General features: G+C 43.2%; 1 long non-coding RNA gene across 1 annotated transcript; it reads left to right on the forward strand.

The window, feature by feature from the left end:
- Nucleotides 1-2017: 2017 nt before the first annotated feature.
- On the forward strand, nt 2018-34332 carry LOC131478933 (uncharacterized). Its single transcript, XR_009244665.1, has 4 exons — nt 2018-2144; nt 15621-15678; nt 33987-34113; nt 34246-34332. It is a non-coding gene; the product is annotated as an uncharacterized LOC131478933 (long non-coding RNA).
- The last annotated feature ends 37757 nt before the right edge of the window (nt 34333-72089 follow it).

Consider the following 72089-nt stretch of genomic DNA (forward strand, 5'->3'; position numbering starts at 1 on the left):
CCAGTGCTTCCAGGTGCCACTCTGTCTATGCCTGACCCAGTCCTGGTTCTCATGCTCCCCACTGGGAGTGGCAACCCAAGAAGGAAGTGTCCACTGTTTCCCTACTGGACCCACTCCCACTTCTGGGTCTCGTACTTTCTAAGTGTTTCTGCAATTAAACTTGACAGAATTTGCCCCCCATCTGCCAGCCTCTGCCAGTTGGTGCTGGGGTCAAGCCCAGCCAACCCACGCCCACTCTGGCTTATGCATACACCACTACATACAGTCCGCCCAGCCTGGCTTTCCACTGATTCAGCTCACATGAGGCAAACAGGTGTTGTAGCCCTGCCAGGTCTGGTCTGCCACCATCCCAGCTCTTAGGCTCACCAGTGGGAGGAGTGGTCCAGCACGGGAGCCTCCCTCAGTTCTCTTACAGGGCTCACCCCTCTCCTCATCCCCAGGGGCTCACATGTGCTGGTTGAGCACTGTGTCCCAGACTGTAATGGCCCACCTCACCTTGGAATTAGTCAGTGGATGTTTTAGCCTGACCAGGCCTGGCTCATCCCCAGTTCCAGCTCATGCTGTAGGGGAATACAGACTAGGCCAGCCCAGCCAGTCCCTACTAACAGCCCCAATGTGAACTAGCTGATATTACAGCCCTAACCAGCATGTCCCACACACGATTCTGGTTCTCAGATCTGACAGCAGGTGATAGGAACTGATTCAGCCTGGCTCACCCCCTGACCTCAGCCAAATGCATGCCAGTGGGTATCCTAACCTGGCCTGGTCTGGGTTGCTTCCTGTCTTAGTTTTTTGACTTACGTGTAAGGACTGTGTTCCTACATAGGAGTTCCCCAAGCTACTGCACCAGAACCCCTCCCTGGCAGATCTCACGCACACCAGTGGGTCCATGGCCCAGCCCTACTTAGTCTACCTCCTGTCCTAGAAAGAACAGTGGCCTTTCCTGACCAGCCCTCACTCATTCTCATTCTTATTGTTGGGTGCTACAGAAAAATAAATGAATCTTTTAAAAAATTAGTACAAGTCATTAAAAAAGAAACACCATGTAAATAATCAATTTCAGGAATATGAACAGCATCATCCTTCATAAAACATGTAAGCTTTCATTAGATTAGAACAGAATTTTCTGAAATATTTATGAGTAAGATATTTTAAAGCAGAAAGCAAAAGTCACAAATTGTGGAAACCAAGTCACTGAAATACATATATTTCATAAACAGGAAATACAAATACAATGTTTACCACATACAACACTTGAAAGTCTTTAGATGAAATTTTGACAAGCCTTCTCACTTGGTCTCTTAAGTATTGTTGTGAATATATAATCACGAATTTAAACACAGAAAGAAACTTGTAGCATAGTGGCAGAATTATCAATAAATACTTATGGGCCTTTTATGCAAACCAAACATAAACTGATTAGAGAATCAAGCAAGATTTCTAAGTAGAAGATCAAGATATACAATCCAGTTACTATGCACTACTAAGAAACAATGTGGAGCAATATGAAAATTTAAAAATATATGGAAAAGGAAATGATCGTCAGAGAAATGAGATTGAAAAGATTAATTTACACTATATTTTCAAATATTTTTTAGTTCTGTATATTAAAAGTCATATAACCTAACGTTAAAAGTCAATACAAAAGAGGTCCCGGAATCTATTGAATATTCAGTGATTTGTAATTTGAGACTACTGTCGCACATTTTTGGGATTCTAGACTTGAACAGGATCCTGAAGTAGTGAGGGAAGGAGACAACAGGAGATGGACTGATGCGAGAGGCGACAGCGGCCCCTGCTGTTGGAAGGCTCAAGCTGCAAGAGAGGAGGCCCCTTCCAGGCTGAGGTGAAGCCCCGCCCCTCACTCCCCCTCCCTCCAGAATCCTACCTCACTGCCTTCCTTGCTTTGTGATTCTGATTGGCTGCGCATTTTCTGACGTGCTCATGGTCTGTGGGAGCGGTCCAATCAGGAGCGCCCAGGAAGCTCTGTGGCAGCAGGTGGGAGGTTGTTGTGGGGCGCCGCCATAGCCGCCTTGCTGGTTGTGCTGGTGGAGAGGCACAGGTGGCTGAGCCAGTGCTGCCCTGTGAGCTCCCTCCCCGCAGGAGCCTCTGCAGGACCCCCGACTCGTCAGAAGCTGGGAAGGGTGAGTGTGTGAGAGCATCTCCTGAGGCCCCGGGGCGGGCGGGCGGGGGCCAGGAGGGGACCTTGGAATCCTCACTTTGCAGCACTGACCTTGAACACTAGGACTCCCAGTTGAACCCATTGTGCAGGGAGGAGGGGGGAGTGCCTGAGGACAGTTCGGCCTTCAGGTTGGGCATGATTTCCTTTTTATTGTTTAAAGGTCTTGAGTTGAGACGCAGTGTCTGGAGCCCACAGCTGAGTCCTCAGTGAAGCTCCTCCTAAGGGTCTGGGGCAGTTTTCTTGTTGCTGACACCAGAGCAGCACAGACTCCAGCAGTTAGAACAAACAGCCCTCATTTTCCTCCGAGTTGTGCTGCAAGGTTGAGGGACAGCATGTGGTGCTGGCGCTGTGCTTGGCAGAGGCCTGGGGTGGCACAGCGACCTTGTAGACAAGCCAAGGGAGTGCACGGGGACTCACGCAAAGGGGCTTCTCTTGAAGAACCTGCCAAAGGAGCTGTTAAGGCAGCACTACTGATTTATCCTGATGGCTTCTGGTATGTTGTCACCCATTCCCTTAAGTCTCATGATTGGGATTAAATGTCTCCATGAGTTGTAGAGGGAATAAGTCAGGTTCAGCAGAGAGCATTAAGGCAAGGACTAAATCTGTGAATGTCCAGAACTCTTGCCTCAATGCCAAGTGCTGCTCTCTGTCCTGAATAATCACACCAGGAATCACTATTTCCTCCAGATACAATTCACTATGCTGTCTTTTTTTTTTTTTCTACCTCATGAAATAATCATTAGCTCTTTATAAGCACAGTTTGTTGTGAACAATAGGCATGGGAAAAAGGCAGTGAATGGCCACCTGACCCAGCACAGGAAGGCCTCACTGCCCTGTGTGTGTGTGTGACAGTGGTTAAGATGACATTGGGACTCCTGTGTCTCCCTCAGAATGCCTGGGTTTCAGTTCTGTGTAAATGCAGTGTGCAGCTACTGCCCAGGCTGGGAGGCAGCAGACAGTGGCTTGGATACCAGTGTGTAAAACCTGACTTATTTATCTTCAACTTGTGATCCCCTGTTGAAACCTTTATATGGTCCTGCTATACTCTTTTTATTTTCTGAGTTTCAAACTACTCTTACAAAAAACATGACTAACCTATCCTCTGGTTCCCTCATTCCCCCTGAAAGAGAGCAGTAGTTTGGGGGTTTCCATTCAGAGTGGCAGCTGATGGCCTTAAACTTGAGGGCATCTGTTGTTTTTCATTTCTATTTAATATAGCTATCCCCTCAGAACATTGCCAATTCAGAACTCCATTCCTTGGTGACATATTAATGTCATCTAGAGAAATGATTGATGCACTCTGGGTTCTCTCAGCCTTGGCTACCTATGGAGTAAAACCTTGGCAAAGGCCCAGGTGAATCCTAGGGTAGTGAGCTTGGGATACACAGCAGTTTCATTTGCATCCACAAGTTGCTCTAGTCAGAGGATAATTTGTACCAATAAAGGATCTTGGTGAAGGTAAAATTTTGGTGGCCTAGACCACTTCTCAATTTGTGAGTGTATATGTGACTGGTTTCCTAAATTATTTCAGTGAATATTTGCAGTGCTCCTATTCTGGTGGCAGAAAGGGTAAAAAAATGTGAGTATATTTGACTTGTTTAATGAAAAGTTAATATTATTTGTGTTCAATATCTGGGACAAGGGTCTTTTTTTAAGTTTAATTTTATTTTTACTGGAAAGCAGATATACAGAGAGGAGGAGAGGCAGAGAGGAAGACCTTCTGTTCACTGATTCAATCCCCAAGAGACTGCAAAGGCCTGAGCTGCACTGATCCAAGCCAAGGACCCAGAATCTGGTTCTTAGTCTCCCATGTGGGTGCAGGGTCCCAGCGCAGTTGTGAGCTGATTTCTAAGGCCACAGGCAGGGAGTTGAATGGGAAGCCAGGTCACCAGTATTACCAGTATTAGTACTGGCACCTACATGAAGTCCTGGCCCCTGCAAGGAGTGGATTTTAGCTGCTAGGATACTGCACTGGGCCCTGTACATAACCTTTTTTTTTTTTTTTTAAGATTTTATTATCATTGGAAAGCCGGATATACAGAGAGGAGGAGAGACAGAGGAAGATCTTCCATCCGATGATTCACTCCCCAAGTGAGCCGCAACGGGCTGGTGCTGCACCAATCCAAAGCCAGGAACCAGGAAATTCTTCCGGGTCTCCCACGCAGGTGCAGGATCCCAAAGCTTTGGGCCATCTTTCCCTGGCCACAAGCAGGGAGCTGGATGGGAAGTGGAGCTGCCGAGATTAGAACTGGCACCCATATGGGATCCCGGGGCGTTCAAGGCGAGGACTTTAGCTGCTAGGCCACGCTGCCGGGCCCTGATGTTTGTGATTTCTTAAACTGAATTTTTAAAAGTGATTTGGTACCATAAATAAATCATCAAAATATGTCTGTTTATTTTTAAAAAAAATTTAAGGGCCCGGCGGTGTGGCCTAGTGGCTAAAGTCCTCACCTTGAACGCCCCGGGATCCCATATGGGCGCTGGTTCTAATCCCGGCAGCTCCACTTCCCATCCAGCTCCCTGCTTGTGGTCTGGGAAAGCAGTGGAGGACGGCCCAATGCTTTGGGACCCTGCACCTGCGTGGGAGACCCGGAAGAATTTCCTGGTTCCTGGCTTCGGATTGGTGCAGCACCGGCCCGTTGCGGCTCACTTGGGGAGTGAATCATCGGACGGAAGATCTTCCTCTCTCTCTCCTCCTCTCTGTATATCCGACTTTGTAATAAAAATAAATCTTTAAAAAAAAAAGAAAGAAAAAAAAATTAAATGTTTTATTTGTTTAGGTTCAAATGAGAGTTCACGTAAAAGACAGGGTCCGTTACGGTGGCCTAGCAGCTGAAGTCCTTGCATAGAGTGCTGTGGGATCCCATATTTGTGCGGATTCTATTCCCTGTGGCCCTGCTTCCCATCCAGCTCCCTGCCTGTGGCCTGAGAAAACAGTCGAGGATGGTCCAAAGCCTTGGGATCCCGCATCCCTGTGGGAGACCCGGAAGAGCTCCTGGCTTCAGTTTGGCACAGCTGAACAGTGTTTGCACAGCCGTTGTGGTCACTTGTGGAGTAAATCAGCAGACAGACTATATTTCTGTCTTTTCTCTTCTCTCTCTCTCTCTCTCTCTCTATCTATATATATATATAGATAGATAGATAGATATGTATATGACTGTGATAATAATTAAGAAATCTTTAAAAAAATAAGAGACCGCAGTCTTGTATCCAATGGTTCACTTCGCAGGTGGCAAAAATAACCAGTGCTGGACCAAGTTGAGTCCTGGAGCCTGCAGCTTCCTCCAGGTCTTGCATGTGGGTGATCAGGGCCCAGGCACTTGGATGATCTTCCACTGCTTTTCCCAGGAGATGAACAGAGAGCTGGGCTGGAAGTGGAACATCTGATTCCATATGGGATGCTGGTGTTGCAATTGGCAGCTTTACATATTATACCACAATGCTGGCCTTTGCTTTTATTTTTGGTATGATGACAGTAGTTTTCTTGCTTTTTATTTCTCATATGCTAATTCATTTTAAGTGTTTTGCATATGACACAATATTATGTTACAGACAGTGGATAAATTCTGATGGTGTATGAAGTATTTGCAGAGTAGAAGGATTACAGTCTAACATTTCCTCCATGTACACTTATTTTGTGTTTCTCCAGGATTTGGATTGACTTTATTTTCTTCATGTAGTGTTAACTGAGATCTCTGATCACATTGCTAAGTAGCAGTTCCCACTGACTGGGCACTGATAGTGAAGCATTAACTTGTCCTATTTACTGCCAGTCGGTGTGTACCTTCCCTTACTGTTCTATGAGATTTTCCTTTAAAGAATGTGCTGCTCTATTTAGAATTACTGGGAAGAAGTAGGTGATCCTCAAAGTTGTGTGTGAAACACTGCACCAAACATCTATGCCAATTCTTGTTTTTAAATTATTTTTTTGTCTTATCATTTTTAAGAATCTTGTCAGTATATTTCATTTATAAAAGTCATGGAGAGAGAGTGATCTACCATCGGCTGGTTAACTCCTTAAGTTCCTACAACATTGTGACAAAGTCAAGCCAAAAACAGCAGCCAGGAACTAAGTCTGTGTCCATTTTAGCAGGTGCAAAGACTCGCATACTTGAGAAATTTCTTGCTTGCATCCTGAGAGTGTGTTAGTAGCAAGGTGGAATTTGTTGTGGAGTGATAACACAAACACAGGAAGTCCAGTGCAGGGTGAGACTCTCCTAAGCAGTTTCTCATCCACTCTACTATATACCCACACATCTTCATTTAAACTGAGTATGTTAGATGGTTGTATATTCTGTCCTCTATTAAGATATCAAGGATGTATCTCCTGAATTTTTTAGTATTTCCCTCGAGTCTGTAAAGTGTTCATTAGGCTTCATTATTAACAAAATCAGAGAAGAAGAATTCAAAAGCAAATAAAGTTGAGTCTCTTTATTCCAATTTCTGTGCATTTTATTTCATTCCCCTGTTTACTTTCTTTTTAAAAATATTAAATAACAGTAAAAAGTTGGCATTCTTATTTGATTGCATTTCTTGGAAGAAATATAACAATATGCCTCTATTGAGGTATATTTGAATATTTGTAGGTTTGCTCAACTTATGCATGTACATTATTATAAAATAAATGCAGCATTTTACTGAATGTTTTCAGTAAGATGGTTTGAACAATGTTATCCTTCATCCTGCTTGTGTGAAGTATTTAGTGTGTTGATTTGCATTTGTTGCCCCATTTTCTACATCCTCGGGCTAGATGTGCTTTGATTATCATGTGTGCATTTACTATCATATGTGTTGTTGAATTCACTTTATGTGTATTATGTTGGCAATTTTAGATTTATTTTTATCAAACATACTGTTGTATGATATTTTAAACTAGGCTTCTGGGTTATGAAGTTATATATATATTTTTTAATTTATTATGATTGGAAAGCTGGATATACAGAGAGGAGGAGAGACAGAGAGGAAGATCCTCCATCCAATGCTTTACTCCCCAAGTGAGCTGCAATGGGCCGGTGCGCGCCAATCCGATACCAGGAACCAGGAACCTCTTCCAGGTCTCCCACGCAGGTGCAGGGTCCCAAAGCTCTGGGCTGTCCTCGACTGCTTTCCCAGGCCACAAGCAGGGAGCTGGATGGGAAGTGGAGCTGCCGGGATTAGAACCGGCGCCCATATGGGATCCTGGGGCATTCAAGGCAAGGACTCTAGCCACTAGGCCACGCTGCCGGGCACGATATGAAGTTATTTCAGATGAAGTATTAAGAAATAAATACACCAAAGTCTAATCATGCTACAATGGAAATTGCATTTTGACTGAACAATTACATTGTGTTTCTCAATTTGAAATAGAGTCCACTGTGAGTTAAGTCACCCACTGTTGATTCAGTCTAGTTTTGGAATCTAAATATTGTTAGGCCCAGGATAAATTTGGAACTGTTTTTTCCCTTTCAATTTTTTATAATAATTCTAGAAAATTTGGTGTTAATTTGGTATAATTTAGTAATGGAAACACCTGGTGTTAACCTTTGGTTTGAAGAGATTTTATTTCTTTCTTTTTTAATTTTATTTCTGATTCATTGTTACTTACTGTTGGTTTTGTCAGTTTTTAGTGTCTTTCTGATGCACTTTTGTAGGCTAATACTAAGTATCCAGAAATGATGAACTTATTTGTTCATAATTAGTGTTGGTAATCCCTAGCGATTCATTGTATTTCTTTTTTTTCTTCCAATAAAGATCAATTTAGTCAGTATGAAAGGCAGAGTTATAGAGCCAGAGGGAGAGTTAGAATGCAAGATCTCCATCTGCTTTATGCCTCTCCAAGTGACCGCAAAGGCTAAGGCAGGACCAGGTTGAAACCAGCAATAATTAGATTTTTCCAGTTCTCCCACATCAGCACAGGGACTCAAGCCCATGGGACATCTCTGAATTCCAACATGCGTTAGCAGGGACCTGGATCAGAAATGAAGCATCCAGGACTTGGAGTGGCATCCACATGGGATGGTCACATCACAAGCAGTGGCAGAACCCACTTGCTCCAGATAGCCCTGATCCACTATACTTCTGTGAAAGCAGTTTTAATGTGTTCCTTTTCTACTTTTGTGTACTTAAATTTACCTTTTCTCTTTCTTTTTTAGATTTATTTTATTTTAAACATTTATTCATTTTTATTGTAAAGTCAGATATATAGAGAGATTAGGAGAGACAGAGAGAAATAACTTCCTTCTGCCATTCACTCTTCAGGTGACCACAATGCCCCAAGCTGTGCCCATCTGAAGCCATGAGCCTGGAGCACTTCTGGGTCTCCCATATAGATCCAGGAACCTAAGGTTTCGGCCATCCTCAACTGTTTTCTTAGGCCACAAGTAGGTAGCTGGATAGGAAGTGGGACTGCCAGGATTAGAACCAGTGCCTATGTGGGATCCTGGTGTCTTCAAGGTGAGGACTTTAGATTGTAGGCACTGCTCTGGGCCCTAGATTTTATTTTTCTTGCAAATCAGATATACACAGAGGAGCAGAGAAGAATGTTTCCCATCCATTGATTCTCTCCCCAAGTGGCCACAGCAGCATGCGCAGCACTGATCCATAACAAGGAGCCAGGAGCTTCTGGTCTCCCACACAGATCAAAGGTTATAAGGCTTTGGGCCGCCTTGCACCTTTTTCCCCCACAAACAGGGAGCAGGATGAGAAGCTGGGCTGTCGAGATTAGAACCAGTGCCGATACGGTATCTTGACACTTGCAAGGCAAGGACTTTAGCCACTAGTCTACCAGGCAGGGCCCTAGTTTTTCTTAATCTAGCTAAAGGTTTATTAATTTTGCCTTTAAAAAAATCAGTATTTCCATTGTCTTCAGTATTGCTTAATATAGTTCATTCATTTCTTCACCAATCATTATTTTGAATTTCCTTTAACTACTCCTAGGTTTTTTTTTTTTTTTTTTTTCTCCTGGGACTTTGAGATCAGTATTTAAGTTGCTTATTTGACTTTCAGTTGTTGCTGTTATTTTAAGTGTTAGGCATCTAAAATCATAACCTTTGATTTCTATATTGCTCTGATGGTGGGTTCTTTCTCATTGGCAACAAGAAGTATAGTGGAAAGTAAGAGTGTACCGTGGTTGCCATAAACATACACTATAGAATATCTGTATTGAATCATTTCTTGTGTTTCTAATGATTGAAAGTTTAAGGGCAAGGTGGTATTAGATTTGGTTTCTGCTGAGGTCTCTCCCTGGCCGACTCACAGCCTCCACCTTCCTGTACCCTCACGTGGTGTTTCCTCTGTCCATGTGCATCCTTTTCTAAGGGAACCTAAGGCATTTTGAAACATTCTCAGTTAACATAGTTTCTGGTAATTACCTTCTTTAAAAAACATATTTGAAGAAAATTCGAGATTTGATCAAGGTAGGGAGACTCGGTTTTATTTGACCCTCGAATAGGTCCCTTACTCCCACATCATGACCAGGTCAAGTGCCAACTGCACTCCAGGCAATTGCAACTGAGAACACAGACCTCCACCTCCTGCTGACTGCCAGCAGATGACATCTCTGCTTTTTCTGTGCTCAGTCGCCTGTTGCCAGAACCATGCTCAGGCTGAGTGGTGCTGAGAGGTGTGGTCCCAGGGCCTGCTAGGGTGGTGAGGCTCTTTATTGATCCTGAGAACACCTAGATCCCATCTTTACCATATGCAGTGTCTACTGTGGGTGAATCTCTATAGAAGCAGCACATTTGCAGTGACTTTGGATTGGAACAATCAAAGGTATTAGGGAGAAGTCCAGAGAGGACTGGTTTTCTTTTCTTTTTTCTTTTCTTTTCCTTTTCAAAGTATATATTCTCTTAAAATGTGTTTTTATTTGAAAGGCAGCATTACAGAGAAAGAAGCAGAGACAGAGAGGGATCTTCCATCTGGTGGTTCCCTCCCTAACTGTCCTCACTAGCTGAAGGTAGGCTGGTGCTAGTTAAGAGCTTGGAGTTTATCCTAGCTCTCCAAGATAAGCACAGGCGCTCAAGGACTTGGACCATCCTTGCTTCTTTCCTAGCCATTAGCAGGGAGCTGGATTGTAAGTGGACTGACCCAAGCTGAAGCAGCACCTGTACGGAATGACATCACTGATGGTGGATGCTTCGCCACAGGATGCTGGTGCCATCTTGTTGTGTGTTTTTGTTTTATAGGCCAGGACAGAGAGCATGGAGAGAGTACTCTCAGAAGCTGGTTTCCTACACAGATTCTTGTTTCATATTAGATTATGTTAAAACTGGGAGCTAATGAGGTATGTATGGCATCACAGCAAGCTTAACAAGTGATATGGATACCCATGTTATCTTTCAACATTTCTAGTTCAGGATATGGCTACTGCTAACTAGCAACTTCCTGGATAGTCAGCAAAAATACCCCATCAAACTGAGTTTCTAACTAGTCTTAAGAAAGCATGGATAGAATTCCTCATTTCTAGCTGTGACTTGACTCATCTGTATACCCTGCTTTCCAAACAGCAATAATAGTGATAATAATAATAATAATAATACTAAATCTGTAACAAGAGTTCCTCCTTTTGCTTTCTTTTTTTAGATTTTTTTTTTTATTGCAAAGTCAGATATACAAAGAGGAGGAGAGACAGAGAGGAAGATCTTCTGTCCAGTGATTCACTTCCCAAGTAACAACATTCGCCGGTGCTGCACTCATCCGGAGTCAGGAGCAGGAAGCTCTTCTGGGTGTCCCATGAAGGTGCAGGATCCCAAAGCCTTGGGCCGTCCTCGACTGCTTTCCCGGGCCACAAGCAGGGAGCTGGATGGGAAGTGGAGCTTCTGGGATTAGAACTGGCGCCCCTATGATATCCCAAAAAATTCAAGGCAAGGACTTTAGCCACTAGGCCATGCCACCGGCCCCAAAGTTCCTCCTTCCTAATTTTGGCTTGACTCAGCTTGATTCTTGTAAGTTTGGGTAGCATGAACCACCAGATATAAGCCCTGTTTGCATTTTCACATAAATAAATAAGTGTTACTAGCTGGAAGCTAGGTGGTAAATCTAAGTATTCAACATAACTGAAATGTCTGCTTGAGCTTCTTATTTCAGTGATGCCCGGGGTGGATTTGTGAAGGCAAGTATAATAGAATAAGGCATGGTGCTTGCATTCACATGAGGCACTCTGGGTTGTATTGCTCCCAAGCAGAAACTTTACCACTATGATCAACTCCAACAGTTGTTAGAAGGTAAAAACAGATAAAAATTGATGATGGTGCCTCAGCTATATGTTGGCAGTGAAAACCTGGGCAAACGAAAACTTTATGAAGGACTTTGTCAACCAGTGGATTCTGCAGCGATTTGTTTGTACTTGGAGTGGTAAGATTGGCAGCAATTCATTACTGTTGAACTATCAAAACCACTTGAGGAAGAGCCTCAGAGCATGTCCCACATCAGGGATCGTGGGATGGGTGATAGACTGGGTGGGGATTCTCCCTTAAAATCCCCCTTTACCTCAGATACAGGAAGGAAACAGTGTGGAAATAGTAGTCTCACCCACTTTCTTTTAGCCCTTGAACATTTTTACCCTAATTAACTATGTAAGATTGTCAAAAATATAACTTTTAAAAAATGGGAAAAAAAAGAAAAGCTTGCAAAAAAATTGATGGTGATGGTGATAACTGAAAAACAATGAATTTAATTTGTAAATTTTGTGGTGAGTTTTTAGGTGATTTTTAACACTGTAAAAGGATGCAATAAATCATTTCAAAACTTTCAGGCGCATTTTACTAGGTCAAACTTCAATCTGCATTAACCATGATTTTCCTCTATAGGGTATTTTGCCTTTGAATATAAATGTAACCATAATGGATGGTCACACATCAGTGACATGAATTACAGTGATTGTTTCAAGTCCAGAGTTTTTGGGGAAAGGAAGCATTAATGTGCTTGTCTTTGAAGAATGGGCTATAAAATGAATAAATTCTTTCTTTTTTTAAAGATTTATTTATTTTATTACAAAGTCAGATATACAGAGAGGAGAGACAGAGAGGAAGATCTTCCGTCCGATGATTCACTCCCCAAGTGAGCAGCAATGGGCCGGTGCGCCGATCCGAAGCCAGGAACCAGGAACCTCTTCCAGGTCTCCCACATGGGTACAGGGTCCCAGGCATTGGGCTGTCCTTGACTGCTTTCCCAGGCCACAAGCAGGGAGCTGGATGGGAAGTGGAGCTGCTGGGATTAGAACCGGCGCCCATATGGGCTCCCGGGGCTTTCAAGGCGAGGACTTTAGCTGCTAGGCCACGCTGCCGGGCCCAAAATGAATAAATTCTTAAAAAAAAAAATACAAACTATAATCAGGGCCTGGCATGCTGGCCTAGAGGCAAAGGTCTTCACATAGATCATGCTGGAATCCCATAAGCACCTGTACTAATCCCGGCAGTCCCACTTCCTATCCAGCTCCCTTGTGGCCTGGGAAAGCAGTCAACAATGGCCCCACGTCTTGGGACCCTGCACTCGTGTGGAAGATCTGGAAGAATTTCCTGGCTCCTGAATTCGTATCAGTGCATACCAGCCATCGCAGTCACTTGGGGAGTGAATCATTGGGTGGAAGATATTTTAAAAAATATATGATCAGGCACCTAAGGTACACGAGAACATTTTTAGTAGTAAAAATGGCTAGTCAAAAAGGCTAACCTTTGGTGCTTGCGTTGTGGTGTAGTGTGTTAGATCACTACTGGTCGTACTACATGGAATATTGCAGTGCGAGGGAATAAAGGAAATCCCACAGCCCATGGAATTGTATCATAAAACTACAAATAAAATAGAGGGAAAAAAAGAAATAAAATGCCCAAATATGTATAAAAATGTCAGTTGTCCCCAACTGAGCCATATATGAGCTATATGTGGGTATGGACGAGCCGTGGCTGGGCTGAAACTCTCAATAGCAAGAACCAGAATGGGTTGAAGAGCGGTGCTGGCCAAAGGACCTGCTAGTATGCGTGAAGCCTGACACCAGGAAGAGGTCTGATGGAGGAATCCGAACAGTTCCTCTGACAGGACACTGACCCAGAAATAAACGCAGGAAGTATGGAGGTAAACAACCCAGAAGAGGCTTTGGAAAGTGACCCACTGGCATACATTTGGCTCAGGTTGGGGGCAGACCAGGCTGAGTCGGTTCACGTCATCCACTGGCAAGTCCAAGTGCTGGAACTGTGTGGGGGTCTGGCCAGGTTTGGTTGCGATAAAAACAGTACAAAACACCAAATGCTAAGGTGAAATGGCCTGTGCCAATAGGGAATGCAGCACCCAACCAGCACACCTCCCACTGGTTTAGGTGAGGGACGAGTGTGTGGTGGGCAGAGCCGGAAAGAGCTGCAATATTCATTGATTCCAATGGAGGTCGGGACTCAGAATAGAACCAACCCAGGGATTACAACCACCAGCTGACTTGAGTGATGGACTGTGGTGGGCACTGTGCTTACTAGTAGTACATGTAGGAGCCTGGACTGGGAACACCTCAAAGTTTCTTTGGGTATTCCCCTGAACAAAATGGAGGAAACAAAATATTAACCAAGAAAAAATAGAAGATGGAGTAGATCAATCAACCACCTCAGCTATATGTTTGCAGCGGAAAACTGGACAAGGGGAACTCTAAGATGGACTATGTCAATCAGTGGACTCTGCACCAGTCTCATCGTACCTGGATTGTTGCTGATGATATGTTGGAGCTTCTAATTGATCGAGGTGACGTTCTGCTGGCTCTGCCTTCAAACCTGAGAGGGCCTCCCTAAGAGGCCGTTGAACTTGACTGAACAGTGGGATGCTGGACTCTGTATGGTGTGAGCTTGTAATTAGGGAATCCCAACGGAACTTGAGCTGTGGTTATGCATCAAGGTGAAGGAATTCACCATGGGGGAGGGGTTTGGGGGTGGAGGAGGGAGAATCCCAGTACCTATGAAATTGTGTCATGTAATACAATGTAATTAATGAATAAATGAGTAGAAAAAAATAAAAAACCACAAACAACAAAAAAGTCAGTTGTACAAGTGTCTTTGTGAAGTTCTCTTAATTGAATTTGAAATGTAATTCTTTATTACTCACCAAGATAAACCCACAAATCAACTTAAAATATGTTTTTCTAGATACAGTTTGTTTCTTTGCAATAATTTTCATAAATACTATGTATATCTGCAAAGTCAATTTCAGATAGAAGAGAAATGTTCCATCAATGGGTTGATTCACTCCCAAGATGTCAGGGCCCTGCCATGCTTAGTCCAGCAACAGGAATCCATCTCGGTTTCCAAGGGCATCCTTGGAACCCACCCACTGTGTTCCAGGCACAGCAGCAGGATACTGCATTGGAAGTGTTACAGAGCCAGTAGGCATAAATAAGGCATTTGGGTATCAGATATGATCTATCCCAAACAGCAGCCCAGCTTCCTGTATCATGACATTCACTCATTTCAGTCTGATGATTTTCTCTCGCTGTTTCCATAATGTAACTATTTAATGAGGTAAAGTGAAAACACTTGTCATACCATATTGCTTTCATATATTATGGATGTCCTATGGGCTGAGGCAAATGAAATGGCAAAGTCAAGTGTTGTTGAGGGTTTAGGAACTGGGAAGTGTCATTGAAGACTTGGGAAACTTTCATTTGGAACAATTACTAGAAAACTTTATAGATTAAATATTATATTCAATTTTCATATATAGTTATAGCAGAATTACTTTGAATGTAGAAATAGTGAAGTATTTAATAGCATCCAGTTATTTTTCAGAAGCATATATTTTAGTGACAATATGTTTTTTCTGTGGTATTTTATAATTTGAGCAATAGTTGTTGAAAAACTAAGTTAGTGTTTTGTAGTAACATCATGATTTTTTTAATTTGTTAAAACTTTTCATTGGAAAGTCAGATTTACAGTAGCAGAGACAGAAAGATCTTCCATCTGCTGCCTCACTCTCCCAGGTCACCACAGTGGCTAGAGCTGAGCCAAAATGAAAGCCAGGAGCCGGGAGCTTCTTGTGAGTCTCCCATATGTGTGCAGTCTCCCAAGGTATTGTTCTGTCCTTGACTTCTTTCACAGGCCACAAGCAGGGTGCTTGGTGGGAAATATAGCAGTTAGGATGTAAACCAGCATCCATATGGGATCCCTGTATGTGCAAGATGAGGAATTTAGTCACAAGGCTACAGTGCCAGTCCCAGTAACATTAGTTTTAAATGAAGAGTAATTGCTTGCATTGACCTAATGATTACTTGCTTTAATCACTGCCAATTATTGAAATTATTGATACTGTTTCAGGGATACCTTTTTTTGGCACTTGTAGGGCACTATTCTTGCCCAGGGAAGCTGATGGCCTTTATTTTGCAGCCACTGTGTCTGCCTCCAAGTTGACGTTGCTGAGCACAGTAGGAACCACTGAAGAGGCTAGGAACAATCCAGACCAATGCATAACTCCCTGTCTCCACCTTCTCTTGCAGGTGTAGCCCTGCAGCCTGCTACATGCTTCCCAGGCTGGAAAACACCAACACACCTTCAGTAAGTTGTTTGTTTACTTCTCAGCTTGCTCTACATTGTATTGAGGATCATGATTATACTTTTTAAGCTAAAATGAAAAAGAATGTGAAAGAAAGAATGTAAAATTTCGATAACTAAACATTGGAACTGTCAAAGCTGATTGAAACTTCCTCTCCGGGTTTTCTGTTTTATACATATATATTTTTAAAGATGTATTTATTTTTAAAAAAGATTTATTTATTATTATTGCAAAGTCAGATATACAGAGAGTAAGAGAGACAGAGAAGAACATCTTTAGTCCAATGATTCACTCCCCAAGTTACTGAAATGGCCCATGCTGTGCCAAAATGAAGCCAGGAGCCCAAATACTCTTCTGAGTCTCCCACATGGGTGCAGGGTCCCAAGGCCGTCCTCTACTGATTTCCCAGGCTACAAGCAGAGAGCTGGATGGGATGTCGAGCTGCTGGGATCAGAACTGGTGCCCATATGGAATCCTGGCATGTTCAAGGTGAGGACATAAGCCGCTAGAAGACTGCAATTTGCCCTGTCTGAGATATATTGACAATAAGCCAACAGCGGTATTAAAATGAATAATACAGTGTAAGGGTGTGTCAGCATGGTGGGCTGAATGCATGTAATTGCAGTGCAACTGATTCTAGTCCTGGCTACTCCACCCTTTGAATCCAGCCTCCTACTAATGCACCTGAGAAGCATCTGGTGGTGGTATAAGTACTTGCATATGTCCCACCCACATGTGAGATACAAGAGGGAGACCTGGAGTCAGTCTGACACAGACACAGCTAGGAAACACATTCAGAAAAAAAAAAACTGCACAAAACATCTCTTTGTCTGTCATTCTTCCTGTCAAGTGAATAGTGACATTGTAAAAGCAGTGTAAATATCTTTCCATCTAGGTTCAACCTTAGTTTTCCAACAGTGGTATTTACATTATACCAAATGCCAAATAACATCATTGAATATCAGGTATGGGAAGAATAGGTGGTTCAGTGGGAAAAGCAACCTGACTTTTGATTACCAGATTTATTTTAACAATCTTTGTGGCATGTTTTGAGATAACATGTTACACTGCTGCATGCAGTGCCAGAATTCCATGTAAGGACCAGTTAAGTCCCTGATGTTCACCTTCTGATCTACTTCCGTGCTAATGTGCTTGGGAGATAGCAGAAAATGTCCCAGTTCCTTGGACACCTGCACCCCTGTGGAGGATCAGAATGGAGTTGAGGCTGCTGGTTTTGTCCTGGACTTTGCTGTCTCTTGTGGCCACATGGGGAGTAAACCAGTGGTAGGAAAATCATTCTGTCTGGCTGGCTTTGACTGTTGCTCTGTAATTCTCACTTTTAAGTAAGTAAATTTACTTTCTTTTTTAAGGAAATGAAAAAAACCCAGCATACTTTATACTCTGTATATTGGGGGGACTGTTTCATCTCTTTTTTTTTTAATTATTTTTATTTTTGGTGATTTTTACATTGTTGTTTAGAGTGGTTGGTCAGGGCTACAGGAAGTTAGGTGAGACCACCATTTCCACAATCTCTTTTTTTTTCCTTCCTGTATCTGGGGGAAGGGAGGTGATAAAGGGAGAAGCCACACCCAGCCTCCCAACCATCCCATGATGCCTGATGTGGGGCATGCTCTGAGGGTCGTGCTCTTGAGGTTTTGATAGTTTAGCAGTTCTGAATTACTGCCAATCTCACCATTCAAGCACAATGAAATCTGTCCAGAATCCACTGGTTGATATAGTCCATCTTAGAGTCTCTGTTTGCCCACATATTCACCTCCAGCACTGTCTGAGGTAGTTGATAGGTTTGTTCTGTTCTTTGTGCTCTTTTATGGTACCATGTTTGCTCTGCATGCTCCAATGTATTGTCATATCCTCCATGTGCGCCTGAATATGCTGTTTACTGCTACATCGAAGCCACTGAGGAGGCCTGGTTCTAAAAAATACCCTCCATTGTCAGTCCATGGAACCTGCAATTCTCTCCATGGTTGGAGTTCTGAATCCAGTGATTCAGTTGGGGGGATCCCCAAAGAAACTTGATCTGATGTGATCCCAGACCTGATTCTTCTATGTGCATGCCAATAGAGGGTCCAGCACATTCCATCACCCCAATCAGCTTAAGCACATGTTGGTGGTTAATATTGCTGGATCAAATCTATCTCTAGCCCTCTCTTCTATACAAACCAATGAGTGTTGCAGTCTATCAGAGAGGTGCTCACTGTTTCCCTCGTGGGCTCTCTCCCATTCCTGGATCTTGCACTCTCCAGGAGTTTCTGCAGTTTAGCATGGAAGATTTTGCCTCACCCCCTCTGCCAGACCCATCATCTGCTAGGTGTTGTGGGAAAACCCATCCAACCCAACCCTCACCCACTCTGGCTTATGCACATACCAGTAGGTACGGTCTGCCAACCTTGGATTTTCCCTGTTCCATTAAACATGTAGGGCAATAGATGTTATAGCTCTGCCCAGACTGGTCTGCCCAAATACCAGCTCTCACATTCACCAGGGGGAGTAGTGGCTCAGTAGTGGGAGCTCCCTGCAGCCCCCCTACTGGGTTAGCCTGCTTTCCCATGGGTCTCACTTATAATGATTATGTGCTGTGGCGCACTCTGGCATAGCATAGCATAGCTCAGCTTGGCATTTGCCATTGAGTGCTACAGCGTGGCCTGGCCCAGCTTGCCCCCAGCTCAAGCTCTCATAGGTGGGAGCTACAGACTAGGCAGTCCAACCAACCACCAGTCCTATCCCTAATGTGAATTGTATAGTGTTGCAGCCCAATTTGGCATGATCCACATACCATTCTGGCTCTCAGATTTGCCATTGGGTGATATGAACTGGCCCAGCCTGGTTTGCCCCAGACCTGAGCCAAAGGTATGCCCTTGGGTACCATAACCTGTCCTGGTCTAGGCTGTTTCCTGTCGTGGTTCTTGCTCTCACCTGCAGGGACTGTGTCCCAACAGAGGAATTGTACAAGCTCTTCCATGAGAACTTATCCCAATGCCAGATCAGTGGGTCCATGGTGCAACCCTACTTTGTCCATCTCCTGTCTTAGCAGCAACAGTGGCCTTTCCTGATTGGCCCTCAACCCATTCTGGGTTTTCTGTTGGATATTACAGCCCAGCCCAGCATTGTTCACATCCAGACACAGCTCATACATAGCTCAACAGGGAGAGATGTAGCCTAGTCTATGCTACATTAAGCCGTGTTCTCATGAGCACCAGTGGGTGCTGGAGTCTAGCTCAGTGTGGCACACACCAGACCTAGTCCACACTTGTGTCAACAGGGACTGCAGCCATGTCCAGACCAGATAACAGCCCCTACTCACGCCTTCACATTTACCAGTAGGAACCACAACCTAGTCAGTGTAAACTCTTAGCTCCCCAGCCAGGCCTGTTCCCAGTATAGATCTTGCTTTTTCCAGTGGTTTTCCTAGCCCAGCTTGGCATAGTCCCTCATCTGTCTTGGCCTTTGCTTTCAAATGCTGGAGCCTGGCCAGACCCAGCCTGCCCCAGTCCCAACTCTTGCTGATGGGTAAGTAGCCTGGACCTGCTCAGTCTACATTTATCCTTGGCCCATGAAAACTGGTAGATGTGACACCCTAGCCTGGAATTACCCGTGCTGCAGCCCGGTTTCTTCACTTGCTGGTGAGGTTAAATGTTTTGGTCATGCCTGGTCTGCCCCCTTGCCCAATCAACCCACACATTTGCCAACGGGTGGAGCTAAGTAGCCCACCTTGCCAACCTTGCTTGACCCCCAGACCTGGATCCTGTGCTCACCAGCAGGAGCTCTGACCCAGCAGGAGAGTTTCCCAAGTTCTCCTACTATGTCTACTCCCAGACCCAGATCCCACTCATGTCAGTGGGTGCTCGGTCCTTGCCTAGCATAGCCTGCCCCTCCATCTTGGCCTTGTGTGAGCTTATGAATGTTGCGGCCTGGCCTGCTGCATACCCTCTTTTAGATGCATATGCTGGTGCTGTAGCCTGGACCTGCCTGGATTATTCTCAGTGTCTGTGGCCGTGAATGTTGACATGTTCTATGATCACACCTAGCTCAACCCATCTCCCGCCCAGCTCTTGATCTAACCAGTGGGACTTGCATTTCCACAGGTTTAGGCCCACATATCCCCCACAGAATCTACTCCTGAACCTGGTTCTGCTACATGCTAATGTCATTGTCCTGCCTCATATGACCCATCCCTGTTCCAACATTCGGTCAGGCAGTGGGATCTAGCCTTGTCAGACACATCCCCAGCCCTAATTTTGCATGGACTAGCATGTGGTGGTCAGCAATATTCCTTACTAAGAATTCCTACTCAAAACTCCCATATGGGCTGGTGTATCGTTCTGACCCATACAGTGCTTCTGGTCTCTCCCCTCCAAACCACCATGTCTCAGTCCCCTCATTTTCCTGCAAGTGCATTGGGCCTGTCATTGGGAATCCCTCAGGATTCAGTTCTTACCTACATGTACAGTGGCCTTACCCATGAATGTCCTTAGGTAACAATGCCACACCCCAAGATTTTAAAGCTCACCCCTGGGTGAAGCCAGCAGGTGAAGCCTGGTGCCAGTTGGTGCTCTGGCTGCCCGCCATCCCAGAACTTACTCAGCACTTGGCATCATTGGCTGTTGCTAATGCTGCAAGTATTGAGTGTGAGCTGACTCAGGTACCCCCAGAAGCCCCCATGCTGTTGGCAGCTCCATTAACACAGCCCAAGGTCCTTCCCACATTTCTTAAAAAAAAAAAAAAAAAGAATATGCAACTATGCTGACACACTGGTATTGTTAACACATATTTGGCATTAACCAGGCCCAGGATGCCCAGCAGCTCTTAGCTACTTTTCTCCCACCTGTGTGACATTTACCTAGGTACAATGCAAACTAGGCAGTTGCCCAGAGCTGGGGTGTTTAATATCTTCTAAATAGATCATTTTAGTGTGAAGGGATGATTGTGATTTTTAAAAAAATTAGTGAATTTTGATCAACATGTGCTTGAATATTATCACTGGGTACAGTGTTGTATTTAAGTATATACAGCATCAGATGAGTAAACCAGGTGCCCAGGCTTTCCATGTTTGCTTATTTATTTATTTATTTATTTATTTATTTATTTACAGCACACAGTGTCCTCTGTTTCAGTTGCCTTATCATTGTGAACTGCAGTCACCACGCACTGTGATGGAACACTGGATCTTGTTCCTTCTGTCTCTCTTTGCTACCTTTCTACCTCCTTCCTGTCCCTGGTCTTCACTCTGACCAACCCGTAGCAATCACAATTATAAGCTTGCAGCTATTTTTAAACATTTATATATGATAACATGTTAGTTTTTTCTACATTTGCCTTATTTTATTTCACTACATCCATGTTCATCTATTTTGTAACAAATAAGAATTTGTTGTTTTTAATGACTGAATGCAATCTTTTGGCATTCATTAGGTTTTACTATTAATAACATCAGGGGAAACAAATGAAATCTAGAATCAAAACCAATTTAGTATCTTTTTTAGTATACTAATTTAGTATGTTTTTATTTCTGAGCCTATTATTTCCTTGTCTATTTTGTGAATATTAAATTACATAACAATAAAAAGTAGTTATTCTAATTTGGTTACATATCTTAGACTAAATGTTTTTGGTTTTTTGGCATTCAGTTGTGTGATGGCTATAGGTTTGGTATCTGTAGATATTATTTTATTGAGGCCTATTTCTGTGTACCACAACTGAGGTATATTTGAATATATTTATTTATTTGTACATTTCCTCAACTTACATATATGTTATTACAAAATAAATGTAGAAATTCATTCAGTGCTTTCTATAAGGTGCTTTCAATGATGCTTCTCCTTCATCCTGTTTATGTGAAATCTTTGCTTTGTTGGCCCATTTTCTACATTCTCTAGTAAGGTGCACCTTAGCTAGTTCATGTGAGCTTATTATTGTGATGCTTCTTTTATTTTACATGTGTTATAGAAATGTTTTTATTAAAGATTTTATTTATTTCAAAATCAGATATATAGAGAGGAGGAGAGACTTAGAGGAAAATCTTAGGTCTCATGGGGTTTCCTCCCCAAGTGGAGAAGTGCTGGCTCCTGGGGACCACATGGGATCTCAGCGCATGCAAGATGAAGACGTTACCCAGAAGACCACCACCCACTACGATAAGAATTTTACATCTGTTTTATTAGGAGTATTGGTCTATGACATTTTAATGATTGTAAGCTGCATTTCTGGACTATGAGCAATTATTTCTGAAGAAGCATTAAGTAAATATATGCAGAACTAATTGTACAGCAATGGAGATTGCATTTTTACTGAGCAATTCCATCTTTTTTTTTAATCCTATTTTAAACAGTCACTGTTGAAGATCTTCCTGCTGCTAATTCAGTCTAGTTTAGGAATCCAAATATTGTTACGCTCAACCTAATTTTGGAATGGTTTTCTTCGTTTTAGTTTTTTACTGTAATTCTAGAAAATTTGGTGTTAATTTGGTAGAATCTAGTAGTGAAGACACCTAGTGTTGACCTTTGTTTTGAAGAGATTTAGTCCTGATTCACTGTTAACTGTCAGTTGGTTTTGTCAAGTTTTTTGATGTATTTCTCATTCAGTTTGCAGGCTAATGTTAAGTATGCAGAAATTAAGCATTTTTTAAAAAAAGATTTATTCCTTTTTATTACAGCCAGATATACACAGAGGAGGAGAGACAGAGAGGAAGATCTTCCGTCCGATGATTCACTCCCCACGTGAGCCGCACGGGCTGGTGCGCCAATCTGATGCCGGGACCAGGAACCTCTTCCGGGTCTCCCACATGGGTGCAGTGTCCCAATGCATTGGGCCGTCCTCGACTGCTTTCCCAGGCCACAAGCAGGGAGCTGGGTGGGTAGTGGAGCTCCTGGATTAGAACTGGTGCCCATATGGAATCCCAACGCTTTCAAAGTGAGGACTTTAGCTGTTGATTGTCCCTAGTGATCCATTGCACATCCTGTTTTTTTTTTTTTTCTAGTAAAGGCTTATTTTATCAGAGCTGGTGTAGTGGCCTAGCAGCTAAAGTCCTCACCTTGAACATGCTGGGATCCCATATGGGCACCCATTCTAATCTTGTTGGCCCCTCGTTCCATCCAGCTCCCTGCTTATGGCCTGAGAAAGCAGCCGAGTATGGCCCAAAGCTTAGGAAACTTGCACCCGTTTGGGTGACCTAGAGGAATTTCCTGGTTCCTGGCTCCAGATCGATGCAGGTCTGGCCATTGCTGTCACTTTGGGAATAAATCATTGGATGGAACATCTTCCTTACTGTCTCTTTTCCTTTCTGTATATCTGACTTTGCAACAATAAAAAATAAAAAAATCTTTAAAAAATTATTTTATTGATATATAAGGCAGAACTCTAGAGAAAGGGGGAAAATTAGAGAGATCTTCCTTCTGTTTTATCCCTTTCCAAGTGACCATGGTGGTTAAAGCAGGACCAGATTGAAGCTTCTTCCCAGTTCTCCCAGATCAGTACAGGGAATCCAGCACTTGGGACATCCTCTGCATTCCCACGGGCACTAGAAGGGAGCTGGATCAGAAATAAAGCAGCTGGGCTTGGCACGATAACCTAGTGGGTAAAGTCCATGGCTTGCACATGTTGGGATTCTGTATTGGTGCTGGTTCTAATCCCGGCAGCTCTACTTCTCAACCAGCTCCCTGATTGTGGCATGGGAAAGCAGTGGAGGATGGCCCAAACGCATGGGGCCTTGCACCTGTGTGGGAGACCTGGAATAAGCTCTGGGTTCCTGGCTTCAAATCTGCTCAGCTTGGTCCATTGTGGCCACTTGGGGAGTGAATCAGCAGATGGAAGATTATCCTCTCTGTCTCTCTTCCTTTTTGTTTTATATATCATGCTTTCCAATAAAATAATGTTTATAAAAAAGAAGAAGAAAATGCAGCAGCTCTGACTTTCATCTCACAAGTAGTGACAGAACCCACTTTGTCCAGAGAGCCCTGATCCACTCCTCTACTGTGATACCGATTTTAATATGTCCCTCTTCTTTTTGATGTTATATACTTGAGCCTACTTTTTGATTAATCTAGTTAAAGGTTTATTGATTTTGCTTTCCTTTTAAGATCAATGATTGTTTCCTTTATCTTCAGTATTGTTGAATGCAGTTTTTATTCATTTCTTCATTAATCTGTATTTTGAAATTTTCTTTTTTTCTACTCCTAGTCTTGGCTTCTTATTTTTCTGAGAGTTGGAGATCAGTGCTTAGAATGCTATTTGACATTTTAGTTGTTATTGTTCAGGTGTTGGCCATGTAAAGTGAACCGGCGCCCATATGGGATCCCAGGGCGTTCAACGCGAGGACTTTAGCCACTAGGCCACACCACCGGACCCTGGTGTAACAATTCTTAAACCCAGTCCACACTGAATGTGCTCTAATGTGTGAAAAGGAGTGAAATCTTGATGACTACAAATAAAAGTATAATGCCATTGTTAAGGTACAATTTGCTAAAGGTGTTTTTTCATTTATATTGTTTGGAAGCTCAGATTTATACGAAGGAGAGACAAGTCTTCTATTCACTGGTATAATCCCAAAGTGGCTGCAATGGCCAGAGCTGCCAGAGCTGAGCCGATCTGAAGCCAGGAACTTCTTCCAGGTTTCCCACTCAGGTGTAGGGTCCCGTGGCTTTGGGCCTCTTTGTACTGCTTTCTGAGGCCACAAGCTGGGAGCTAGATGGGAAATGAACAACCAGAATATGAACCAGTTCCAAAGGAAGAAGCAATAGAAAACTTGGAAACAATGATCACGTCAACTTTTCCCTAGCCCTTGAACCTTCCCACCCTGATCACATATGTAAACATCATTCACAATAAACATAGAAAATTCACATATATTGGGCCCAATGGCATGGCTAGCGGCTAAAGTCCTCGCCTTGAACGCCCTGGGATCCCATATGGGCGCCGGTTCTAATCTCGGCAGCTCCGCTTCCCATCCAGCTCCCTGCTGGTGGCCTTGGAAAGCGGTTGAGGACAGACCAAAGCCTTGGGTTCCTGCACCCTTGTGGGAGACCTGGAGGAGGTTCCAGGTTCCTGGCTTCGGATCGGCACACACCAGCCGTTGCGGCTCACTTGGGGAGTGAATCATCGAATGGAAGATCTTCCTCTCTGTCTCTCCTCCTCTCTCTATATATCCGCCTTTCCAAAAAAAATAATAAATCTTTTAAAAAAAAGAAAATTCACATATATATATATATATATATTTTGTGAGGCAGATATACAGAAAGAAGGTGGCACAAAGATTCTCCATCTACTCTCACTCTGAAAGAGTTGCAATGGAAGGAGCTGAGCTGTTCAGAAGCCTGGAGTTTCTTCTTGACCTAGCACACAGGTTCAGGATCCCAAGGCTTTTGGCTGTCTTTACCACATTCGCACACTATAGGCAGGATACTGGCTAGGAAGCAGAATAGCAAGAACACACACTGGCACCTCTATGACATCCCGGTGTGTGCAATGTGAGGGCTTTCACCCCTAGGCTATTGTGTCTGGCCCTTTTTCCAATTTCTCTGTCTCTGGTTTTCAAATAAATAAATGATTCTAAAATGGGGAAACAAAAAAAATCCCAAATCTAAGTAAAAGCTATGTTTCATTAAGAAATATTAGGTTTTTTTGGTGTTTTTTTTTTTCTAGAGAGATTGTACTTGTATTATAAGCTTTTTGGATTATTAGGGTTTCTCTATCACTCTTTTTTTTTTTAAGATTTATTTTTATTTTTATTGTTATTGCAAAGTCAGATAAACAGAGAGGAGAGGAGACAGTGAGGAACATCTTTGATCTGATAAGTCATTGCCCAAGTGACAGCAGCAGCCTGAACTGTGCTAATCCAGAGCCAGGAACCAGCAGATTCCTCCAGGTCTCCCACATGGGTACAGATTTCCCAAGCCTTGGGCCATCCTCGACTACTTTGTCAGGGCACAAGCAGGGAGCTGGAAGGAAGTGGAGCTGTGTTGATTAGAACTGGTCACCTTATGGGATCCTGGTGCTATCAAGGCAAGGACTTACCTTCTAGGCCACCACGCTGGGTCCTCTATATTACTCTTTTTTTTTTTTTTTAATTTTATTGTATTGTTGTTGACAATCTTTACATAGTTAATTGCAGTTAAAAAAAAAGGTTCAGGGGGTATAGAGAAGTGGATAATACTATTATGTCCATATTGTTTCCATCATGTATCTGAGGTAAAGGGGGATATTGAGGGAGAAGCCCCAGCCGGTTTCCCGCCCACCCCAAGTCCTGGATGCGGGGCATGCTCTGAGATATTTGCTTAAGTGGTTTTAATAGTTCTCCAGTTATGAATTGCTGCCAGTTTCACTCGATGAGGTCATCCACTGATTGATATGGTCCATCATAAAGTCTCCGTTTGCCCCACATTTCGCTGCCAACATATAGCTGAGATGAATGATTGACCTGTTCTGTCTTCTGTCTTTTCTTGGTTAGAGTTCTGAGTCCAGCAGTTCGATTGGGGAGATCTCCAAAGAAACTTTGAGGTATTCCCAGATTAGTTTCTTGTATGTTCTAGCAAGCACAGGGCCCGGCACAGTCCATAACCCCGATCAGCTGGTGGTTGCAATTGCTGGGTTGGTTCTGTTTCTGTCCCGAGTTGCACTGGAATCAATGGGTGTTGCAGTCCAGTCTGGTTCTGCCCAGCACATACTTGGCCCTTACATCAACCAGTGGGAGCTGCAATCTAGTCGACCCACAATAACCCCCATCAGGCCCACCACCTACCCTGGTTTGCCAGTATGTGTAGCAGTAGACCAGTCTGTCCCCCATCCCATTGGGCTCTTGTACTTGTCAATGGGTATTAAAGCTTAGTTCCATCTAACCAACTCAACCATCCAGCCCTCACGGATGTCTAGCCACCCCAGCCCCCATCGTAGTTTTCATGCCCTCCCATGGGAATAGTGACCCAGGAAGGGGGAACCCAATTTTTCTCTCCCAGGGCTCTCTCAGTCCCAGTTTATGCACTCTTTAGGTGGTTCTGAGAATTAGTCCCCAGTGCCAGCTTCTGCCAGCTAGTGCTGCAGCCAAGCCCAGAAATCCCTCTCCCACTCTAATTTATGCTTGTACCCACAGGAATAATCAACCCAGCCTGGCTTTTCCCTGATCTAGTCCACATGCAGCGCACAGGTGTTGCAGCCTTGCTTACTCTGGTCTTTTCTCATCCTAGCCCATGTTCTCCAGTGGGAGTAGCTGTCTGGTGAGGGGACCAGCCCCTTAATCCCCCTGCCAGCTCTGTCGCTCCCTTCCTGGATCTCATGTGTGCTGGTTGGGTGCTGCAGGCAAATCTAGTACAGGCAACCTCACCCTGGCATTCTATAATGTGTACTGGTTTTGTTGCAACCAATCCCGGCTCACCCACACTCTGTTCTGGTGTTCAGATTTGCCAGCAGATGACATGAACTGATTCAGCCTGGTCTGCCCCCGACCCATGCCTAATGTGTGCCAGTGGGAGACTTTCCATGGCCTATTCTGGGCTGTTTCCTATCCTGCTTCTTGTGCTTACCTGCAGGGACTGTGTCCTGCCAGAGGAGTTGCCCAGTCTCCTCCATCAGAACCCCTCCCAATGCCAGATTTTGTGCATGCCAGGGGGTCCTTGAGCCAACCCTACTCAGTTCACCTCCTGTCCTAGCAGGAACAGTGGCTTTTCTTGGCTGGCTTTCACCCCATTCTGGTTCTTGTTGTTGGATGTTTCAGCCCAGCCATGGCTCATCCATACCCTCATACAGCTCACACATGGCTCAGTAGGGGGTTGAGACCCAGCCTAGTCAGTCCCACATCTACGCTGGTTCTCCATGACTCCAGATGGTGTTGGAGTCATATGCATCCAATCCCAGCCCACACTAGTGCCTCGGGTGACTACAACTGTTTCCTAGATAGAACACAGCCCCCATTCCAGCACACGCACCCCTTGGTGGGAACATCAACTCTGTTAGTGTGTACAAGTAGGGAACTTGTATTTCCACAGGGTTGGGCCCACACAACCCCATAGAGTCTACCCCCATACCAAGTTCTCTCGAGTGCTGGATACAGTCTTGACCCTGCCAAATGTGACCACTCCACCGCTCCACCAAACAGTTGGGTAATGATACCCATCACTGCCAAAGAGGCCCCCATCCATAGTATTGGAGTGGGCTGGTGTGTGACGATCAGTGATGTTCTAGGGAAACAGGCCATTTCTGTATTCCGAAATGGGTTGGTGTATCTGACTAACCATAATTGTCTCCTGGGTACTTCCCTCCAAGCCACCAGGTCTCAGTCCCCACACATGCCTAAAACTTCCATGGCCTTGTCACTGGGAATCACCCAAGATTCACTACTCACCTACACTAAAATTGGACTTAGTCATGGGTGTCCCCAGGCAGCAAATGTATCTTAAAAAACACCAGAGCAGGCCGGCAGGGCGGCCAGCAGGCAAAGCCTGGCACCACATGGTGCACTGGCCACCCTGGGTGAGGCCAAGGACTCGTTCACTGCCTTGCGGCAGTGTCTTTGGCGTGAGCCCCCAGCATTGGGTCTGACCCGGCAGGGGCACCCCCCACAGCGGCCACACTGTGAGGAGCGGCACTTGCTCCCAAACCCAAGCCCCAAACTCCTTCCAAACTCACCTAGCTGCAAGATATTAGCAGCTGGGCAGAGCTGGGTATTTTAACCCAGTTCCCAAGTTCTCTCATGGTGCACTTACCCTGAGGAAAGAGCTCTCTTGGGTCCTGGATGAGGCTGAGGACTCGTTCACTGCCTTGCAGCAGTGTCTTTGGCGTGAGCCCCCAGCATCGGGTCCGACCCGGCAGGGGCACCCCCCACAGCCGCCCCCTCTATATTACTCTTAATAATTTGTCAAATATCAGGACACAGGAAGATCCGTGTGTTGTTCAAACTGGCAACTTTTATCTTTCAAGCTCCATGTGACCTAAACAACATAAGCATTCTCTTTTGGGTAAGGAATCGATCAAAGGACTGCAGTAGATAGTTCTCAAAATGTAGCCATTTGGGAAATGTAAATCAACATCACAATGAGGTATCTCAACCCTGTCAGAATGGCTATTATTGTTTGGAAGAAAGGGTAACAAATACTGGTAAAGAAGTAAAAAAAATGAGAATATTTATACAATGCTGATGGAGTTATAGATTAAGTCAGCACATGAAAAATGGTATAAAATTTCTTAAATGTTTAGAAATATGATTGCTGGTTTCAGCATGGTAGCCTAGCAGCTAAACTCCTTGCCTTGAATGTGCTGGGACCCCATATGGACACTGGTACTAATCCCAGAAGCCTGGCTTCCCATCCAGCTATCTGCCTGTGGCCTGGGAAAATAGTCGAGGATGGTGCATAGCCTTGGACCTTACACCTGCATGGGTGACGCTCAAGAGCTCCTGGCTCCTGTCTTCGGATAGGCACAGCACCAACCATTGAGAACACTTGGGCAGTGAATGATCGGATGGAATAACTTCCTCTCTGTAGCTCTTTGTCTCTGTATCTGACTTTGCAGCAAAAACAAAAAAAAAATCTTTTGTAAAAAGTTTAAAATTTTAAAAAGCTTACATGAAGTTAAAAGTATTAAATTTAAATGACATTACTGTAAGTCTGAGTAATCTAACTACTAGTTGTATTTTCTGAAAGTTATGAACACATTGTGTAAAAGAGATGCCATCTTTTTATACCAGCACTATTCATAATACACCGATATGGAATGAATTGTGGTGTCCATCATTAGATAATTGAGTAAGGAAAATGTAGTATTTGTGTACAACGGGCTGTTATTCAGTTGTGGAAACACAAGTCTGTGTATTAGACCAAAATGAGTATAACTGAAGTGTAAGATGTTGAGTGAAATATTCTAAACACAGATATACAAACATGAAATTGTTATGTAGAGTAGCAAAAAAAAAAAATCACAACCAACCAAAAAAAGGGGGGGAACAGTGGTATATATCAGTATTGCTGCAAACATGATTTGTCACTTTTGATTTATATGTTTGTTAAATAACGAATGATGATAGTCTACCCTAGTTTAATGATCTGTGTCTGTAAATTGTATGATTGAAACATTTTTATTTCATTATATTTATACTATTTACCTATAAAATTGGTCATCTTACTATTGTTTTAATCACTTAATGAAAAATTAAGATCTTGAGTACAATGTGAATTTAAAACATGTTATTTCAATTGTTTAAGAGAATAACAGGGGAGGGAAGTCAAGATGGCCAACGGAGTTAGACTGATGTGACTGAGGGTCCTAAAAGTTAGGGATGGGAGCAGCCTGAAGTGAGCCTGACAGGAAAAGAACCACAGGGAACACTGAGGTAAATCCCCCAGTGCAGCCAGTACTGAGAAACGTGGCACACAGCAGTAAAACAGATGTGAATGACTAGAATCAGCAACCTCAGAAGGACAAGGAGAATTCCCTGGGCTGCAGAGACTTGAGCGAAATCTGGTGAGCAAAATTCAGGGAGCCGCTAACACAGGGAAGTGTCCGCCCTTAGCAGAGGTGAGGGGCAGGCAGATCTCGGGAGCAAAACATGGTGAAGAGTGCCTGAACTAAGCAAATCATGGCAGGCTTGGATCAGGGCAGACGGGTTGGAGAGGGTGACTAGGCACAGAAACAAAGAACCTGGGCGAACCTGGGACCTAGAAGTCCCCAGCACTGGGTGGTGCCAATTCCAGGGCCACGAGAACCCCACAGAAGGGAGATCCAATTGCTACCGTAAATATTGCCCTGTTTTAAAGAGCTCACACTACTGCAGACTGAAGAAATAGGGGGAGGGAAACCTAGGCACCACAAAGAAGAAAAAAAAAATCTAGATCAGCACTAGGTGGCAGCAGAGGCCAGGGATTAGAAACCAGCAATATCAGATCACATAGATATGGGGCGAGGTAACAGGAAAAGAAATGAGTCAGAGGAAAAAGCCAGTGCCACCCCCAAAAAGTCACCAAAAGGCCTGGTCAATCACAGAGATGACAGATGAAGAAATTGACAACCTATCAGATAAGGGATTCAAAAAATAATTAGAAAACTCTTCAGAGACAATGAAAATGATGGGAGGACCTTAACGAATTCAAAAGTCACATGAACAAAGAAACAAAACTAGTCAACAAATGAGATCCTTGACCTGCAGCACAGAGTTGAGAGCCAATCCAACAGAATTAATGCAGCAGAAGACAGGATCTCTGAATTGGAAGATTTCCAGAATGAAAATAGGTAGATCATCAATGAATCTAAAGAGTTGCAAGGACAGGCTAACCTTTAAGGTCACAGTAACTATATTTTTTGCAATAGCAGTTTCCACTCATACTCCCATCAATTCTGTTAGTTTGTGAAATCCTTAAGCCATTTCCCAGAAGGCATGCTATATGTCTGGACCAGATTTCAGGGCAATGGGTAGGCACACAATAAGGTGTCCAAAAATGTCATGAGTTTAATTGTACTCCTGTGTGCAGTTAAAAGCCCACTCACCAAGACATTATCAATAACATTAACTCTCAAGCTCACATTACTTGTCAAAGCCATCTCACAGGGGCAAACAACGCCTCAATAGATTACAGAATTCTTAGCGGGGTGCTTAAGTGACCATGCAAAAAGGGAGTGAGACTGCATCAAGGTGGTAGAGAAATCTGCTGAGCCCTGCCAAACAGCTGGAAGCTCCCCCGGGCCCTGCCAAGTGGGGGAGCTGTTCTCTTCACACCTTCGTGCCATCCACACCTACTGCATGGGCCCCAGCAGAAAACTCAGATACAACATTCCAAAACTTGTGGGACACCACTAAAGCAGTGTTATGTGTTAAGCTCATTGCAACTGGTGCTCATGTCAAGGCCCAAGAAAGGAACCAATTACTGGAATTAAGCACACACTTCTAGGAATGGAAAAAACAGCAGCAAAATGACCCCACAAACAATAGGAAACAAGAAATTATCAAAACAAAGGAGGAGATACACCAAATAGAAATAAAAAACTATACACAAAATCAATGAATCAAAAAGCTGGTTCCTTGAGAAGATAAATAAAATAGACAACCCACTGGCCCGACTGACAAAGAAAAAAACAAGAGAAAGTGAGAATTAGGAGCATCAAAGATGAAAAAGGCAACATAACAACACACTGCAACCACTAACGAAATAATCAGAAATTACTACAAGGAACTTTACTCCAACAAATCAGAAAATCACCAGGAAATGGAAAGGTTCCTAGACTTCCACTACTTGCCAAGGCTTACCTCAGAGGCAACAGAAGACCTGAACAGACCCATAACCAAAGCAGAGATAGAGTCAGTGATTAAACATCTTCCAACAAAGAAGAGCCCAAGTCCAGATGTCTTCACCCCAGAATTCTACAAAACATTCCAAACAGAGCTAACCTCAATCCTTTACAAGCTCTTCAAAATAATATAAAAGGAAGCAAATCTTCCAAACTCATTCTATGAAGCCAACATGACTTTAATCCCAAAACCAGATAGAGAATTAACAGAGAAGGAAAACTACAGACCGATCTCCCAATGAACATTGATGCTAAGATTCTCAACAAAATCCTAGCCAATAGAATTCAAAAAAGCATCAGACAGATCATCCAGACCAAGTAGGATTCATCCCGGGAACACAGAGAAGGTTCAACATACGGAAATCCACAAATGTGATACACCACGTCCAAAAACTGAAGAACAAAAATCATAGAATAGTACCAATAGATGCAGAAAAAGCCTTCTACAAAATCCAACACCACTTTATTTTAAAAATCCTAACCAAGGCAGGGGATTTTTACAGGGAGGTGCCGGGGGAATCCCAGAGCCTATCAAGCTGTGTCACATAATGCAACGTAATTAAAAAAAAACCAAAAACTTGAATTTGCTCTGAAAAAAAAAATTGATGAGTTAAAAAAAAATAAGAAAACTGTGATTGCATACAAAAAATAACAGGGAAAAAGGGAATATTGAAATGAAGTATGATGCTGTTAAAATGATATCTATCAGTTACATTAGATCTGTTTTAATGTTAAAAGTAGTAAATAAATAACTGGAATAAAAGAAAAACCCACATAACTGCTTAATGCTAAAGAGCTTCCAAAGCATAAAAAAATAGGATTAGGTTTGTTACAGCATGGCATTCGTCTTATATGTATATGTTCTGTTCAGCTGGCAGGCTATGACTGGCTGATACCAACTAATTGTCAGAAGATAGTTCTGTATGAAACTATCATTTGTTTCCCTCCTAAGCTGTAGTTTACTATGTAGAAATTAAAACTTCAGTTTAATTATGTTATTCCATAAAAAATAAATCAAAAACAAAGTAGAGAGTTTTAATATGTGCATACTTAAAAGTGAAAAAAATATATATTGTTTCATATATTTATAGTGGAATTACATGAATATGTATTCCATAATTTTTTTTACTTTTGTGTATGTACATATATGATATGTATTATTGATACATATGATCATCTATTACTTATATTTAATTCCAATATAAGCTGTAGGAAATATTTACTCTTGCAAGCACAGCTTAAAAATATTTTCATTATTTCATTATTTCACTTTAAAATAAGAAAATTGAAGTTTATTATTGCTTTATAATATTTTTAAGTATCTCCATATGTTTGAGGAAATCATTAGTAAGCTACTCAAAAATCTTCTCAGTATCTTGTGCAATATTAAGCCTATATCTTTATTATCTAATCTAGCATGTTATTTAGCTCATGTGTTTATCTAAAGATTGCACAGTGAACTCATTTTATGCTCATTATAGAAAACAATCTGATATAGGATAATAATGGAATTGTAGCTTCAGAATTGCAAACGTAATACTGGACAAAAGGTTTTATCTTGTTTTTACCTTATTTGCCATATACATTGTAAATTAAGCTGCATTCATAGAAGATGCAAATTGAACACACACACAAGAATTAAACTCCTCTTAGTATTATAGCTGCTAGGTTAATATTTTGACGCAGTGTCAATATAATTATTTATGTTAATTTAGTTGAAAATTAGAGTGGCAATAACAGACTGAGTCATGTCTTCTACTTGGAGAGCTATTCTAGCAGTGTCTTCAACAGTTCATTAGAATGAGAATCTTTAGAGAAAACAACCTTTAATAGAATAAGGAATATTCTGTTGTAATATTGAAACTGTAAAAGTAACACAGCTCAAGATATTTTCATTTAACTGTTACTCTGTGATGCTGTATGAATTGTAAATTAAACCACATTCATCTAGATGCAAATTAAATATATAGAGAATGTACTGTCAGTGTTTCTATTTAATGATCCAGAACTGAGGAGACATGTGCTGTTACAGGGGTTGGTGTCATTTGAAGATGTGGCTGTGGACTTTACCCAGGAAGAATGGCAGACAATGGACAATACTCAGAGGACCCTGTACAGGGAGGTGATGCTTGAGACCTATAACAATCTGCTGTCCTTGGGTGAGTGAAACTCTGTCATGCCCAAACAGAATGCTTCTGTATAGATGACAAATGAAAGAAGAGTTTACAAAGTGTAGTAGTTGGTAGGACTAATGGTGATTTCGGAAAATCTGCATCATTCTCCATGAACAGGGTACTCCATGACAAAGCCTAATGTGATCTTCAAGTTGGAGCAAGAATCAGCACCATGGACAGTGGAGAAATCTGTGATGCAGAGACATTAGCTCAGTAAGTGTTGACTGGAATTATATTTGAGTTTTACTTTGAGTTTCTTACAGAAGGACAGCCGATGAGACACAGGCATTCCATAATCTCCATGTATAGGTTTATTCGAGCATTTTGTCAGCCTGTCACATAGATCTCGAAGTATATATGTGTCTTTTCACATCTGTCACCTCCCAAGATACATTTTCCGGAAGTTGTTTTTGAAGCAGAGTAGCCAGGAAAAGATAAACTAGTGCTGAGATGGGATGTAAGATACCCCAAGCCTTATTTTGAATTTTTATACCATATTTTATGTCATATCCTGCTTTAAGTTAAATACACAATTTCACATACTTGAAATTTTTATTTTAAAAAATAGGTATTATATTAAGGCATTAATAATGAGATGTAATGCCTATTTAAAAATGCTTATAAATGTCCACATTTCACTAATATTAAAATGTGCTGTATCTAGATTGGCAATAAATCTCATTGGCTTCCCCAATGGAACATTTGAAAAGAAACATTTAGATGTGATTCATACATATGGTTACTCTACTCCTCATTTCAGATCCCCATGGAAAGAATGAGCAGCTTGGAGCTAATCAGAAAGGTCAAGAAATAATCACCAGGCAAGTTCTAATTACTAAAATTATGTAATAACTGAAAAGAGTGCTGCATTGCACAAAGAGGCTTAGAATTAGCTCTGGCCATAATTTCAGCACAATATGAAAGGGAAATTGTATAAAAATGGGACTTGAGAAATAGGATTTCATTCTTCCTTTTTCCATTTTTTCCATTTTTTCCATTTTTCTTTCTACTTTTTTTATTTGCAAAGTGACCAGGTGAATGTAGAAAGCAGAGGGAATCCAACAGCATTTCTTGGGAGAGAGCCAGGAGATGGTGTGCCTCTCAAATGGAGACAGCAAAAATTTTCAGGATGGTCTTAGATTTCTAAGTGTCCCCTGAGCATTCTTTTTCTGGACAGGAATCTGTGAATAAGACACTTCCCATTGCATTGGTTGTCTCTTAACCAGCAAGGAAATAGCTGCTGCTACACAACTTGAAATCTGCACCGGCATTCTATTGCTGTTCAACTCTCAGAGCTAGGCAGCCACATGAGTGACAAAGTTGAACAAACTGGCTTTTTCTCAACTCATGTATGAAATGTACAGGGGGTCATCGAAAGGCCCACAAAAGTCATATTTAAAGATCAAACATGAGGGCATGGCATGGTAGCCTAGTGGCTGGCCCTTACCTTGCATGCACTGGGATCATATATGGACTCTGGCTTGTGCTCTGGCAGCCCCACTTAACATCCAGCTCTCTGCCCGTTGCCAGAGTCCAGCTCAAGTGAAGTTCAGAACTTGAGAAGGGTGTTTGGAGTAGGCATAGAAAATAAATGGACCACTACAGTTTCAAGATCATAATAGACAATTTAAAAAACTGTCCTATTTTTTTATACAGAAGCCTTCACAAATTCTGACACCCACTTTCCACACCTGGTCAAACAGGCATTCCTAAGGATAGTTCTGCCAATTGTTTCCCATTGAGGCAGGATATCAGCCACCCTAATACTGTGGTCAAACAGTTCTCAATAGATGGTACATGTCAACCAGTAACACATTCCTATTACAATCCTGATTCTGCAACTTAATCTTGAATCAGTTAAGGGAGGAAGTGCATCGCAGAACAAGGGGCCTAAAGATTAAGGAAAGAGGGAAAGAATAGATTTACACCTCACCTAGAGACTTAACATCCTTGATTAGCATATGGTCAATGTGGTAGGACAACCCTAAGCATAGGTTCCTGCTACATGTAGGGACCTAACACCCTCTATTTTCATATCATGAGTGGGGCAGCCAAGAGAGCAGAAATAGTAAAAGACCCATTTGCTAAGACACTATCACCAGCATCATCTTCCAAGCTCACATTGATTGTAAAAACCAACTCCACAGTGGCAGACAATGCCTAAATAGATTACAGAAATCTCTGTGGGGTTCTCGATTATGTATGCAAAGGGGGGTGGAACTGCTTTTTGGGTGGTTGTAGGCACAGGAAATTCCTTCTGGCCTTGCCTTCAATGGAAAAGTTCTCTTCACAACTTCGTATTTTTCACACGAACTGCATGGACCTCAGCAGCCTTTGGCCTGGGAAAACTGTTGAGGACACCCCACAGGCTTGTGACTTACAACTGCGCGGGAGACCCAGAAAAAGCTCCTGGTTCTTGGTTTTAAAGCTGCTCAGCTCTGAAAGTTATGCATTTTTGGGAAGTGAATCAGCACATGGATGATCTTCCTATGTGTCTCACTTCCTCTCTGTATATCTAAATTTCCAGTAAATATAAATACAATTTTTTTATTTTTCCATTTTTTATTGTATTTTTGAGAATTTTTACATAGTTAATAAGGGTAAAGAAGTTCAAGGGTTACAGGAAAATGGATAAGACTATTACTTCTATATTGTTTCCTTTATATATCTGAGGTAAAAGGAGATTTTATGCTAGAAGCCCACCCAGTCTCCCACCCATCCCAGGTCCCTGATGTGGGGCATGCTCCAAGGCTCTTGCTCAAGTGGTTTTGGTAGTTCAACAGGTATAAATTGCTGCCAGTCTCACCACTCCAAGCACAATGAGGTCGTTGAAGATTCCACTGATTGACATAGTCCATCATAGAGGCTCTGTTTGCCCACATTTTCACTGCCAACGTATAGCTGAGGTGTTTGATTGACTTGTTCTGTCCTCTATCATTTGATGGTTAGGGTTCTGAGTCTGGCAGTTCGATTGGGGTGATCCCCAAAGAAACCTTGTCTGAGGTGTTCCCAGACCAGATTCTTGTATGTACTAGCAAGTACAGGGCCCGGCTTACTCCATAGCCTTGATCAGCTGGTGGTTGCAATTGCTGGGTTGGTTCTCTTTCCAACCCTGTCTTTCACTGGAACCAATGCGTGTTGCAGTCTAGCCTGTATCCTGCCCACTTCATACTCAGTGGTCACACAAACCAGTGGGAGCTGCAGCCTAGTCAGAGCAACCCACAGTAACCCCCACCAGGCCTGCCCCGTACCCTGGTTTACCAGTATGTGTAGCAGACTAGTCCAGTCTGTACCACATCCCATTCAGCTCTCATACATGTCAGTGTGTATTAAAGCCTAGTTCAATCTAACCAGCTCCACTATCCAGCCCTCATGCATGTTGTTGGGCACCTTTCTGTCTAGCCACCCCTGCTCCTATCCTTGTTTTTGTGCCTTCCTGTGTTAATGGTAACCCAAGAGGGAGGATCCCACTATTTCTCTCCCAGCACACTCCCACTCCCAGATTATGCACTCTCCAGGTGGTTCTGTGGTTCAAATTGACAGATTAGCACCCGGTGCCAGCTTCTGCCAGCTGATGCAGCAGCTAAGTCCAAACAACACTCAACTATTGTGATGTAGTTTGCACCAGTAGGAAAAATCAGCCCAGCCTAGCCTTTCCCTGATCTAGTCTATATGAGGGCCACAGGTACTGTAGCCCTGCCTTTTCTGATCTATCCTCATCCCAGCTCATGTTCTCCAGTAGCTGTCCAGCAAGGGACCCCCCACCCATATATTCCCCCTGCTGGCTCTGCCCCCTCCCTTCCTGGTTTCATGTGTGCTGGTTGGATGCTGTGGTCACATCCGGCATACGTTACCTCACCTTGGCATTCTGTAATGTGTAATGGTTTTTGTAGCAACTGATTCTGGCTCGATCCACACTCTGATCTGGTGATTGGATTTGCCAGTGGATGACATGAACTGATTCAGCCTGTTCTGTTCCCAACCCATGCCAGGACATTTCCATATAATTATACATTTATGATTGTTCTGTTTTAGCTGTTAACTTTCAAAATGAGCAAGGTGACAGGCCTGTAATGGTAGGTTTGAAGCAAGCAACTTTCAAAAAGTACAAATTGATGGGCCATAGGGCAATGACTCTTATCATACACCAGGGACCTCCCTCCTGAGGAGTGGTCTACCTACATGACCTACCAGCTGTCCTGCTGGGTGGCTGTCACATAGACTGTCAGGCCAGGAGTTCACACAGCTCCCAGCCAAGCAATTAAGGCAGAATCACAAAAGCAGAAAACATCTAGATTCTTCAGCAACACGTGACCAAGAGAGGGAGCCTATCCCTATCATGGGCCCTTATGGGGGCTTGCTAGGGGAGTGGTTACCAAAAAAAAAAAAATGCAACACCACCCCCTCTCAGTTCCAGGTGATGATAGGTGAGTATCACAGGTGGGCAGAAGGGAAAGCCTAGATGGAGTGGGGGTGTGGCTTCTAAGCTGGTGACCCTGAAGTGGCTGCCTAGCCCACAACATTGGGAGAAGGAAGCCACAAGTCTCACTCTTTTTTCTGGGTGAGGTGGTAGACATTATTGCTCATTGTGAATAAGTTTCTTTCTCTTTGCCCTTGGGGTGACTCATGTAAACACCTCCCCAAGATGGTTCGCAAAAACTCAAAGCAAAGTGAATATTTTTTGGTGCCTGAACTCTCATTCCTCCTCCAATGAGAATAAGCCAACGTGAACCATGAAAAAGGAGGCCAGAACTTTGGACCCATGTCAGGTAGTTAGGATTCAGTATCCACTTAGAGAGTATCAAGTCATGAAGAAAATTGGCCACTTCTGGGGACTGTCAATCCAACAGATTTCAAAATATAAAGACGCAGAAACTTGATTCTAAAACGAAAACTGACATGATAGCAAAAGTGAAAACAGGGAGTTGGTGATTAGAGACGTTAAAGTCCTAAACTTTTATACTTCCTATCTCTTCCTGCCACCTCCTTAAAGCACAATCAATCTGGAGGTTTAGCTGGAGCTAGGCAGTGACTGGGAATTACATGTGTTGGTGGGTGGGTTCATGTTTGTGCAGAGGCACAGGATGTCAAGGGTCATTTCCACAAGTTTAGTACAAACCTTGAGGAGTCTTCTCTTTACAACGTCCAGCCACACAGCACTTGTATAAGAGCCAGAAAATTTTTTTTGAAGTCCCATATCGTGCACCGAACCAAATGTTACCAGGAAAGCTCAGTGATTCTTTCCTTTAACTTAGTATAGAAATGTAGGAGTGTGGAATAGGGTGGAAGGGTGGGATTCACAGGAATTGGGAGAAAACAGAGGAGTGGATCCTTTTTCCAGTTATACACCCTGCTTCAGTAACCAAGGGTTGGGACAACTTTCAAGTTACTAATTGGGTGTCTCTAATTTCAAGAAGCACACCACCACCTGGTTTTCTCTCCAGAAGTGCTTTCCCCTTCCCTTCTCTTCCCCTACGCACATGACCACTTTGCAAATAAAACTTCTCTGTCTCTAAAAAGAAAAATTTAAAAAATGACTTTGAGATCCAGTTTCTATATCTACCTCCTGAATATAATCAACTTGAATTTACTAGAAATCTATGTATTTTCTCTGTCCTCATGTACACTTGCTGTTCCTGGGAGGACCCGAGCCAGATTGGAGTCCATGCTTGGGACCCTGGGTTTAGCCAGTATGACCATTTGATGAGCTAGGCCTTGGCCTGCCTGGACTCAAGAGGCTTTGCCCTTCCTGGTGAGTACACTGGGAGCAGATACCTTGGGAACAAGGCAGGCCTAAGCTCCACCAACCTCCAACATTGAGAGGTGTATTGTGTGTGTGTGTGTGTGTGTATGTGTGTGTGTGTGTGATTTAGTTGCATGTGTATTAGATCATCAAGGAGAAATTGGTGTGATTATTTCCAAGTTTTCTACTTTTCCTTCCTGTTTTAGGTCAGGGTTAAATGATATTCAAAGAAGCTATACCAGGCTTCCCAACCATCCTAGTACTCAAGGATGGGTACTGGTACCCTGATACCAAACCAGGGTGTCAATGTGGCACACCCTCCAACGTTTCTGTCTACGTGGTTCCGATAGTTCTGAAATGATGTCCATCTCAGCAATTCAAGCAAGAGGGAACCCTTTCAATGTTCATTGGCTGACATGGTTGACCTTAGAGTCTCCTTTCTCCCAACTATTTGCTGTCATCCTTTGGCTGGGGTAGTTATTCAATCTCTTCTCTCCTCCTTTCTCTTGGATGGTCCAGATGTGCTTTCCAGGCCTCAGTGGGCTTCCATCTCCTGGTGGATCCATGAAATTTGTCCAATACTCCTTTTCAACTGCGGAGTACCAGTTCTTGCTAGTGCACCAAAACCTCGAACCTAGTCGAACCTGCCTTAGTGGAGCCCCTCCCTCAGCGCTCACTGAGTTAGCACCACCATGAAGGCATGTAAAGTATCCAAGCCAGGTGACTTGAGGCCTGCCATACCCTCTACTCCCAGGACTCAGACCCAGGATCCATTGCACTGGCCAGTCAAGGACCCTGGCCAAGCAACACAAACGGCCACCCATACAGCCACTGGGGCTCATAAACTGGGCTCATCACACAGCTGTGCCCAAGGGCCCAGACAAGGCTACCAGAGCCCCACTGGATCTCCTGCACCCAGAGATCATGTGTCCAGCACCAACATCCCCCTGACTGTCATGGCTTGTCTCAACTCATTTTCCACTAGCAAGTATTGCAGCCTTTCTCAGTCCAGTCTCCCCCAATTCCACTTCATGTTGCTGTGTGTTGAATCCGATCCAAGTACAATCCATCTGGAGGTTTGGCTGGAGCCTGGCAGAGGCTGTGGATTATGTGAGTGTGTGGTTGTGTTCCTGTTTGTGCAGAGGCATGAGGTGCCAAGCGTCATTTCCAGAGGTTTAGTATGAAATTTGTGGAGTCTTCTCTTTGCTAAGTTCAGCCTCATAGCTCTTGTATGACAGCCAAAATTCTTTTTCAATTCCCATATTGTTCACTGAACCAAATATTACCAGGAAAGCTTGGTGATTCTTTCCTTTAATGCAGTATAAAAAAAGATAATGAAAAGCAGTTGTATTCTTCTCCTCTTTCCCTTCCCTTCCCCTCTGCCCTGTTTCTGCCCAACTGGAATAAACCTCCTAAGATACAAAAAAAAAAAAAAAAAAAGAATAGCAGTTGTAGACCAAAGTTTTACTGTTAATTGACCAGTTGAGCTTGGAAGTGGTGAGGGGGAAAGCAACTCCTCACGAGTGGCTCAAATATCTGGTGCCTTTTGAATGCAGAGAAAATGATATCATAATTTATTTTAAATTTGCTTTTCCCACAGAAAGCCTAATGAAATGCCATTTGAAAAGAAGCATGCCTCTAATGTCCCCGAGAACAACCTTGATAGTGGGGAAAATATCAGACAGTTTAACAAGATCCAGATTTGTCTGCAGTCCTTTGAACACAATGGAAATGTGAAAACTTTCAGCAGGAAAAAGATAGTCCTTATGTGTGAGCAAGTTTATCCCAAAGACCCGTATAATCAGCAACCTGTCAGTGTGGGAGAAGCAATTCATGTTGGCTACTATAAATCTTGCCTTACCACCAAACAGAGAACTGACACAGGAGAATATTTGTATGTGTCCAATGAATGTAAAGCAAACATGGAGCAGAACTCAGAACTCATTAGTGATCAGATCTTTCAAAGTGCAGAGAATCCATATGAATGCACTGAGCATGGAAAAGCCTTTCACCAGCAATTATCTATCATTGGGCATCAGAGAATCCACACAAGAAAAAATTTGTATGAATGTAAGGAGTGTGGAAAAGAGTTTCCTCATAAGTCAAACCTAATCATACATGAGAGGGTCCACACAGGGGAGGAAACTTATGAATCCAGGGAGTGGGGAAAAGGTTTTTCTACTAAGTCAAACATGAAGGCACATCACAGAATGCACACTGGGGAGAAACCTTATGAATGTAGTGAGTGTGGAAAATCTTTTTCTGATAAGTCAAGATTTAGATCACATCAGAGAATTCACACAGGTGAAAAACCTTATGAATGTAGTGAGTGTGGAAAAGCTTTTCTTCATAAGTCACTGCTCATTAGCTATCAGAGAATCCACACTGGGAAAACACCTTACGAATGTAGTGATTGTGGAAAAGCTTTTACTTGTAAATCAAACTTCATTACTCATCAAAGAACCCACACAGGGGAAAAACCTTATGAATGCAGTGAGTGTGGGAAAGCTTTTATTTATAAGTCAAGCATGATCATACATCAGAAAATCCACACTGGGGAAAAACCTTATGAGTGTAGTGAGTGCAGAAAAGGCTTTCTTTATAAGCCACACCTCATTACTCATCAGAGAATCCACACTGGGGAAAAACCTTATGAGTGTAGTGAGTGTGGAAAAGCTTTTACTTGTAAGCCACACCTCATTAGACATCAGAGAATCCACACTGGGGAAACACCTTATGAATGTAATGAGTGCGGAAAAGCTTATATACGTAAGTCATGCTTCATTAGACATCAGAGGGTCCACACTGGGGAAAAACCTTATGAATGTAGTGAGTGTGGAAAAGCTTTCATTCGTAAGTCACACCTCATTACTCATCAGAGAATCCACAGAGGTGAAAAACCTTATGAGTGTAGTGAGTGTGGAAAAGCTTTTGTTCGTAAGTCATACCTCACTATTCATCAGAGAATCCACACAGGTGAGAAACCTTATGAATGTAGTGAGTGTGGAAAAGCTTTTTATTCATAATTGATTCCTCATTACTCATCAGAGAATCCACACTGGGGAAACACCTTACGAATGTAGTGATTGTGGAAAAGCCTTCTCTGATAGATCAAGCATTAGATCACATCAGAGAATCCACACTGGGGAAAAACCTTATTGATGTAGTGAGTATGGGAAAGGCTTTCCTTATAAGCCACAGCTCTTTAGTCATCAGAGAATCCACACTGGGGAGAAACCTAATGAATGTAATTAGTGCGGAAAAGCTTTTTCTCAGAAGTCACACCTAAGCACACATCAGAGGGTCTACACAGGGGAGAAACCTTAAGAATGTAGTGTGTATCTTAAAGCCTTTACTTAACAGACAGGTTTTATTTGACATCAGAAAATCCATACAGAAAAAATAAACCTCATGAATTTAGTGAGTGTTGAAAATCCTGTTGCAAGCAGTCAAGTTTTATTAAACATCTGAATTCATATGGGAAAAGCACGAATGTATTACATGTGCATTAAAATTCATACACATTTTCAGCACAGTGAAAAGTATGCATGCTTCAATAAGTAGCATATTTACAGAAATGAGCAAACACACAGCATTCACTGAAAAATCATTTTTCTGAGTCAATTGTTAGCAGAATCACAGACCTTGGAACTACAAAAGCTTGTCAACCGAAAGACTAGCCACCATAAACCTGTCATGGTCTGTCGAAGCTTGCAAAGTGAATGAAGAAGCAACCATTTGCAAAAGTGCAAATACAAAACATTGTAAAAGGGCAATGGATGTGGAAACATACTTTGAAATAATAAACATGAGGAGTATCATTTCCGAAGAGAGGATATTTGTTGCTAAAATAATAAAGATGCAATTTGTACGTGACCTTCTTTTGTTGTGTGGTGGTAAATGTGAATGCTGTTTTCAGATTTAATGTTGATAACAAATGCTCAGTATGTAACACTTGTTTCACATGCCATCTTTGTCATTTACACATTTATCTCTTTTAGAATCTCAAAATTTCTCGTCCTATTACAGAGTTATATTGGAACCACTGATATCGAATGATGCATGTGGCAGTTGTAATAATAAACACTCGATTTGAAGGATGAATTTTGTCCTTAGGGAAGATTTTCTTTTTATATCTGGCCAAACGTGGATCTTATTTGGCCACTATCTCTCCTTGAATAATAAGTATGGGAAATCGCTCCTGCATCTCTGCCTGCTTATCCCATGCAGTATGCCATAGGCACATGGCACAATGTGTCTCCAAGGCAAAGCCCTGGCAGTGGTCTCAGCTAACAGAGGCTCCATCTTGGGCATACATCCAGAGTAGTAGGCTGTGTCTTGTCCCAATTTCTCTGTCCCTGCGAAACTGTGCTAGAATTTCCCTGATAAGCAACTCTGAGAAGTTAAATGCAATCCTCATCCTGTTTACCAGGGACACATAATGATCATGCCCAAAGGCATAGCTTTCAGCCTAGGTGATAGCTTATGTTGGTCTACCTGCACATGGTCTAAAACACTAAGCTATCAACCCTGCTTACAGAATGTAACTGGTGACTTGATTAGAGTGTCCAGAGAGATAGGCATGCCTACTGGCCAGTTATAATAACAGTGTAGGGTAGGAGTACTATCGAAACCAGCCTTCTGCTTTCCCCTTCCACTGTATATATGTTTGTATGATCTTCCCAATAAATGGGCATCCCTCACCAGTTTGTCTGGTGGTTCTGCAGCCAAGCAACACCATTATCATGGCCCTCAGGAGTCTCGGAAATTGCTGGTCAAAAAACACCCAAGAAGGAGGGATCAGCAGAGGGGTCACAGAAGGCAAGACTATGACATTGTCTGGCATTTGAGAACCATACTCGGGGCTAGAATGTGTCAGGTATGTGTGGACCAATCCCTATGCAAACTCTGACCCCACTGGATGGTTTAGGAGGGCCGGTGGAGTCTATGCAGGAGGCATGACAGTCTATGGGGTGAGCTGGGCTGACCCAGAGCAACCTCAGGCATACTTAACACTGGCTGGGAACAGGCCTGGTTGGGGAGCTTGGGGGAGGCCCTGGCTGGGTGGAGGTTACCAGTAAGGGGCGCAGGAACTGGAAGGGGGTTGAGTTCTGGTCGGGTCACAGTTGAACTCCCTTGGCACAAGCATGGATTCAGACTTGACGCACCATGCCGGGTTAGACGGCAACACAGTTTGGTGCTCTGGAGGACCAGGGTAGATGTGGGACAGACTTGGCTAGGTTTCAACCCCAACTGAGCCATATATGAGCTATATGTGGGTATGGACGAGCCGTGGCTGGGCTGAAACTCTCAACAGCAGGAACCAGAATGGGTTGAGGAGCGGTGCTGGCCAAAGGACCTGCTAGTATGCGTGAAGCCTGACACCAGGAAGAGGTCTGATGGAGGAATCCGAACAGTTCCTCTGACAGGACACTGACCCAGAAATAAACGCAGGAAGTATGGAGGTAAACAACCCAGAAGAGACTTTGGAAAGTGACCCACTGGCATACATTTGGCTCAGGTTAGGGGCAGACCAGGCTGAGTCGGTTCACGTCATCCACTGGCAAGTCCAAGTGCTGGAACTGTGTGGGGGCCTGGCCAAGTTTGGTTGCGATAAAAACAGTACAAAACACCAAATGCCAAGGTGAAATGGCCTGTGCCAATAGGGAATGCAGCACCCAACCAGCACACCTCCCACTGGTTTAGGTGAGGGACGAGTGTGTGGTGGGCAGAGCCAGAAAGAGCTGCACTACTCATTGGTTCCAATGGAGGTCGGGACTCAGAATAGAACCAACCCAGGGATTACAACCACCAGCTGACTGGAGTGATGGACTGTGGTGGGCACTGTGCTTACTAGTAGTACATGTAGGAGCCTGGACTGGGAACACTCAAAGTTTCTTTGGGTATTCCCCTGAACAAAATGGAGGAAACAAAATATTAACCAAGAAAAAATAGAAGATGGAGTAGATCAATCAACCACCTCAGCTATATGTTTGCAGTGAAAAACTGGACAAGGGGAAACTCTAAGATGGACTATGTCAATCAGTGGACTCTGCACCAGTCTCATCATACCTGGATTGTTGCTGATGATATGTTGGAGCTTCTAATTGATCGAGGTGACGTTCTGCTGGCTCTGCCCTCAAACCTGAGAGGGCCTCCCTAAGAGGCCGTTGAACTTGACTGGACAGTAGGATGCTGGACTCTGTATGGTGTGAGCTTTTAATTGGGGAAACTCAACGGAACTTGAGCTGTGGTTATGCATCAAGGTGAAGGAATTCACCATGGGGGAAGGGTTTGTGGGTGAAGGGGGGAGAATCCCAATACCTATGAAATTGTGTCATGTAATACAATGTAATTAATGAATAAATGAATAGAAAAAAATAAAAATAAAACAAAACAAAACAAAATAAAACATCCAAGACTCCAGGAGGCATATCTCAGAGACCAAAGAATTGTCTGACATCAGACTCTTGGAGTTCTTTCAGATGGAGTTTATGTGTCAGCTGCCACCACTACTGCTCAGATTCACACTGAATTCATGTATCATGGCTTCTCACAGTAAGTTTCTTGCCATCGTATGAGCTACTAGATGCCAGCCTGTGCCTGAAGTCTTTCAACTGTAAGAGTGAGCACCAGGACCAGCATTGTTATATAGTAGGTAAGCAGTCTGAGATCCTAGCCAATCCTCCATGGTTTTGCTCTTGGCATCTGGCTTCACAGCAGCTCAGCTACTGCAATTCAATCATTGGGGTTATGAACCAGTGGACAGAAGATATTTCCTGCTTTTGTTTTTCTCACTAATTCTCCTTTTCAAAGAAAAAAAATATTGAAGAATGGGTCCCATGACTGGTGTTGAGGGAAAGGTGAAGTCCATTGACTTGCATCTCATGTGCGACAACCTTGAGCACTTCTACTACTTAATGTTTAGTGTCTAGGCCCTATTAAGACCAACAATGATGAGCACCAACGGCAAGAGAGGCAACTTTTATTTTTCAAAATATGTCATGTAGGGCACAGCGGCATGGCCTAGCAGCTAAAGTACTCACCTTGAACACGCTGGGATCCCATATGGGTGCTGGTTCTAATCCCAGCAGCCCCACTTCCCGTCCAGTCCTTCTTGTTGCCTGGGAAAGTCGAGGATGAGCCAATGCTTTGGGATCCTCTACCCAAGTCCGAGACCTAGAGGAGTTTCCAGGATCCTGGCTCCAGATCAGCATAGCACTGGCCATTGCGCTCACTTGCGGAGTGAATCATCAATGGAAGATTCCTGTCTCCTCTTCTCTGTATATCTGACTTTGCAATAAAAAATAAATCTTTTTAAAAATGTGTCATGTAAACAGTACCTTACTTAAACTACAGAATGAAGTTCTACACATCTACCTGCTTTCCACCAGATTGCTCATGTGAGCCCCCAGCTGTAAACTCTTTGCTATTGTTGCCTATCAGCGCCTGGCTCAGGTCCTCAGTAGGACACTCCTCAGAGAGCTTCCTGCAACAGTGAGATTTATTGATTTTTTTGAAGTTTCTGTTTAAAATATTTCCAGTCTCTGACAGCATCCTACCATCCTTTGATTTTTGTAATTACATTTTAGGAATGTGTGGAATATGGTGGAAGGATGCGATTTACAGGAATTGGGAGAAAACAGAGGAGTGGGTCCTTTTTAAAAACATCAATCATGTTCCATAGATTAGAAAACTGGATCAGGGTATCAAGATGGCGGAATAGGGTACGGACACGTTTATACAGATGGAAAAACATTAATCAGGATGAAGCAGAGAGGACATTTTTCGGGAAATAGAAGAGGACAGAACAACAGCAGAGTGGTACCTGGAGACTGACAGACACAGGAAAGCAGCGGGTACAGCAGTGTGGTGTTGCAGAGACTGATACTCCAGCACAGCAATCTGAACTCCACAACAGCCAGAACTCCACCAGCAACCAGGTGGGAAGGGACTTTCACTGGGAGCTCAGGTGGTGAACCCAGACAAAGAACTGTCCGTTCTGCTGGTCCATTTGATTTGACCAGGAGCAGAGACAGAACATCAGATCTCAGATGGGCAGTGCGGGAACAGAGTGGATTCCATAGCCCAGTCAGCCCCCTAGAGCCGAATTGGGCACCATTTTGTGTAAGGGGGAAAGGGCAAGGGAAATGACTGAGCATGTGCTGAGTTGGGAGTTAGCTCATTTCTGTCTCAGTGAACTGCAAACACGTGGCCTTCTACAGGTTCCACCCAGGGCAGGTCTGGTATAGCCCTTGGATTTGATGGACAGCGAATCAAGAACCTTAGTGGTTTTACATCAGGCGCCATTTTGGGGACTGTGGCAATAGCTTTGGGACTGCAGGGGACAGTAGTGAACTGTGCATGTGCTGATCTCATGAGAACTGGCTGACGTCTGTGATTGTACTGGTCCCACAGGAAAATAATACTGACTGTGGCATCATACCAGCCAAAATATGTCCGTGTGGCACACAGACATAAAGTCCAACAGGTTCCAGCAAGATCAGCGCCACCAGCAACCTAATTATATAGGACACCTGGTGTCTCTCTAATACTGGGACCTGCTCCAACCGGAAGTGGGAGAAAGGTTGCAGAGAGAACAGTGCAGCCTCTGCACAGCATCACAGGAGGTGGAGAGTGGTGAGCCAAGAGCTGGAGTTGTGGAGACCATGGTGGAAATCTGACATAACAACCCAGACCTTGAACTCGGTGGAGGTTGTGGCACAAGAGGTTGCAAGCAAAAAGTTGTGTACCAACTTCAATAAGTAAAATCGCATTGTAGACCTGTGGAAGACACAGCTTAGAAACCTGATCCAAGGAGAAGACTCTGCTAACCAGAACTACAATGATCAAGAGCAAAAGAAGAGTCAAAGGCACAATGTATATTACTGAAAACTCTCCTGCAAAGGAGCAAAACCTATGCCAACCTCAGAGTTAACTAAGGAAGACATCGAGAAAATGGGGCATGCAGAATCCATAAGACTCATTTTAAAGATTCTGATCAACAATGAGAAGCTCATGCAAGAGTTCAAAGAATTTAAGGAAGCAACAAAGCAAATCAAGGCTGGTATATCAGAAATTAGGAACACAGCAGAGCAAATTAAGAGTACAGTGGAGAGTCTCCAAAACAGAATGAAGCAAGCGGAAGATAGAATCTCAGAATTGGAAGATAATTCCTGTCACCAGGGGGAAGCAAACAAAAAGCTGGAAGCAGAGCTGGATCAGGCCAAAAAAAGTAATCAAGAATTGAAAGACACTATTAAGAGTCCAAATATAAGAGTTATGGGAGTCCCAGAAGGTGCAAAAAGAGAAGCTTGAGTTTGCAAATGTGTTTAATGAAATAATAAAAGAAAATTTCTCTAATCTAGTCGAAGAATTGGGAAACAAGATCCAGGAGGGGCACAGAACTCTCAACAGGCCTGACCAAATGCGATCTTCACAGATCTTCTTTCACAGATATGTTACTTATTGCTTTGCATCTGTAACCCCTTAGCTTAGAATAGTTTTATCTTGCCATGATGAATAGGGACTTGAGGCATTTCGCGGGCCTTTAGCCTTGCCTCTATTTGATTGGAGTGTTTCATATTTGCTTTAAAATGATTGGAGTGTTTTTCATGGGCGCTGGCTTTGCTGTAACGGCCAAACTAGCCTATAAGAGTCTGGCTTGCCCCTGGCTCGGGGTCTTGCTTCATCCACTGGTCCTGTGTGTCCATGTGAGGAGCTTGACCCTGGCTAGCCAGCTCAATAAACGCTGCTTGCTGATTGCATCCATGTCTGGTTCTTTGCTATCCAACAGAGGGGTGATTTCAGACCCTAACACTAGACCCCCTACTGCTGGAATCAATGTTTTGGGTGCCTGGGTGGGGCATGATCCAACGGAGGAGCACAGTGCTCTTATGAGCAGCAGAGCAGCAATTGAAACTTAGTTTAAACAGGTTAAACTTCTGTGAAACATTAGTTATCATTCTGACTTAATTCCATTAGCTTAAACTGAAGCTACATTGCTCAGATTAATTAAAATAGTTCAAACTCAGGATATTGTCACAAGACTTAATTGCTTAGTGAATTAAATACATTATTCATATGGGCAGAAAGTTCCAGGAAAGCTAACAAAGTTATTTTGATCTGGGGTAGAGCTTTGTTCTTGGCTAATGTATCAACTAGAACGCAGATGCTTATCGGGAAGGCAGAAAAGGAAGGCACATCCAAGGAGTCACTGGAAGCAACAGTGCACTCTGGGCGAGGAGGCCCTCCCCCTCCTCCTTCCTGGAGACTTCCCAACAGATTCTCACAGGCCTCTGCCAGCGCAACTAACCTGTTCCATGGGATTCCATAGTGTTGAGTCATGCCATGTCATTACTCGTGAGGTCCTACCGCAACTGAGATTCAGAAAGTACTTTGGAGATTCGAAAAGAGATGGCCGACTGCAGAGAGCTGGTGTAGGGTGGAGTAGGGAAGGAGGGGAGCTGATCCAGCAGAGAAACAGGCCAGGAGGTGCGAAATTGTAGGGAGAAGAGCGAGAAGGTCACTGGAGTTCACTAAAGAAAGAAGATCTACACAGAGTGAAGGAACAGCCGCAAAAAGTAGGAAAGAAAATACAGCACGCTGCGAGAAACCTGGTGAGTCATGATCCCAGGGAGGGGGAAGGCGGCAGAGGCTCAACCACCCCAGGGAAAACAGAGGAGGCTGGAAGGATAGGCGCCCACACCAACAGGGGCACCAGTCCCCTGGAAGGCAGCAGCCCCCAGAGGAGGCTACTGGACTGATCATTGGGTGCATCATTCCTGCAGAAGTGGAGGAAAAGCAGGGGAGATTTCCCAGAGGCTTGCCTACCCGCTGCTCAGTGGCTGTGGGAGAGTGCAGAGGGAACAGGAGCGGTGCTGTGAGACTGGAGCTTGCAGATCCCCGTATGGGCTCCGAGCTGTGGACTGGCTGCGGGAGAGTCCGTGGATCTTGTTGCTGGACTCGCCCGGAGCCCCAGAGGCTGGGCAACGCTCGACAGGGCCTCATGTCTTGGGCGGAGGAGCAGACTAGTGGGGGCACGTCTCACCTCAAGGGCTCTGTGCCTCTCAGAGATCCGCTTCCACCCTTGAGAGAGTGCAGCTGAGGAAGTGGCTTCTTCAGGGCGGAGTCCCCAGCTGGGCTCAGCTAGAGAGGCCAGACCAGAGAGGGCTCAGCTGAACTGGCCGGACAGGTTTTCCCAGCAGGAGCCTGCTCGGAAAGACCTGCCTGCAGGGTTGCAGCCCTCAGTGGAGCAGCGCTTCCGAGTTTGGCACTGGGGCCGCGGAGATCTCCAGCCCAGCACAGGCCGGGGTTGGGGATTTCAGGCTCTGAGCAGCAGGAGCCTTTGCTGTGCTAACCTCAAGCCCTGAAGGAGAGTCTCGGCTCAGCACTGAGGCAGAGACCCCGCTGTATAGCCTTGTGACCCAAAGCCCAGGCGCGGCTCAGCAGAGTGAATCTGTAGGGCACTGCCTTTGAGAGGGAGCCACAGGGGAAGGGGCCTGGCACTAGGGCTGGCCCACAAAGCCTCCTGACCCAACTCGGGGCTGTGATCTACAGACCCTGAAAGCAGCTGGTGACTCAGGCAGTAAGCCCTGCTGGGCTCAGCCAGAGAACCCAAACCAGAGCCGGCTCAGCTGAATCACCGCTAAAATCTCAAAACAACAAGAAGCAAAAACACAATGAGGAGAAGTATCAGAAAAAGCAATGACCCAGAGGAAAGATCAAGCACTCCCTCCCAATACAACCAAAAACTAATCCCAATATCTGAGATGCAAGATGAAGACATAGAGGAACTATCAGATAAGGACTTTAAGAAACTAATGAAATTCATCAGAGAGTGAAAAGCGCTGGGAAGAGTCTAAGGCGTTCGAAAACCATACCACTGCAGAAATAAATCAAGTCAAAAAGGGAATCCTCGATATAGAGCACAAAATTGAAAGCCTAACCAACAGAATGAACACAGCAGAGGACAGAATATCAGAATTGGAAGACAATCAGAATGAAAGGCAGCAGCTCATCAAACAGTTGGAGACAAATCTAGAGAAAGCCAATAGGTCCATACAGGAAATGAAAGACAACCTCAAAAAATCAAATATTAGAATAATAGGCCTTCCCGAAGGAGTGGAAAAGGAGACAGGCTTGCAACGGGTGGTCAATGAGATAATACAGGAGAACTTCCATAATACTGGAAATATAAATCCAGCACAAATTCAGGAAGGACAAAGAACCCCCAGTAGATACGACCCAAACAAATCGTCACCCAGACATGTGGTCCTCAAGCTACCTTCAAGTGAATACAAGGAAACCATTCTAAGACAAGTAAGAAAAAAGGATAAGATTACTTTCAGGGGAAGGGAAATCAGGATCACAGCCGACCTATCAGAAGAAACGCTCCAAGCAAGGAGAGAATGGGGTAAAACCTATCAAATCCTGAAACAAAACAACTGCCAACCAAGAATAATGTACCCAGCAAAGCTCTCATTTATATTTGAGAATGAAATCAAATACTTCAACAGTAAAGAGAAACTCGAAGAATACATCAACACGAAACCAGCTCTGGAAAATCTCCTCAGGAAGGTGCTAAACCCAGAAAGAAAAAATACAAACCAAAATCAAAGATGGCAAATGGGAAGACCTCCCCACTAAAATCCATACAAGAAAAGTCAACCAATCAAAAACTCTAATAGTCGCAAATACACACTTGCACACTTACACTCATGGCAGCGCAAAACCAATTCCTCTCAATATTATCTCTAAACACAAATGGCTTAAACTCACCATTCAGAAGGCATAGATTAACGGAATGGATCATCAAACAGCACCCAACCATATGTTGCCTACAAGAGACACATCTAACCAGAAAATCCTGTAAGAAATTTAAAGTGAAAGGATGGAAAAAGACATTTCATGCCAATGGACGAGAAAAAAAGGCTGGGGTAGCTGTTCTAATCTCAGATGACCTAGACTTCAAGCTGACAGACATCAAAAAGGACAGAGAAGGACATTATATATTGGTGAAGGGACTTATCCATCAAGAAGTAATGAAGCTGGAAATCAGCAATTCAGAATGCCCAAGGAAATATAGAAACTCTTGGAGGTTGAACAATATGCTATTGAACGAACAATGGGTCAGGGAAGAAATTAAAGATGAGATCAAAAAATTTATGGAAACCAATGAAAACTCTGATACAACATTCCAAAATTTGTGGGACACTGCCAAAGCAGTGCTACGGGGTAAACTTATCGCAATTGGAGCTCATGTCAAGGCCCAAGAGAGTCGCCAAATACAGGAGCTAACCACACACCTCCAGGAATTGGAAAAGCAGCAGATGAGCCCCACACACAACAGGAAACAAGAAATCATCAAAACAAGGGAGGAAATCAACCAGATAGAAATAAAAAAAACCATACACAAAATCAACAAATCAAAAAGCTGGTTTTTTGAAAAGATAAACAAAATAGACACCCCGCTGGCCCGTCTGACAAAGAAAAAACAAGAGAAAGCAAGAATTAACAGCATCAAAGATGAAAAAGGCAACATAACAACAGACATTACAACCATTAAGAACATAATCAGAAATTACTACAAAGCACTGTACTCCAACAAATCAGAAGACCACCAAGAAATGGAAAAGTTCTTAGACTCACACAACCTGCCAAAACTTAGCCCAGAGGCAACAATCAACCTGAACAAACCCATAACTGAAGCAGAGATTGAATCAGTGATTAAAGACCTCCCAACAAAGAAAAGCCCAGGCCCAGACGGCTTCACTCCAGAATTCTACAAAACATTCCGAACAGAACTAACCCCAATCCTCTACAAACTCTTCAAAACAATAGAAAAGGAAGCAACCCTTCCAAACTCATTCTATGAAGCCAACATTACCTTAATCCCAAAACCGGGCAGAGATCCTACAGAGAAGGAAAACTACAGACCTATCTCTTTGATGAACATTGATGCTAAGATTCTCAACAAAATCCTAGCCAACAGAATTCAAAAACACATCAGACAGATCATTCATCCAGATCAAGTAGGATTCATCCCTGGAATGCAGGGATGGTTCAACATTCGCAAATCCATAAATGTGATACACCACATCCAAAAACTGAAAAACAAGAATCACATGATAGTATCCATAGATGCAGAAAAAGCTTTCGACAAAATCCAGCACAACTTCCTGCTAAAGACCCTAACCAAGGTAGGCATAGATGGAAAAATCCACAACATAATCAAAGCAATATATGAAAAACCCAATGCCAGCATCATACTGAATGGAGAAAAACTGGAACCCTTCCCACTGAGATCTGGAACAAGACAGGGATGTCCGCTTTCTCCGCTGCTATTCAACATAGTTCTAGAGGTACTCGCTGAGGCCATAAGACAAGAAAAAGAAATCAAAGGAATCCAAATGGGAAATGAAGAAGTCAAGCTTTCACTATATGCAGATGACATGATTCTTTATATGGAAGAGCCAAAAGGTTCAACACAGAGACTACTAGAACTTATACGAGAGTTCGGTAGAGTGGCAGGGTACAAAATTAATGAACAAATATCAACAGCCATAATGTATGCGAACAGCCCCAAGATTGGAAAAAGATCTAACCAGCAAGATACCATTCAAAGTAACAAAGGAAAGCATGAAGTATCTGGGAATTAACCTAACCAAAAATGTTGGAGACCTATTTGAGGAAAACTACAAACTACTTAAAAAAGAAATTGAACAAGATCTAGAAAGATGGAGTAACATCCCATGCTCCTGGATAGGTAAAATCAATATCATTAAAATGTCTATACTGCCAAAAGCAATATATACATTCAACGCAATCCCAATCAAATTGCCCAAAACATTCTTCACAGATCTGGAAACAATGATTCAAAGGTTCATCTGGAAACACAAAAAACCACGAATAGCTAGAACCATTCTCAAGAACAGGAAGTTAGCAGGGGGAATCACAGTCCCAGACCTCTGGACATACTATAGGGCAGTGGTTATCAAAACAGCCTGGTACTGGTAAAAAAAATAGAGAAGAAGATCAATGGAGCAGAATAGAAACACCAGATGGGAACCCACACAAATACAGCCAAATAATCTTTGACAAAAAGACAAACGACAACCCAGGCAAATGGGAAGGTCTGTTCAATAAATGCTGTTGGGACAACTGGTTGATAGCCTGCAGAAACAAAAAGATAGACCCACATCTCTCACCATATACTAAGATCAAATCCAAATGGATAAAAGATTTAAACCTACATCCAGAAACCTTCAAACTTTTGGAAGAAAATGTTGGAAACACACTGCAACACTTAGGGGTAGGCCCTCACTTCCTAAAAAAGACTCCAAATGGGAGGGCTGCGGGAGAGGACGTCTAGCTCGGATCCCGAACCCAGTCCGCCATGTGCCCATGGCTCATGGCGGGCTGGGCCCGGACATGCCTGGGTGCGAGGCCTGCTTCCTTCTGGGGTGAGTACGCCGAGGGGGGAGGCCTCCGTGACTGGGCATGTCCGGGACCCACCCGCCACCCTCATTGGGTGGTGGGTGAACGGGATTGGGGAGGGGCGCAACCTTGGGCCTGCGGGATTTAACCTCCGGCTGCCAGAGGCGAGCCGAGGGCTGCGGGAGAGGACGTCTAGCTCGGATCCCGAACCCAGTCCGCCATGTGCCCATGGCTCATGGCGGGCTGGGCCAGGGCGGCCAGTGCGCCCTTTGGCGCCAGGCTGAGCCTGCTGGCCGCCCGGCCGGGGAGCTCTGGGGTATTGGACATCTGAATCGCTGCTGAGATAGCTCTAGAGTGACCCCACTGTTTCTGGGATCTGAGTCAATCCTAAAGATTCCCAATGCCAGTAACTCTTCCTTTGAACAACTTCCAATCCCTTAATAATGCTGAGCTTTGAACACCTATCAAGTAAAAGATAAGCTCCGGCTTGTGTAGCAGGCTGGCACCTAATGGTCCTCGGAGCAACCACGTGCAGGTGCGTGATTTACGGCTAGGAACGGTCCCAATCTGGGATGCCACAGCTGGGATGAGGTTCCCACCAAGGGGTGTATGTGCTGGAATGGGGGCTGCGTTCTATCTAGGAAACAGCTGCAGTCACCCGAGGCACTAGTGTGGGCTGGGATTGGATGCACCAGGCCGGTTCAGATCCCAGCACCATCTGGTGTTATGGAGAAACAGGGTAGATGTGGGACAGACTAGGCTGGGTCTCAATCCCCTTCTGAGCCATGTGTGAGCTGTATGTGGGTATGGACGAGCCATGGCTGGGCTGAAACATCCAACAACAAGAGTCAGAATGGGGTGAAAGCCAGCCAGGAAAAGCCACTGTTCCTGCTAGGACAGGAGGTGAACTGAGTAGGGTTGGCTCAAGAACCCCCTGGCAAGCGCAAAATCTGGCATTGGGAGGGGTTCTGATGGAGGAGCCTGGGCAACTCCTCTGGCAGGACACAGTCCCTGCAGGTAAGCGCGAGAAGCATGATTGGAAACAGCCCAGAATAGGCCATGGAAAGTTTCCCACTGGCATGCATTCGGCATGGGTCAGGAGCAGACCAGGCTGAATCAGTTCATGTCATCCTCTGGCAAATCCGATCACCAGAACAGAGTGTGGAATGGGCCGGGTTTGGTTGCGACAAAACCAGTACACATTATGGAACGCCAGGGCGTGGTTGCCTGTATTGGATATGAATGCAGCACCCATCCAGCACACGTGAGATCCAGGAAGGGAGGGGCAGAGCTGGCGGGGGGTTAAGGGGCTGGTCCCCTCGCTGGACAACCACTCCCACTGGAGAGTGTTGGCTGGGATAGAGACAGACACGACTAAGCAAGGCTACAACACCTGTGGGCTGCATGTGGACTAGATCAGGGCCACAGCATCAGCTGGCAGAAGCTGGCACTGGGGACTAATTCTGTCGAGTCAAATCACAGGACCACCTAAAGAGTGCATAAACCGGGACAGAGAGACCTGGGAGGGAAAAAGTGGGTTCCCCCTTCTTGGGTCACTATTCCCGTGGGAGGGCATGAAAACTAGGACGGGGGCTGGGATGGCTAGATAGAGAGGTACTCAACAATATCTGTGAGGGCTGGATGGTTGAGTTGGCTAGATAAAACTAAGCTTCAATACCCATTGACAAGCACCAGAGCCAAATGGGATGGGGGACAGATTGGTCTTCTGCTACACATACTGGCAAACCAGGGTAGGGGGCGGTCTGGTGGGGGTTATTGTGGGTCGCCCCAACTAGGCTACAGCTCCCACTGGTTGATGTAAGGGCCGAACCAGACTGGACTGCAACACCCATTGGTTCCAGTGCAACTCGGGACTGAAAACAGAACCAACACAGCAATTGCAACCACCAGCTGATTAGGGTGATGGACTGTGCCGGGCCCTGTGCTTGCTAGAACATACAAGAAACTAATCTGGGAATACCTCAAAGTATCTTTGGAGATCTCCCCACTTGAACTGCTGGACTCAGAATTCTAACCAAGAAAAGACAGAAGACAGAATAGGACAATCATTCATCTCAGCTACATGTTGGCAGCGAAATATGGGACAAATGGAGACTTCATGATGGACCATATCAATCAGTGGACGACCTCATCGAGCGAAACTGGCAGTGACTCATAACTGGAGAACTATTAACTCCACTTGAGCACATATCTCAGAGCATGCCCCACATCCGGGACTTGGGGTGGGCGGGAAACCGGGTGAGGCTTCTCCCTCAATATTCCCCTTTACCTCAGATACATGATGGAAACAATATGGACATAATAGCATTGCCCACCTCCCTATCCCCTTGAACCTTTTTTTTTTTCTCTCTCTCTTTCTTGTTTTTCCTTCAACTATAGTTAACTATGTAAAGATTGTCAACAACAATACAATAAAATGGATTATAAAAAAAAAAAAAAGACTCCAAATGCAGTAGAAATCAAGACCAAAATAAACAATTGGGACCTCATCAAACTAAGAAGCTTCTGTACAGCTAGAGAAACAATCAACAAAGTAAAAAGGCAACCCACAGAATGGGAGAAGATCTTCGCACACGACTTAGGTGATAGAGGGCTGATCTCCAGAATATACAAAGAGCTACAAAACAACCAAAATGTCAAAACAAACAAGCCACTCAAGAAATGGGCACGGGAAATGGGCAAACACTTCACAAAGGAACAAACCCAAATGGCAAATAAACATATGAAAAAATGCTCAAGTTCCCTGGCAATAAGGGAAATCCAAATTAAAACATCAATGAGGTACCACCTAACGCCAGTAAGACTGGCCCACATGAATAAAAGCACCAACAACACTTGTTGGCGAGGTTGCAGGGAAAAGGGAACCCTACTCCACTGCTGGTGGGGCTGCAGGCTGGTACAGCCTCTATGGAAATCAGTATGGAGAACATTCAAACAACTCAAATACAACATACCGTATGACCCAGCAATAGCACTCCTAGGAATACATCCAGAACACTTGTTTTATGAGAAACCAACATGCACTCCTATGTTCATAGCAGCACAATCAGTAATTGCAAAAACATGGAAGCAGCCAAAAATGCCCATCAACAGAGGATTGGATAAGAAAGCTATGGTTCATCTACTCCATGGAATACTACTCAGCTATTAAAAAAACAAAATGCGAGGAGACTGGAAAAGATGGCCGACTGCAGAGAGCTGGTGTAGGGTGGAGTAAGGAAGGAGGGGAGCCGATCCAGCAGAGAAACAGGCCAGGAGGCGCGAAACTGTAGGGAGAAGAGCGAGAAGGTCACTGGAGTTCACTAAAGCAAGAAGATCTACACAGCGTGAAGGAACAGCCGCAAAAAGTAGGAAAGAAAATACAGCACGCCGCGAGAAACCTGGTGAGTCACGATCCCAGGCAGGGGGAAGGCGGCAGAGGCTCAACCACCCCAGGGAAAACAGAGGCGGCTGGAAGGATAGGCGCCCACACTGACAGGGGCACCAGTCCCCTGGAAGGCAGGAGCCCCCAGAGGAGGCTACTGGACTGATCATTGGGTGCATTATCCCTGCAGAAGTGGAGGAAAAGCTGGGGAGATTTCCCAGAGGCTTGCCTACCCGCTGGTCAGCGGCTCTGGGAGAGTGCAGAGGGAACAGGAGCAGCACTGTGGGACTGGGGCTCAGAGATCCCCATATCGGCTCCGAGCTGTGGACTGGCTGCAGGAGAGTCAGTGGATCCTGTTGCTGGACTCGCCCTGAGCCCCAGAGGCTGAGCAACGCTCGACAGGGCCTCACGTCCTGGGCAGAGGAGCAGACTAGTGGGGGCACGTCTCACCTAAAGGGCTCTGTGCCTCTCAGAGATCCGCTTCCATCCTTGAGAGAGTGCAGCTGAGGAAGTGGCTTCTTCAGGGCGGAGTCCCCAGCTGGGCTCAGCTAGAGAGGCCAGACCGGAGCAGGCTCAGCTGAACTGGCCGGACAGGTTTTCCCAGCAGGAGCCTGCTCGGAAAGACCTGCCTGTGGTGTTGCAGCCCTCGGCGGAGCAGCGCTTCCGAGTTTGGCACTGGGGCCGCGGAGATCTCCAGCCCAGCACAGGCCGGGGTTGGGGATTTTAGGCTCTGAGCAGCAGGAGCCCTTGCTGTGCTAACTTCAAGCCCTGAAGGAGAGTCTCGGCTCAGCACTGAGGCAGAGACCCCTGCTGTATTAGCCTTGTGACCCAAAGCCCAGGCGCGGCTCGGCAGAGTGAATCTGTAGGGAACTGCCTTTGAGAGGGAGCCACAGGGGAAGGGGCCTGGCACTAGGGCTGGCCCACAAAGCCTCCTGACCCAACTCGGGGCTGTGATCTACAGACCCTGAAAGCAGCTGGTGACTCAGGCAGTAAGCCCTGCTGGGCTCAGCCGGAGACCCCAAACCAGAGCCGGCTCAACTGAATCACCGCTAAAATCTCAAAACAACAAGAAGTAAAAACACAATGAGGAGAAGTATCAGAAAAAGCAATGACCCAGAGGAAAGATCAAGCACTCCCTCCCAATACAACCAAAAACTAATCCCAATATCTGAGATGCAAGATGAAGACATAGAGGAACTATCAGATAAGGACTTTAAGAAGCTAATGATGAAATTCGTCAGAGAGAGTGAAAAGCGCTGGGAAGAGTCTAAGGCATTCGAAAACCATATCACTGCAGAAATAAATCAAGTCAAAAAGGGAATCCTCGATATAGAGAACAAAATTGAAAGCCTAACCAACAGAATGAACACAGCAGAAGACAGAATATCAGAATTGGAAGACAATCAGAATGAAAGGCAGCAGCTCATCAAACAGTTGGAGACAAATCTAGAGAAAGCCAATAGGTCCATACAGGAAATGAAAGACAACCTCAAAAAATCAAATATTAGAATAATAGGCCTTCCCGAAGGAGTGGAAAAGGAGACAGGCTTGCAACGAGTGCTCAATGAGATAATACAGGAGAACTTGCAGAATACTGGAAATATAAATCTAGCACAAATCCAGGAAGGACAAAGAACCCCCAGTAGATACGACCCAAACAAATCGTCTCCCAGACATGTGGTCCTCAAGCTACCTTCAAGTGAATACAAGGAAACCATTCTAAGACAAGTAAGAAAAAAGGATAAGATTACTTTCAGGGGAAGGGAAATCAGGATCACAGCCGACCTATCAGAAGAAACGCTCCAAGCAAGGAGAGAATGGGGTAAAACCTATCAAATCCTGAAACAAAACAACTGCCAACCAAGAATAATGTACCCAGCAAAGCTCTCATTTATATTTGAGAATGAAATCAAATACTTCAACAGTAAAGAGAAACTCGAAGAATACATCAACACGAAACCAGCTCTGGAAAATCTCCTCAGGAAGGTGCTAAACCCAGAAAGAAAAAATACAAACCAAAATCAAAGATGGCAAATGGGAAGACCTCCCCACTAAAATCCATACAAGAAAAGTCAACCAATCAAAAACTCTAATAGTCGCAAATACACACTTGCACACTTACACTCATGGCAGCCCAAAACCAATTCCTCTCAATATTATCTCTAAACACAAATGGCTTAAACTCACCAATCAAAAGGCATAGATTAACGGAATGGATCATCAAACAGCACCCAACTATATGTTGCCTACAAGAGACACATCTAACCAGAAAATCCTGTAAGAAATTTAAAGTGAAAGGATGGAAAAAGACATTTCATGCCAATGGACGAGAAGAAAAGGCTGGTGTAGCTGTTCTAATCTCAGATGACCTAGACTTCAAGCTGACAGACATCAAAAAGGACAGAGAAGGACATTATATATTGGTGAAGGGACTGATCCATCAAGAAGTAATTACAATCGTGAACATATATGCACCTAATTCCAATGCGCCTAGCTTTGTGAAGCAACTATTTACAGACTTAAGGGGAGACATAGATACACACACAATAATAGTGGGCGATCCTAACACCCCGCTAACAACTATAGACAGATCAACAAAACAAAAACTCAACAAAGAAACAACAGAGCTCGTACAAACATTAGAACAACTGGACTTGGTAGACATTTATAGAATTTTTTATCCTAAGACCACAGATTACACATTTTTTTCAGCAGTACATGGCACCTTCTCCAGGATCGACCACATGATAGGACACAAAGCAAATCTAAATAACTTCAAAAAGATAGGAATCATACCATGTACCCTCTCAGACCACCATGGAATGAAACTGGAAATCAGCAATTCAAAATGCCCAAGGAAATATAGAAACTCTTGGAGGTTGAACAATATGCTATTGAACGAACAATGGGTCAGGGAAGAAATTAAAGATGAGATCAAAAAATTTATGGAAACCAATGAAAACTCTGATACAACATTCCAAAACTTGTGGGACACTGCCAAAGCAGTGCTACGGGGTAAACTCATCGCAATTGGAGCTCATGTCAAGGCCCAAGAGAGTCGCCAAATACAGGAGCTAACCACACACCTCCAGGAATTGGAAAAGCAGCAGCAGATGAGCCCCACACACAACAGGAAACAAGAAATCATCAAAACAAGGGAGGAAATCAACCAGATAGAAATAAAAAAAACCATACACAAAATCAACAAATCAAAAAGCTGGTTTTTTGAAAAGATAAACAAAATAGACACCCCGCTGGCCCATGTGACAAAGAAAAAACAAGAGAAAGCAAGAATTAACAGCATCAAAGATGAAAAAGGCAACATAACAACAGACATTACAACCATTAAGAACATAATCAGAAATTACTACAAAGTACTGTACTCCAACAAATCAGAAGACCACCAAGAAATGGAAAAGTTCTTAGACTCACACAACCTGCCAAAACTTAGCCCAGAGGCAACAATCAACCTGAACAAACCCATAACTGAAGCAGAGATTGAATCAGTGATTAAAGACCTCCCAACAAAGAAAAGCCCAGGCCCAGACGGCTTCACTCCAGAATTCTACAAAACATTCCGAACAGAACTAACCCCAATCCTCTACAAACTCTTCAAAACAATAGAAAAGGAAGCAACCCTTCCAAACTCATTCTATGAAGCCAACATTACCTTAATCCCAAAACCGGGCAGAGATCCTACAGAGAAGGAAAACTACAGACCTATCTCTTTGATGAACATTGATGCTAAGATTCTCAACAAAATCCTAGCCAACAGAATTCAAAAACACATCAGACAGATCATTCATCCAGATCAAGTAGGATTCATCCCTGGAATGCAGGGATGGTTCAACATTCGCAAATCCATAAATGTGATACACCACATCCAAAAACTGAAAAACAAGAATCACATGATAGTATCCATAGATGCAGAAAAAGCTTTCGACAAAATCCAGCACAACTTCCTGCTAAAGACCCTAACCAAGGTAGGCATAGATGGAAAAATCCACAACATAATCAAAGCAATATATGAAAAACCCAATGCCAGCATCATACTGAATGGAGAAAAACTGGAACCCTTCCCACTGAGATCTGGAACAAGACAGGGATGTCCGCTTTCTCCGCTGCTATTCAACATAGTTCTAGAGGTACTCGCTGAGGCCATAAGACAAGAAAAAGAAATCAAAGGAATCCAAATGGGAAATGAAGAAGTCAAGCTTTCACTATATGCAGATGACATGATTCTTTATATGGAAGAGCCAAAAGGCTCAACACAGAGACTACTAGAACTTATACGAGAGTTCCGTAGAGTGGCAGGGTACAAAATTAATGAACAAAAATCAACAGCCATAGTGTATGCGAACAGCCCCAAGATTGGAAAAGATCTAACCAGCAAGATACCATTCAAAGTAACAAAGGAAAGCATGAAGTATCTGGGAATTAACCTAACCAAAAATGTTGGAGACCTATTTGAGGAAAACTACAAACTACTTAAAAAAGAAATTGAACAAGATCTAGGAAGATGGAGTAACATCCCATGCTCCTGGATAGGTAAAATCAATATCATTAAAATGTCTATACTGCCAAAGGCAATATATACATTCAACGCAATCCCAATCAAATTGCCCAAAACATTCTTCACAGAGCTGGAAACAATGATTCAAAGGTTCATCTGGAAACACAAAAAACCACGAATAGCTAGAACCATTCTCAAGAACAGGAAGTTAGCAGGGGGAATCACAGTCCCAGACCTCTGGACATACTATAGGGCAGTGGTTATCAAAACAGCCTGGTACTGGCAAAAAAATAGAGAAGAAGATCAATGGAGCAGAATAGAAACACCAGATGGGAACCCACACAAATACAGCCAAATAATCTTTGACAAAAAGACAAACGACAACCCAGGCAAATGGGAAGGTCTGTTCAATAAATGCTGTTGGGACAACTGGTTGATAGCCTGCAGAAACAAAAAGATAGACCCACATCTCTCACCATATACTAAGATCAAATCCAAATGGATAAAAGATTTAAACCTACATCCAGAAACCTTCAAACTTTTGGAAGAAAATGTTGGAAACACACTGCAACACTTAGGGGTAGGCCCTCACTTCCTAAAAAAGACTCCAAATGCAGTAGAAATCAAGACCAAAATAAACAAGTGGGACCTCATCAAACTAAGAAGCTTCTGTACAGCTAGAGAAACAATCAACAAAGTAAAAAGGCAACCCACAGAATGGGAGAAGATCTTCGCACACGACTTAGGTGATAGAGGGCTGATCTCCAGAATATACAAAGAGCTACAAAACAACCAAAATGTCAAAACAAACAAGCCACTCAAGAAATGGGCACGGGAAATGGGCAAACACTTCACAAAGGAACAAACCCAAATGGCAAATAAACATATGAAAAAATGCTCAAGTTCCCTGGCAATAAGGGAAATCCAAATTAAAACATCAATGAGGTACCACCTAACGCCAGTAAGACTGGCCCACATGAATAAAAGCACCAACAACACTTGTTGGCGAGGTTGCAGGGAAAAGGGAACCCTACTCCACTGCTGGTGGGGCTGCAGGCTGGTACAGCCTCTATGGAAATCAGTTTGGAGAACATTCAAACAACTCAAATACAACATACCGTATGACCCAGCAATAGCACTCCTAGGAATATATCCAGAACACTTGTTTTATGAGAAACCAACATGCACTCCTATGTTCATAGCAGCACAATCAGTAATTGCAAAAACATGGAAGCAGCCAAAATGCCCATCAACAGAGGATTGGATAAGAAAGCTATGGTTCATCTACTCCATGGAATACTACTCAGCTATTAAAAAAAACAAAATGCAGTTCTTTGTGGCCAAATGGGCCAAACTGGAAACCATAATGCTAAGGGAAATGAGCCAATCCCAAAAGGTTAAATACCACATGTTTGCCTTAATTTGATATGATGTTATGTATAACAAGTTATGTTATGAATGTTATATGTTGTGTATAAACCAAAATTGAAATGTCAATGAGGTGGTCACAGAAGGTGGATAAGAAATCGCATTTACTTTTACCATATTGGTTACTCATTACTATGTCAATTAATTCCATAATGATGTAAATTTTTGCTGATGGTATGTTTGAGCTTTTAATTGATTGGGATGATACTCTGCTGGCCCTGTCTTCAGACCAGAGAGGGTATACCTAAGAAGCCGTTGAACTTGACTGGACAATAAGATGCTGGACTCTATGTTTGGTATATGCTTGCAATGGGGGAATCTCAACTGAACTTGAACTGTGGTTATGCAACAAGGTGGAGGAATCCACCATGGTGGGAGGCTTTGGGGAGGGGTGGGGAGAATCCCAGTACCTATGAAACTGTGTCACATAATACAATGTAATTAATGAATTTAAAATAAAATTAATAAAAAAAAAATGCAGTTCTTTGTGGCCAAATGGGCCAAACTGGAAACCATAATGCTAAGGGAAATGAGCCAATCCCAAAAGGTTAAATACCACATGTTTGCCTTAATTTGATATGATGTTATGTATAACAAGTTATGTTATGAATGTTATATGTTGTGTATAAACCAAAATTGAAATGTCAATGAGGTGGTCACAGAAGGTGGATAAGAAATCGCATTTACTTTTACCATATTGGTTACTCATTACTATGTCAATTAATTCCATAATGATGTAAATTTTTGCTGATGGTATGTTGGAGCTTTTAATTGATCGGGATGATACTCTGCTGGCTCTGTCTTCAGACCAGAGAGGGTATACCTAAGAAGACGTTGAACTTGACTAGACATTAAGATGCTGGACTCTATGTTTGGTATATGCTTGCAATGGGGGAATCTCAACTGAACTTGAACTGTGGTTATGCAACAAGGTGGAGGAATCCACCATGGTGGGAGGGTTTGGGGAGGGGTGGGGAGAATCCCAGTACCTATGAAACTGTGTCACATAATACAATGTAATTAATGAATTTAAAATAAAATTAAAAAAAAAAAAGAAGTAATTACAATTGTGAACATATATGCACCTAATTCCAACGCACCTAGCTTCATGAAGCAGCTACTTACAGACTTAAGGGGAGACATAGATACACACACAATAATAGTGGGCGATCTTAACACCCCGCTAACAACTATAGACAGATCAACAAAACAAAAACTCAACAAAGAAACAACAGAGCTCGTACAAACATTAGAACTACTAGACTTGGTAGACATTTATAGAATTTTTTATCCTAAGGCCACAGATTATACATTTTTTTCAGCAGTGCATGGCACCTTCTCCAGGATCGACCACATGATAGGACACAAAGCAAATCTAAATAACTTCAAAAAGATAGGAATCATACCATGTACCCTCTCAGACCACCACGGAATGAAACTGGAAATCAGCAATTCAAAATGCCCAAGGAAATACAGAAACTCTTGGAGGTTGAACAATATGCTATTAAACGAACAATAGGTCAGGGAAGAAATTAAAGATGAGATCAAAAAATTTATGGGAACCAATGAAAACTCTGATACAACATTCCAAAACTTGTGGGACACTGCCAAAGCAGTGCTACGGGGTAAACTCATCGCAATTGGAGCTCATGTCAAGGCCCAAGAGAGTCGCCAAATACAGGAGCTAACCACACACCTCCAGGAATTGGAAAAGCAGCAGCAGATGAGCCCCACACACAACAGGAAACAAGAAATCATCAAAACAAGGGAGGAAATCAACCAGATAGAAATAAAAAAAAACCATACACAAAATCAACGAATCAAAAAGCTGGTTTTTTGAAAAGATAAACAAAATAGACACCCCGCTGGCCCATGTGACAAAGAAAAAAACAAGAGAAAGCAAGAATTAACAGCATCAAAGATGAAAAAGGCAACATAACAACAGACATTACAACCATTAAGAACATAATCAGAAATTACTACAAAGCACTGTACTCCAACAAATCAGAAGACCACCAAGAAATGGAAAAGTTCTTAGACTCACACAACCTGCCAAAACTTAGCCCAGAGGCAACAATCAACCTGAACAAACCCACAACTGAAGCAGAGATTGAATCAGTGATTAAAGACCTCCCAACAAAGAAAAGCCCAGGCCCAGACGGCTTCACTCCAGAATTCTACAAAACATTCCGAACAGAACTAACCCCAATCCTCTACAAACTCTTCAAAACAATAGAAAAGGAAGCAACCCTTCCAAACTCATTCTATGAAGCCAACATTACCTTAATCCCAAAACCGGGCAGAGATCCTACAGAGAAGGAAAACTACAGACCTATCTCTTTGATGAACATTGATGCTAAGATTCTCAACAAAATCCTAGCCAACAGAATTCAAAAACACATCAGACAGATCATTCATCCAGATCAAGTAGGATTCATCCCTGGAATGCAGGGATGGTTCAACATTCGCAAATCCATAAATGTGATACACCACATCCAAAAACTGAAAAACAAGAATCACATGATAGTATCCATAGATGCAGAAAAAGCTTTCGACAAAATCCAGCACAACTTCCTGCTAAAGACCCTAACCAAGGTAGGCATAGATGGAAAAATCCACAACATAATCAAAGCAATATATGAAAAACCCAATGCCAGCATCATACTGAATGGAGAAAAACTGGAACCCTTCCCACTGAGATCTGGAACAAGACAGGGATGTCCGCTTTCTCCGCTGCTATTCAACATAGTTCTAGAGGTACTCGCTGAGGCCATAAGACAAGAAAAAGAAATCAAAGGAATCCAAATGGGAAATGAAGAAGTCAAGCTTTCACTATATGCAGATGACATGATTCTTTATATGGAAGAGCCAAAAGGCTCAACACAGAGACTACTAGAACTTATACGAGAGTTCCGTAGAGTGGCAGGGTACAAAATTAATGAACAAATATCAACAGCCATAGTGTATGCGAACAGCCCCAAGATTGGAAAAGATCTAACCAGCAAGATACCATTCAAAGTAACAAAGGAAAGCATGAAGTATCTGGGAATTAACCTAACCAAAAATGTTGGAGACCTATTTGAGGAAAACTACAAACTACTTAAAAAAGAAATTGAACAAGATCTAGGAAGATGGAGTAACATCCCATGCTCCTGGATAGGTAAAATCAATATCATTAAAATGTCTATACTGCCAAAGGCAATATATACATTCAACGCAATCCCAATCAAATTGCCCAAAACATTCTTCACAGAGCTGGAAACAATGATTCAAAGGTTCATCTGGAAACACAAAAAACCACGAATAGCTAGAACCATTCTCAAGAACAGGAAGTTAGCAGGGGGAATCACAGTCCCAGACCTCTGGACATACTATAGGGCAGTGGTTATCAAAACAGCCTGGTACTGGCAAAAAAATAGAGAAGAAGATCAATGGAGCAGAATAGAAACACCAGATGGGAACCCACACAAATACAGCCAAATAATCTTTGACAAAAAGACAAACGACAACCCAGGCAAATGGGAAGGTCTGTTCAATAAATGCTGTTGGGACAACTGGTTGATAGCCTGCAGAAACAAAAAGATAGACCCACATCTCTCACCATATACTAAGATCAAATCCAAATGGATAAAAGATTTAAACCTACATCCAGAAACCTTCAAACTTTTGGAAGAAAATGTTGGAAACACACTGCAACACTTAGGGGTAGGCCCTCACTTCCTAAAAAAGACTCCAAATGCAGTAGAAATCAAGACCAAAATAAACAAGTGGGACCTCATCAAACTAAGAAGCTTCTGTACAGCTAGAGAAACAATCAACAAAGTAAAAAGGCAACCCACAGAATGGGAGAAGATCTTCGCACACGACTTAGGTGATAGAGGGCTGATCTCCAGAATATACAAAGAGCTACAAAACAACCAAAATGTCAAAACAAACAAGCCACTCAAGAAATGGGCACGGGAAATGGGCAAACACTTCACAAAGGAACAAACCCAAATGGCAAATAAACATATGAAAAAATGCTCAAGTTCCCTGGCAATAAGGGAAATCCAAATTAAAACATCAATGAGGTACCACCTAACGCCAGTAAGACTGGCCCACATGAATAAAAGCACCAACAACACTTGTTGGCGAGGTTGCAGGGAAAAGGGAACCCTACTCCACTGCTGGTGGGGCTGCAGGCTGGTACAGCCTCTATGGAAATCAGTTTGGAGAACATTCAAACAACTCAAATACAACATACCGTATGACCCAGCAATAGCACTCCTAGGAATATATCCAGAACACTTGTTTTATGAGAAACCAACATGCACTCCTATGTTCATAGCAGCACAATCAGTAATTGCAAAAACATGGAAGCAGCCAAAATGCCCATCAACAGAGGATTGGATAAGAAAGCTATGGTTCATCTACTCCATGGAATACTACTCAGCTATTAAAAAAAACAAAATGCAGTTCTTTGTGGCCAAATGGGCCAAACTGGAAACCATAATGCTAAGGGAAATGAGCCAATCCCAAAAGGTTAAATACCACATGTTTGCCTTAATTTGATATGATGTTATGTATAACAAGTTATGTTATGAATGTTATATGTTGTGTATAAACCAAAATTGAAATGTCAATGAGGTGGTCACAGAAGGTGGATAAGAAATCGCATTTACTTTTACCATATTGGTTACTCATTACTATGTCAATTAATTCCATAATGATGTAAATTTTTGCTGATGGTATGTTTGAGCTTTTAATTGATTGGGATGATACTCTGCTGGCCCTGTCTTCAGACCAGAGAGGGTATACCTAAGAAGCCGTTGAACTTGACTGGACAATAAGATGCTGGACTCTATGTTTGGTATATGCTTGCAATGGGGGAATCTCAACTGAACTTGAACTGTGGTTATGCAACAAGGTGGAGGAATCCACCATGGTGGGAGGCTTTGGGGAGGGGTGGGGAGAATCCCAGTACCTATGAAACTGTGTCACATAATACAATGTAATTAATGAATTTAAAATAAAATTAATAAAAAAAAAATGCAGTTCTTTGTGGCCAAATGGGCCAAACTGGAAACCATAATGCTAAGGGAAATGAGCCAATCCCAAAAGGTTAAATACCACATGTTTGCCTTAATTTGATATGATGTTATGTATAACAAGTTATGTTATGAATGTTATATGTTGTGTATAAACCAAAATTGAAATGTCAATGAGGTGGTCACAGAAGGTGGATAAGAAATCGCATTTACTTTTACCATATTGGTTACTCATTACTATGTCAATTAATTCCATAATGATGTAAATTTTTGCTGATGGTATGTTGGAGCTTTTAATTGATCGGGATGATACTCTGCTGGCTCTGTCTTCAGACCAGAGAGGGTATACCTAAGAAGACGTTGAACTTGACTAGACATTAAGATGCTGGACTCTATGTTTGGTATATGCTTGCAATGGGGGAATCTCAACTGAACTTGAACTGTGGTTATGCAACAAGGTGGAGGAATCCACCATGGTGGGAGGGTTTGGGGAGGGGTGGGGAGAATCCCAGTACCTATGAAACTGTGTCACATAATACAATGTAATTAATGAATTTAAAATAAAATTAAAAAAAAAAAAGAAGTAATTACAATTGTGAACATATATGCACCTAATTCCAACGCACCTAGCTTCATGAAGCAGCTACTTACAGACTTAAGGGGAGACATAGATACACACACAATAATAGTGGGCGATCTTAACACCCCGCTAACAACTATAGACAGATCAACAAAACAAAAACTCAACAAAGAAACAACAGAGCTCGTACAAACATTAGAACTACTAGACTTGGTAGACATTTATAGAATTTTTTATCCTAAGGCCACAGATTATACATTTTTTTCAGCAGTGCATGGCACCTTCTCCAGGATCGACCACATGATAGGACACAAAGCAAATCTAAATAACTTCAAAAAGATAGGAATCATACCATGTACCCTCTCAGACCACCACGGAATGAAACTGGAAATCAGCAATTCAAAATGCCCAAGGAAATACAGAAACTCTTGGAGGTTGAACAATATGCTATTAAACGAACAATAGGTCAGGGAAGAAATTAAAGATGAGATCAAAAAATTTATGGGAACCAATGAAAACTCTGATACAACATTCCAAAACTTGTGGGACACTGCCAAAGCAGTGCTACGGGGTAAACTCATCGCAATTGGAGCTCATGTCAAGGCCCAAGAGAGTCGCCAAATACAGGAGCTAACCACACACCTCCAGGAATTGGAAAAGCAGCAGCAGATGAGCCCCACACACAACAGGAAACAAGAAATCATCAAAACAAGGGAGGAAATCAACCAGATAGAAATAAAAAAAAACCATACACAAAATCAACGAATCAAAAAGCTGGTTTTTTGAAAAGATAAACAAAATAGACACCCCGCTGGCCCATGTGACAAAGAAAAAAACAAGAGAAAGCAAGAATTAACAGCATCAAAGATGAAAAAGGCAACATAACAACAGACATTACAACCATTAAGAACATAATCAGAAATTACTACAAAGCACTGTACTCCAACAAATCAGAAGACCACCAAGAAATGGAAAAGTTCTTAGACTCACACAACCTGCCAAAACTTAGCCCAGAGGCAACAATCAACCTGAACAAACCCACAACTGAAGCAGAGATTGAATCAGTGATTAAAGACCTCCCAACAAAGAAAAGCCCAGGCCCAGACGGCTTCACTCCAGAATTCTACAAAACATTCCGAACAGAACTAACCCCAATCCTCTACAAACTCTTCAAAACAATAGAAAAGGAAGCAACCCTTCCAAACTCATTCTATGAAGCCAACATTACCTTAATCCCAAAACCGGGCAGAGATCCTACAGAGAAGGAAAACTACAGACCTATCTCTTTGATGAACATTGATGCTAAGATTCTCAACAAAATCCTAGCCAACAGAATTCAAAAACACATCAGACAGATCATTCATCCAGATCAAGTAGGATTCATCCCTGGAATGCAGGGATGGTTCAACATTCGCAAATCCATAAATGTGATACACCACATCCAAAAACTGAAAAACAAGAATCACATGATAGTATCCATAGATGCAGAAAAAGCTTTCGACAAAATCCAGCACAACTTCCTGCTAAAGACCCTAACCAAGGTAGGCATAGATGGAAAAATCCACAACATAATCAAAGCAATATATGAAAAACCCAATGCCAGCATCATACTGAATGGAGAAAAACTGGAACCCTTCCCACTGAGATCTGGAACAAGACAGGGATGTCCGCTTTCTCCGCTGCTATTCAACATAGTTCTAGAGGTACTCGCTGAGGCCATAAGACAAGAAAAAGAAATCAAAGGAATCCAAATGGGAAATGAAGAAGTCAAGCTTTCACTATATGCAGATGACATGATTCTTTATATGGAAGAGCCAAAAGGCTCAACACAGAGACTACTAGAACTT

Source organism: Ochotona princeps, unplaced genomic scaffold (assembly GCF_030435755.1).
Source record: "Ochotona princeps isolate mOchPri1 unplaced genomic scaffold, mOchPri1.hap1 HAP1_SCAFFOLD_199, whole genome shotgun sequence".
NCBI lineage: Eukaryota > Metazoa > Chordata > Mammalia > Lagomorpha > Ochotonidae > Ochotona > Ochotona princeps.